Raw genomic sequence first — 61,405 nt, forward strand, 5'->3', positions numbered from 1 at the left:
ATCATTTTGATTAAGTAATGTATTATAACTTTTATTAGTGTATAAAAAAAGAGATTCATTAGAATTTAAAATATTGAAGTAAACAAACATTTAAAATATATTTTAATTTGAATATTTGTTTCCTTTTATATTTTTTTAAAAGTATTTTTAAATTTCATCAATTTGGTTTCATTAATGTTTGCAAATTTAATAAATGTGTTGGTTCTCATGAAATTTTATTTGGTATTATAATCTAAAATGTAAATAATTATAATTTATTTTAAACTTTTATTATGATTATTATTTGTTCTTTGTATCATTTTGATCAAATGATGTATTATAACTTTTATTAGTATATAAAAAAGATATTCATTAGAATTTAAAAGATTGAAGTAAACAAACATTTAAAATATATTTTAATTTCAATATTTGTTTTTCGCTTATACTTTTAAAAAAATATTTTTAAATATTATCAACTAGGTTTAATGTTTGTAAATTTAATAAATGTGTTGGTTCTCATGAAACTTTATTTGGTATTATAATCTAAAATGTAAATAATTATAATTTATTTTAAACTTTTATTGTGATTATTATTTGTTCTTTGTATCATTTTGATCAAATGATGTATTATAACTTTTATTAGTGTATAAAAAAGATATTTATTAGAATTTAAAAGATTGAAGTAAACAAACATTTAAAATATCAATTATGTTCTTTGTATCATTTTGATCAAATGATGTATTATAACTTTTATTAGTGTATAAAAAAAATATTTATTAGAATTTAAAAGATTGAAGTAAACAAATATTTAAAATATATTTTAATTTGAATATTTGTTTTTCTTTTATGTTTTTAAATTTTATCAATTATGTTTCATTAATATTTGCAAATTTAATAATTGTTTTAGTTCTCATGAAATTTTATTTGGTATTATTATATAAAATGTAAACAATTATAATTTATTTTAAAGTATTTGATATGGAAGAAACAATCATCATTCTAATATTGAATATTTGATAATATTATGTTTCCTTTATCATAAAAATTTTATTATTTTATAAAAATTAATTAAAATTAATATTGAAGTGGTAAGAAAATTGGTATGGGTATGGGTATGGGTACGAGATTATACCCGTTACCCGGTGGGGATGGGGATGGGTCAAAAGTTTAATACTCGTTAGGTTTGGGTATGGGGATGGGGATGAATTTTTTTTACGGAGATGGGTATGAGATAGCGAAACCCGTGCCTGCCCCGCCCTGTTGCCATCCCTACCCAAAATATGATTTTGATCATCTAGTTTATAATATATATATTTTTTAAATATTTTTAATTATTTAATTCATAAAACACGATTTTGTATTACTAGGTATAGATGGTGTTGAAAAGTTTTCAATTACTTCAATATAAATGAGATTTTAAATTTAAATAATAGATAAAAATATTTTAGTAAATGCAACATAGCTATAAAGTGGAAAAAACTATTGGTGAAGAAAGAAAAAACCCAATAAAAAGAAAGCCCAAAAGATTGACGTTCCAAAGCCCAATAAATATAAACCCGCAATTTGCAGTGATACTTGCATTGTTTATCCATAAGGCAAATAGTGTTGGATATTTTTCTCTCATTTTACTGAAGTCTTAAACGACACCGTCTGGTCCTCTTGTTTATAAACCCTATTCTTGAGTCATCAGTGTTGCGTCTCTGCATCTTGCCTCTGTCGGAGCCCTATCTCCACACGACGCCGCAGCAGCAGTAGGAGGTAGGTTTTCGCTCATCCACCGCCGTCGCGCGTAAAACTGGTTTCCGGTCACCAACACTCTGTTCAATCGGAAAACATCACAAACAAATTATTTTATTGTATTTTATTGAATCAGTGTTTGTGTGTGCCCTAGCAGAAGAAGAAGTAAGAATTTGGAATCGAATCCGAAGTGTGGAAAAAAATGGCTGATTACGACCTTACCCCGCGGATGGCGCCGAACCTCGACAGGCATTTGGTGTTCCCTCTTTTGGAGTTTCTGCAGGAGCGCCAGCTATACGACGATGACCTCATCTTGAAGGCGAAGATCGACCTCCTCAACAACACCAACATGGTTGATTACGCCATGGACATCCACAAGAGTCTCTACCACACCGAGGATGTTCCTCATGACATGGTTGAGCGCCGAGCCGAGGTTGTCGCCCGCCTCAAGTCCCTCGAGGAGGCCGCCGCCCCCCTTGTCTCCTTCCTCCAGAACGCCGCCGCCGTGCAGGAGCTCCGTGCTGATAAGCAGTATAACCTCCAGATGCTCAATGACCGATATCAGGTTTGAAGCTAAATAATAATCAGTCATCGCATGCCTCAATATTCCTATTAGAGTATTGCATGACATTTGGGTTTTAAACGTGGATTTACTTAGTTGTGTTTGGAAAAGAATTGGGTTTGGGGGATTAGGATTGGAATGTTGAGAACGAATTGATAACTTTGTTTTTGGTAGTTATAGGTACGCTCTGGCTGGTAGTGGTAGGATCGGATATAATTGTTGCTCTAAAGTTTTATAGTGATGTTATTATGCTAGTAAGCTTTAGAATTGTCTCTTGTTAATAGGGATACGAAGCTCTATGTATAAGAGTGTCCCGAAACTTTTGTAACAATTGACATGCCTTTGATGATTTAGGTTTTGGATAAAAAATGTTGATTTGTTTTGAAGGGTTTTATTGCGTGTCGGGTTTGGTACATTAGGACTGGAGTCTTTGTAGCAGAATTATGAGGTTGTTTTTAGCAGCTTTGGATGGTAGGATAGGAGTACTAGAGACCCAAAAGGTTCTTTATACTAAGCTTTAAAAAATGATTTAAGGTAACTGGACTACACTTTTTTTAATAATTTCTCTCTTATAAGCTTTTGATTGAGATTGTATCCTGGTAATGTGATTGCTTTGTTTGTTTCCTAATCTTATTTAAGCATTTTGTTTCCTTAGTTGTTTGCTGTTGTATTTTAGAGGTTCTTAAAAGATTTGTCCCTGTTTTTAACTTTGAATTTTGTTGTGTTTGAGTTCTGACTGACTGCTTAAATCATGTGTTTGCTGGAACAGATTGGTCCTGCACAAATAGAGGCACTTTACCAATATGCCAAGTTTCAGTTTGAGTGTGGAAACTACTCTGGTGCTGCTGACTATCTTTATCAGTACAGAGCTTTGTGCACAAATAGTGAAAGGAGCTTGAGTGCATTGTGGGGGAAGCTGGCAGCTGAAATTTTGATGCAGAACTGGGACATTGCTCTTGAAGAGCTCAATCGCTTGAAGGAAATCATTGACTCAAAGGTTGTTCTCGTTTGTCAGTTGATTTTTTGGAATGGATATATGTATTTGTTTGTTATGCTTATGCTTATTATATTACTATAAATTGGAGAACTTTGTTGCAGAGTTTTGCATCGCCTTTGAACCAGGTGCAGAGCAGAATATGGCTGATGCATTGGAGTCTGTTCATCTTTTTTAATCATGACAATGGAAGAACACAAATAATTGATCTGTTCAATCAGGACAAGTATGTCATACCTCTCCTTTCTTAGGATACTGTAGATTTACTTTTATTATTAATCCTTGTCAAAGTGATCAATTACTTCCTTTCTTTGGGGTTGGTGTATGGCTTTCTCTTCTAGGCTTAGTATTTGCAGTGTTGCTTCATCTAAATATGGTGTAATTTTCAGGTATCTAAATGCTATCCAAACCAGTGCCCCACACCTTTTACGATACCTGGCCACAGCATTCATTGTTAACAAGAGAAGAAGGCCACAATTCAAAGACTTTATTAAAGTTATTCAACAAGAGCAACATTCATATAAAGATCCCATCACTGAGTTTTTGGCTTGTGTTTATGTCAACTATGACTTTGATGGGGCACAAAAGAAGATGCGGGAATGCGAAGAAGTAAGCTTTTTTTTTTTGCTAGATGACATATATCAACTGTAACTAATGTTGCTTGTTCAGTTTCCCTTTTTTCATATATGTCCATGATACCTATACTCGTGTGGCTTGATTATATCATGCTTACCCATTTTAAAAATGCAGGTAATTCTCAATGATCCCTTCCTTGGTAAAAGGGTTGAAGAAAGCAACTTTTCAACTGTACCACTGAGGGATGAGTTCCTTGAAAATGCTAGGCTATTTATCTTTGAGACATACTGTAGAATACATCAACGTATTGACATGGGGTATGCTTTTTTCTAATATAAGAAGTTATAGCTATCTCTCTGGCTTTATAATTTTTCCTATATGCAATTACTGTGCACCTGTGAAAACACAATGTAACTCTGCCATTGATCTTTTGTTCCTTTTATTTTATGACCTTGAAAGGTTTTACTCTATATCTCGACTGTATTTCCCAAATTTAAATCTTTTTGTTATAAGATGTTATATTTTCTGTCTGTATTTGCTTCTCTAGACAATTTCCTGTGGTCTACTTTCCATGTTACACACCCAAATGATATTGGGGATCAGTACTAACCAAAATTCGAAGAAAAGGTTGCTCACTTGTGATATTTTTTCAGAGTGCTTGCTGAGAAGTTAAATTTGAATTATGAGGAGGCTGAGAGATGGATTGTTAATCTCATCCGTAGCTCAAAGCTTGATGCGAAAATTGACTCTCACACCGGAACAGTTATCATGGAGCCTAATCATCCAAACGTGTAAGTTACCATGGATCACTAATTTGACAGACAAGAGCTTCATGTATTATATTTTTCTGCCTCAGTTATGTTGACTCTTTTATCTACATTCATGTTGTGTGTCATATTTTCTAAGGCCATTGATCTTTAATTACTACGTATGCAGTTATGAACAACTGATAGACCATACCAAGGCCCTTAACGGGCGCACCTACAAGTTGGTTAGTCAACTTCTGGAACATGCACAAGGTCAAGCAGCCCGATAACTCTGTAGGTAGATCGATGAGAGAGTATTTGTTTTATCTTCCCGGATGCATCATTTTGTTTTTGGTTTTATTTATTTTGGATTTAGAATTCAAATTTATGGGCTGTATACTTCTTGGAGTAGGTTCTTCTGATGTTACTTGTGGATCCAAACTAGTATTGATAACCATTTTGGTTAAAATGTTCGCTATTTACTTCCTCACTTATCATCGCAGCTGCAGCCATATTTGTTCATCGTCGTCTTTCTCTCAAGAAACTAGTCAAATTTTCCTTTTCTTTTTCATTTCTTTTCTTAATATCTATTGAATAAACCATCTTTTTTATAACCTAATGTAATACCCTCTTTTGCTGCATTGTTCAAATGTTCAAAAAAAAAAATCGACGTAGTGACTAAATTGTTGGATATTCAATGTTTCATGGACTACGTGTGTAATTCTATTACTTTAAAAGCTGTAGAAGCATAGTAATACTTGAGGGATAAAAAATCATTGTTTATTTGACATTAGTTAACTTCTACATTTTATTACGCATTATCTTTATTTTTCAAACTTTAACGTGTCATTTCACTTTATTTTTTTACTAAATTTTATGCTTCTTTTATTTTACTTTCTTTTATTTGACTTTAATTTTATGATTAACTTTCATGTGTTTGTAATTAGATTTTTTCAATGATTATTTGAACACTAAAATGCCAATAACAATAAGAGAGTTTAGTATTTGAACACTAAAATTAGATTATTCACTTCTAATAAAAGTAAGACAGTTTAGTATTTGAACACTAAAATTCCAAGAAAAAACATAAATAAAAGTTCTTTCTTTCTATAAAGAGAAACCCATAGTAAATTACCAACAATTGCACTATTACATGAAACCACACTACAAATAAAACTTATCACGCATCGATGACACACGATTACATACGATAACATAAGCACACCATATATAAAGAAAAACTCAATTCCAATTTCGAATACTAACAACATAAACAAATCATAAAGTATGCATGAACTATGAAGATTTATTGGATGCCAAGGAACGAGTGTAGTTGATTCCAAAGCTGAAATACTGAACAACACTTTCTCTAGATGGAATGCAATCTTTGATAGGTGAAGTCTGAATGAAGTTTTGAGTCCATTGATGAAGAGAAGGGAATCTCTCTGCATTCAAAAGTTGCATCTCTCCAAGCTCTTCCAGAACACTGAGCCAGTAAGACAACCACCCAGCTGCTATATCAAGATAACCAATCTTCTCTCCTCCAAAATACTTCTTCCCTTCAATTTCCTTCTCAAGAAATGCCAATGACTCTAATGCACTCTCCACAGCCTTTCCCTTCTCTTCTCCCTCAGCCACAGTTGCTCCCCACACACCATACAATATCTGTTTTCAACAAAACTATACCTTCATCACACAGCTACAACACCTTCATGTATTCAAATTGTGCAACACTTTTCATCATGTTCTTGTTAGAAATAAGGCAATAAAGGAAAGAATAAGGAGAGAAAAATAAACGACACAAAACGTATAATGTATATGCCTACGTGTAGTCGTGGACGTAGACATACACATTGTACACCAAACCACATTAAATTATCTGTGTCATTTATTTTTCTCTTCTTATTCTTTCCTTTATTGTCTTATTCGTAACCGTTCTCACCAAAACAATCAAACTAAATCCTATGCTTTATTTATCATGGTAAATTTGATCAAACTTCTAAATACAACAAAGCCTGTGAAACTTTGTTTTTAACACCAGATCTTTATGTGATGTCTTGATCAAAACTAGTTTTAGTTCATAAAGTCTTAAAATTAAAAACATTCTTCTTTTCTAGAAAAAGTTAAATATGTTTTTGATACAATTTAATCTTTAAATTTTTAAGATAACAAATATAATCATTTTAAACTAATTGTGTGAAATTTTAATGCGTTTGAACGGTTAAGACTATTTGACAGATTTCATTTCGAATATCAACCCTGAAAACGTCTATTGAATAATAATTTTAAAGTTTAGGATAAACAAAAGTTTAGGATAAGACAAGTTCCAACTTTGCATCATATTTAACCTTTTAAAAATGAAAAAATTCAGTTTTCGATAAAGTCAAAAGCAAAGATCACAGTCCAAGACCAAATTCACCCTATTTCAGACACACCATGACCAAAATGAAACCATCAATTCTGACCAGATCTTGAACACCTTCAAACACTCTTCACTCTCAAAATCAACTCTCTTAAGTTCTATGCTGAAATGAAGTGAAAAAAGGAAAAGGTTGAATGATATTGATTGTACCTTCTCATCGATAAACCTGGCCCAGAAGCGAGCCTGTGCTCTCTGATAAGGATCAATGGGTAGCAGAGGGTTGTTCTTCCATGTCTCATCTATGTATTCGAGGATGACAAGTGATTCAGCGATTGGTTTGGAATTGTGAATAAAGACTGGAACTTTCTTGTGGACAGGGTTAGATTGAAGAAGCAAAGGACTCTTATTTGTCAAATCTTCTTTGAAATACTGATAATCCACACCCTTTATCCTTAATGCCCACTCAATCCTTGCACAAGGGAAGCTTTGAGGGGTAGCAATCACCTTCACTTCTTCTCCCATTTTTTCGCCAAATCTTCAAAACCCTTCGCTTCAATTTCATCATTTTTATTTACCCTTTTATACTCATTCCCTTCCTACCATGTCACATCTCATCGCCATTTTTTTATTTTTTTTCTCTTGGAAAAATCAATATTCACCACATTCACACAACCCTCATCAGCCAAGTCAAAGGAAATTGTCTCATCCATAAACAAATTTTTCAATTTTACCTTTGTTTTTTAAAATTTTATGTTTAGATTTCACATTAAATTAACTTGAGCCCGTGAAGAATTTAAGAGTAAATTTAAATTTCATGTTGATTAAAAATAAAAATGTGATAAAGATTTATAAATTTATTATTTTAAAATTTTTATTAAAAATAGTGTTAATATTTTATATGATTAGACTCGTATTTTGTTGGTGTCGTAATGGAATAAACTTATTTTACGTTTTTCTTGTTTTTTATTCTTTTAAAAATGTTTGTAGAGAAATTTGTTTAATCATAGATGAACTTGAAAAACTGTGACTTGACTTGGTAACAGGGTAGTGTTTTAAGTTTTTGGGGGAAGTCTAGTTCTTTCTAATAATGAGAATCGTTTTTTAAAATAATATCACATATAAAAGAAACATATTTAATAGGCTCATTAAATCAAAACTGATGCAAATTTATTAAATTTTAAAGAATTAATTATGTTTTAGCTCGTCGTCGTAGATTTAGATATTTTTAATTAATTTTTTATTTGTTTAGTATTTAAATTTTTATAGTTTTTAATTGAGTTAATATTATTTAATTATTATATTAAATAGGTTAGTTATCGTAGTAAAAGTTGGTGATATGATATGATATGTTGATTTGTTATAAGTAAATTTTATTGATTTCACTGTAAATATATTGGATAATAACCAAGATTTATGAAAATAATTGAAGATGACCTTCTTATACAACATAAACTTTCATATTTTTAGTCAGAATAATAAAAGCCATTTATTATTTTATATTAACCAAATATTATTCCCATAATTTATATTTCTTAGACAAACAAATAAAATGCCGAGATAAAACAAAAATCATATTAAAAAGTTAATAACAAAGACTTATTCTATATCAAAATGTATTTAACAAAAACTCGGTTAAAAAAATACTAGTTCTACGAAAGATTTGAAACGTAACCACTTTTAAAATGTGAAAATTTTCACTCAAAAATCTTGTATATATTATTCTTGTGTTGTTTTAGAAGAATATTTGAAAAATAAACATTTGTTCAAAATTGACCAGGTGTGAATATGTTTATTTTGAATTTGAATAAATTAAGAAAATAATGTACTTTATACTAAATATATATATAAAAAAAAAAATCCAAGCGTACATGTTTGATTAGGCAATTGAAGATATTAGATAAATACCTAAGCATTAAAGACTTGGTCTATCGTATCTAATCCAAAAATATATTAGATTTGGTAATTAAGGTGCAAACAGATTTATATATAAATTAATACATGTTGGTGTAGCTAGTTCAACCCACTTTGTTTTAAGAAACAAATTTTTTTTATATTATAATTAAAGTTATACTATAACATATACAATATTTAAATAAAACTAAACAATGTAATTCCTACACAACGATCCCAAATAAGTGGTAGGAGCTTTTATCAATTTTTGACCACTCAATACTTTCATTCTTTAATTCAAACTATAAATGAAGTTTGAATGTTTTATTTATAATACTCCATAATTAAATATCGGATATCTCATTTATAATACTCTATAACTAAATATTTACTATTCGAGCGAAGTAGTATTACTTTATTAATTACTACCTCATACAAAAACATATTATCAATACTCATCTCAATTTTCACACCAAATAAACTTATCTATTCTACTTTTGATCGTCAAAACAACTACACAACATAAAGAACAAAAATTAAAAAAATTAATTTCTTTAAACTTATATCATTAAAAAAATATTTATTTTTTATTTAGTCAAATCGAAATCGTCTCAATATGATATGATTTTTTTATTATCAATATAATATGATATGGCACGATATCTGAATAACAAAAAAATTTCTTCAAATTAATACGACTTTAGTTCATTTTAATTAAAATCGGCTTATTACACCTTTTTTTATTGTGTCATCTTAACACTACTTACCCTATCTTCAAATTTTTAAAACTTTTGCACCATCATTAATGGAAAAAACCGGTGAACTTTTTATCAAAGTTTTATTTTAACTGATGAATCAGTAGGAAGACCATTTAATGAATGTCTCAATAATTTTTTTCTCTCTTCTCTCTCTTTCAAAAATTTAAAAATAATAGTTTTTTGAACTAGAAAACCCCTCATCATTTTATTAAAAATTTATAATTTTTTACAAACTTGTATGTGAATATAAACTTAAAAAATATATTTAATTTAATATTTATAAATTAATTGATAATAAAAAAATTTAAGAGTGATTATAATAAATAAGATAAATTAAATATATTGTAATTATGGTAATAGAAGAATGATCATGATAAAATGTTTTAACTATGTTTTTTTTTATAAAATTAATTTTGATGAATGTATACTTTTTTGGTTAAAATAATTTATGTATTAATATATTTTTTTGTAATAAGTTAGAAAAATAAAATGAAATTTTTACTATATAAAAATATTTTTTTCAAATTAAATTGAAATCAATCTCCTTAATTTATCTTATTCTTTAACTTTTATTGGACATCTATTCCTAATTCTTTCCAAAACTAAAAATGTTAGAACTAAATAATTTATTTTTTTTCTTATTATTAACTTTAATCTAAATAACTAATAACTTCAACAAATAATTCTCTAATTTAATTTAAATTTAAATTTGACTTTTCGAATTTTATACCTTTTGGATTTTAAATTTTTCTACAAAATTCTACTTAGAAATTTTATATTTTGCTTTATTTTAAATTTCTATGTTTTTCTAAATATTCTTATTTTTAATTCTATATTTTTTTAATTCTTTATTTATAAATAAAACTAAATATTTTGCATTCATATTATTAATTTTTAATCTTACATTAATTTTATTTTTAAATATTTCCTCCTACAATTATATTTTATTTAATTTTATTTTTGTAATTTATTACACAAAAGAAAAATATTAGATAAATTATTCTAACCAAATAAATATATATTTATAAAATTAATTTACAAAAATCAATTATAATTACAATATTTTATTACGATAATTATTTATAATATATTTAAATTATTTATTTATTTTATTTACTCTTCAAATTAAATATATTTTTCAATTTTATATTCAGATGGGTTTATAAAATAATTATAAATGTTTAATAAATTAATTTATTATGAATAAATATACTAATGTATAAAACTAAAAGAAAAATATTGTTGGTAATTCGTATCTCAAGAAATAGGATTCCAACATCAAACAACCTACAAAACTAAAAACAACACGATAAGAATTTTGTCTTTCAATATATATATATATATATATATATATATATATATATATATATATATATATTATACTTATATAAAAGAATCTAGTTTGGAAATAAATTTTGTCAATAAAATTCAAAAATGTCTATAAAATTTAAAAAGTCCATTTTTCCAGACTTTGTAATATAACATATTATTAACTTCTCAAATTCAATGTTGAATACACAAACTAACTTAAAGAAAAAAACTCAAATATCAACTTTGATTAATAAAATCGCTTAAAATCAATATTTAACTTTAGTTCATCAGTTCACTCATGGGTAAATTCTTAAATCATCATTTAAGTTAAATACGTATCTCAAATTCAATGTTCACTAAATAAAATAAGTTATAAAAAAGCTCAAACATCACACTTAACTAAAATCACTTTAAATCAACATTTAAATTTATTTCATCAATCCAATCATTGGTAAATTTTTCCAAAAGTCAAATAATGTAGAAATATATCACCTCACACTTCTCACAAATTTTTTTGTTAAATTGATTAATTGTGAGTGTCCCACACCCTTGAAACTCCAATGCAGAAATAAAATTTGTCAACAAGATGTAGCTATCTAGAGGGAACGACAAATAAGTTAATATATTTTGAACAAAAAAATCTGATTATAATAATACAGAATTTTGACTTACTTTCTCATCTGAAGTCGTAAGTAGTTCTCTAAGGAATGTGTGATTCATATTTTGGAGTTTATATTTAGGTTAAACATGTGTTTGACCCTTAATTTATAGTAAATTTTAGAATTAATTCATTTCAAAATTTTGGACTAATTTAATCATTCATCTTTCGAAATACGTAAATTTAATCATTTTAATTAAATTTTCTTAAGTTTATTTGATGTTTCGTGCGCATTTCAGGATTGTATTTAAGATTTTTACATTGTTCGACATATTCTTGCTTTAGTTAAATCAAATACTATTATAAAACACGTTTGAAATGTCAAATAAACTTGACAAAATTTGATTAGAAGAATTCATGTATTTCGAAAGAGGAAGGACTAAATTGGTCCACAGTTTTGAAATGGACTAATTTCAAAATTCAGTGAAAATTAAGGGACAAAAACATATTTAACCCTTTATATTTTGAGTAAAAGAAAAATGTACGATTTATATTTATTTATTTATGAAATTTCTTCACTGCAATCCATAACTATTCTGCAAAGTATAAGCTGCAATTTTCTATGACAGCAAACTTAGATACACTAAACAGATGAAGAATACCAGAAAAAATGAAAAGTAAAAGATGTATACCATTTTCAATAGTAAGTAGTGACAATTTCTCATCCTCAAAACCAGAAAAAAAAAATATATGTAACAGTCAGATAAAGCACTCCATACATGTATGAGAAGGACCAAACATCAAATAAGCTTAGTTTTCCCTTCAGCAGATGATGATGCATTGAACCAGATTTTACATCTTACAGTGATGACAAAAGGCCATTTTCACTCTAGCATCTTTGTTGGTAACTTGCATGGTTTTCATTGGTGCTGCTACTTTCACCATAACAAGAAGAGTAAAAGGAAATTCCTTCATTGTGATTGGAGCATATGTCAAGAATTCCTGTTCTCTGCTTTGGTGTGCTAACAGACCTCATCTTTGCTTTGCTGGATTCAGTAACAGCCATGTATGTAGGGAAAACTGGAGAGTTTGACATCGAATTTTCATCCCCATTTGAACTTCTTTTTACAAGAGAAAATGATTTCCTTGGGATTGAAATATGTGGACTCAACCCTTCTTGCCATTCTTGTTTTGCTGTCATCAAGTTTGAAGGAAGAGTTATTGGCTTATACATCATATTCAAATCACATGTTTCTTTATGCAGCCACTCCCCAAGTGTTCGACAACTCTCTCTTCCAAACTTCATGTTCTGCATAGATTCTTCCACCATCTGTGGATTTTTTCTCTCCTGTGATAATGCAAAAAATACTCTGTTGTTAGTTCTGATATCACTGATGAGTATTTTTTCGAGAGGTTCATTATGTATTTGTCAAACTTAAGAAATTAACATCACTTTAACTCAAAACATTGAAACAATGAATTTATAAGTTTTTTTTCTTATATAACATTTAATTTTCTGATTTCTATCTAATCTGAAACTTAGACTCCCGCTTAGATCGTTTCCAACAGATAAATGAAATTAATTGATTATGTATCTAAGTTTTTTCTATGTCAACTTTTTTTCTTAAAATAGAGAAGCTCCTATGTGAAAACTCTATGTTTTGGTCACTAGTAGCAATGTTTGAAAAGGTAGGTTCATTTTTCAAATTGCTTGACCTTTTCTTTTCTCTTAAAATTCTTTCTTTCTTTCTCTCTCCAACTTTTTCTAAACAATGAGATAAATATCAAATCACATTGAGGTTCCGTAACATTAAAATAATGTTTGTGTGGTGAAAGTTACATCAAGCAAGCATAAACTAGTTCTTAGTTATTAGCTTTGGAATTCTGTGTAGACCATACTTTATCAATGGCAAAAAAAAAAAAGAAAAAAAAAATGAATCGAGATGAGTGTTACCCTTTGTGAAGAAGAGTACTGTTTCATACGCTCTCTTTTGACCATGGCCTCTTGTTTTCTGTACAATATAGCTTCAATGTCTTCTCTAGAGAGCAAGCTACAATCCCATGTTCTTTGGCTATCGCATTCAGACTGCACCAAAATTCTTGAGTTGATTAATCAATGGAATTCTTCAAACTTTGTAGAAACTCTGTGACATCAAAAGTAAAAGCTATTCCACCTAACTAACATATGCACCAAGTCAAATGAATTGAACCACTGACACAAAGTAAGCCATAGAAATCGATGTTCACTTAATTTCTTGATACATTTCCTCCATTCTTTTTGGCTATGTTTCTCGTGGTTTCTCTTCTACTATAATAAATGTCGCAAACTTTACCTTCAGCTCCTTGTCTTCTAACTTTTTCTTTTGCTTTGGATTTTGCTTGGTATGTTCAGCCGTATGGCTACTTCTTTCAAGAATTTCCACTTGATTTCTTGCACTGGAGTGAAAATTCTGTATAGTGTTTGACACTTGACGTCTCACAGCTTGTCCACGAATTATGGCTTGCAGTCTTATTACTCCCTTCAATGCTCTTAATGCTTTCCTGGCCTGTTACATTCCCAGCTTCAAGTTTATCAGTTTAAAGAGAATCAAAATGATCAGAAACTGAAACTCAAAACTCAAGTTCTTTGTTAGAGTTTTTATATATATGTGATAATGTGACATTAGTCCAATCCACATAAGAAATTCACACCACTTTTAATCCAAAATCTCAATGCATTGGAATATGGTGTTTAATTTTGTCAATTTTATTCAATATAAGACTTAAACTCACACTTGGATTATTTCCACCAGTAAACCAGACACTATTACCGTTCTTCCCAATAAAATGGACAAGTATGCTACTAAAAGGAGGAGAAAACAAGACTTTGCTGAATTTGGAATCAGTTTACTTATGTCTGCATAAATCTCTTCCAAACAACAAACCTAGTCTTTGAAGCATATTAACAATTCAGTGAAGATTGCAGAAGATGAAGCAGAAAGCATTGAGAAAACTCACAAGATGTGCACGGTATGCGCTTTGGATCTTGATGGCAGCTAAACTTCTGTCTCCCTTGGAAAGATATGAGTGAGAACGAGAAGCACCTGTGAGCTTGACAACCTCAGCAGCAGCATGTGCAGCAGCAACTGCAGCTTCAGCAGCTGCTGCAGTTGCAATAGCCACAGTTAAAGCATGCTTTCTCTGTTCTGCACTTGCCTCAATCAATGTTATATTTGGAGCTGTAATTGTAGGATACTGTCTCTGCTTGATCCTTCCAAAACTCCACCCCCATTTGTTTGCCTTCTGAAGTACACACAGAAAATTTTTAACCAAAATAAGTACTTCACCATTGTTACACAATTTGTAAATGTGAATAGCCTTACTTTGTTGTCCTTTGGCTCAGAAGTGAATAGCCTTTTCACCCATACAAACCAGCTCTTTCTCTTTGCCATGAAGATTTATGGCATCATTCAAACCAAATTCTTCACACAACATTTCTGTTCTTGAACCACATTTCTGCTCTTGATATTGAAGAAAAAGGAGGGAAAGGCAAGAGTCAAATTTAGAGATTTAAAATACAAAAGAGTTAAGATGCTTTAGTCATCTCCATTCTATTTTATTTTCTCACCTAGCTGTTCTATTCATTTGTCAACACAAAAGAAACCTACCCCAACAAGGACCAAAACTGCCACTGATCAACTTTCATTTTCAGTAACAATCATTTATTGGCCCAATAGGACTGAAATATACCATGAACAGTAATGCTTTTCAATCATAAAAAAGGTAAAAGAAAGAAAAAGAACACCACATGTAAAGTGCACACAAGAATATTTCTCAAGCTAGGCCACTTCAAGAAACTAACCTTTTCATAAAGCATGCTACACCTAGTGACTTATGTTGCATGAAGAAACAGAATGGCATATGCAGAGGGAATAGTGATTATTGAAAGGAGATGAAATCCATACATACATACATACATACCCTTTTGGATATTCCAAACTTTTAAGCAAGTTGATGATTCCCCAAGTGAGATTTTTTGTCCTTAGGGTGTGGGGTGCCTAAAAGTTCTTAGCTTGGTATCAATGTGTTTTGACAGTGAGCAGCATATGTTTTGATTCTTTTGTTGTATATATATATAATACATGGTGATGATAGTGTGAGAGAAGTTTTTTGCATTGGGAAAGGCATAAGAATGAGTATTGTTGCAATGATGTGGAAAATGGAGTTAGCCTACTTGGATGACTTGTGGTTGCTGAAAAGGCAAACTCCATTGAAATCCATGGGGTCTCTCTTGTCTCTCTGATGTTGCTGCTGTCAATTTCATGAATCAAATGTTTGGTTTAGTCAAAGTCAGTAAAATGAGCATTTGGTTTTCTACCTTCCATTCCCTCCGGAAGGGGCATGGGGACAGGGAACTGGCCGTGGCAGTTACAATTGAAAATGAAAGGGGACATTTTGAGTTGTTCAATAAATTAAGATATGCTTTATATTATAATAATCTTCTTACTTTTATACCCAAAATTATTTTGCATTAGACATTATCTTTACTCTCTCTTCTAATTTATAAATACAAAAGTTCACTTTCACTTTTTTATAAGATAATAAGTTTACTCATTCTCTTTAGAAATTTTAGTTGTGTTGGAGTAATATTTTTGCATGTATAACAATTGAACTCCTTCAAACATTAATATCTCACTCAAATTCTAGCATTAATTGAACAAAAAGTTATAGATAATTCTTAGGCCAATAATGTGTTGCTAATTGTGAAAAAGGGAATAGTTTTCTTTATTTATTTTACATAAAGAAAATGATGATGGAGGTCACAACCAAATCAAGCATGCAAACATATTGGTAAAATATGGCAACTAATGTTTTTTTCTTTTAAATGTGTGGTTATAGGGCCAACACGAGTTCCCATTAGTTGGCCAACATCCTTAGGTTCTTTTTTGAAACTATTATTTGTTTCATAGTCTAATTGTAACATAATTAAAACATTGAAATTTCTTTGTACAATGTTTATCAATTCATAGTGATTATGAGCTAGCTCTCACAATATGAATTATGTGGCACACTACTATTTGGAGTTTTGTTTGTAAGTTTTCTATTACTTTCAATCATAGGCTTGGATATCATAAGTGATGCTTTAGGTTGAGGGGGCATTTATCTCTTCCTATTAATGTGTGGAAGGGGTTAAATTCTTCATGTGTTATATTTCAGAAATAATAGCAAGTGAAAGTGACCTATCATATACAATAATAACAGATTCACCAAAATACCATGCAATACAAACATAGAATTGGCACATCAATCTATCTATCATAACCACTACTACATTTAACATAGTCAAATTTTTATTCTTGCATTGACTTTTCAAAAAATTCTTTAATACTTAATAGCTAATAGACATTTTTTTTCTCTTTTGGACAATATCAAACTTGCATCTTTCAAAAGAAATTCTCTACAACTTTTTTCTATACAATTGTTTTAAAATCCATAATCTTGTAATCCTAACATCTATATTATTACCTTGTATCATTTGAATGTTTCATAACTTATTAAAATAAGCTATGAATAATTCTATGAAAATACTTTGAACAAACACTTTAGATATGAAAATGCAATTATGTTCCTATCGCGATCAATAGTTTCATATCGTTGAAAAGTCGAAGTCTAAAACTAAGACGGTTTAAATATCCTTTTTTCCGTCCAACCTCTACGATATCTCTTAAGAACAAAATCATGACGAAACACATACTCCAAAGTAGACAATATCTTGGATGCATGTTGATTGACAGTCATTCTATCATCAGACTTGTAGTGTCCACCATGGGATTTTAATAGTATTTCTCTGTTATGTCTTTCAAATATATTTATAAAGATTGATTTTAATGTTTTAAAATATATTAAAAACTTTTTCAATATATTAACATCAATGTGTTTTGAAAACATAAAAAAAAATCCAATAAAGAATCTGGACTCATCTTATATTAACTTAAATAACCTCTAAACAACAATATGAATTTTTTTTTATTAGGGTAAAAAAAAATGGATGTGAGTATATTGTCTAAATAGAGAGGGTATGATATAACTTGGTCTAATTTTTTGTACACAAATTTGGGCCCAGTGTACTTGATGTAAGCACGTTTTTGACTTGATCAGAAAGAATTAAAAAGCCTGATTTATGGTGGTCCATGCATGGAAATAAAAGTCATGAATGCACAAATTAATACTTTTCCACGAGTTATCAAACAAAATGAGAAAAAAAAAAGGTGACTTTGGTGTTGTTTCATTGTCCCAACAAGGTGTTCTATTAAGAAAAGTTGAGCAAACATTGCTTTATGTAGTTACATGAGTTGTGAGTTTCTTTGCACTGGGACATAGAAAACATGTTAATTGAACCAGAAAAGCAATCTCTCATTAATGTTGTGCCTTATTTCTTAGTTAAAGTTCATGAATTATATATACCCTTTTAAAATAACAATAATATCTAGTAACTTGGAAACTTATTTTAGACTATGATTATGAAGTAAAGTTCATTGAACTCTCTGAATTATATTCTGGTTTGGCTAAAGATCATTTGGACATCAAGGTTTATGAGTTTAATACAACACTGCTTTTGCTTTATCAGTTTATAGATCATGGCAATGAACTTTGGTTCATCTCTCATCATGATGAACGTATGCAATAAAAAACATGAAATTATGGGTCAACCAATCATCTTCTTTAGTCAAAAGAAAAATGACAACATAAGTATGTTGGATAATAAAATCAACAGCCATACATTCTAGCAACTTCTCTTGCTCTTACGTTCTTATAAAACAACGTAAGAGAATTTAAAAAGAAAAGTATGTGAGAATATTTTAAAATTTTCATAACATGTTTTTGTTGGATATGATATCTATTAATATAGATTGGGGTTTCTAAGCAATTATAAGCATAGGTTGTTCTCTTTCTATATAAGTTGATTTTTTGAATAATTGTCATTTGAAAATGATCTTATAATATGATCTTGCATATGAGAGAAAAAGAAACATAATAACTAGTAGTAATTAATGTTGGATAATTTTTAATTTTGTTAGATAATATTTATATTATGGAGTTGTTTTTATTTAACAAAGTGATAGAATATTTTATATTTGGTGAATTAAATTTAAGTTAGTTGTTATTTTAGTTGATGTCTAAGATTTAATTTATTATTATAACATAATAGATTAGATTAGATTAAAATTTAATTTGATTTGTAATTGACTAAATAATAGTTCATTCTCCGATGAAATATACAAAATACACTACAGAGAGTATGTTGCATATTCTTTCGGTGTGTGCGAGTCTTTTTCAACAATTAAAATTGGTAAGTAGCATTCAATTTCACTAATTTTGTTTTTGAAAACAAACATTATTTTTCCCTTACTACACAAACTTGTTAGAATATCATGGACTACCTTTCTCCATTTTTACTTTGATTTGGACTTTCACAGTGTTAAACATTTATCATGATAAGAGATAGATTAAACAAGTTTCTCCCCGATCTTTTAAGAGAAAAAAAAGAATAATTTTGTTTTATAGGTTAAAATCGGTTTATACATACTTCTGTTTTCTCCCCCTAAACATACTTTTTTAAATCACCAAATAAATCCAATTTCTCCATTAGTCAAATACGAATAATCTGATATATTAGAATTTAGATAATTGCCATGAGTTCGTTTGCAATTTACAGCTGCACTTTTATGTATGTATTTGTTGGTTTGAACGTATCTTAGAATACTTTATTATCATTTATTAATTAATATTTATTAATAAAATATTTAATTTATAAAGCAATAATATTTTTATAATAATAATAATTTATAATTTTTTATTTTGACATATATTTAATTTTAATTTGAATATATACAATAATAGTTATATATTTATCATATTTTAACAAACAAATATCTTGTATCATGTTTGTATCCATCGATCATAACTTTGAACTCAAGATAACTTCACTGTGCACTTGACCATCCTCCATCCTTATCCAAGAATGAAGAGAAAATGGTGTTTGGTTGATCTGTAAAATTCGTGCTCCTCTAGGCCAATCTCCATAGCCACCGTAACCAGTGTGCCTAGCATAGCATAACCACAGTTTATTGTATGGGCAGCACCAGTCCAATCCATGGTTGTGTCCAACAAAAATTGCCTGAGCTTGTCAAAACAAAAAGTTTGCAAACAAAAATGATGATGATGATGATGATGAAAAATGAACATCTCAACCCATACTATACTTGTGTACAACAAAAAATGAAAATATAAGATGAACATTGATAGTTTTTTCTTCAGATTCAGACAAGAAGCAGTTCACAAAATAGAACCAAAACAAAAGGACCACAACATGTAAAATAAATAATCAAACAAAAGGCACAACAAACTTTACTTTATCTCACAATGGCTAATATATATCCATGGGTAAGAAGAAGAAACCTATTCATTATATTATCACATATTACGGCATTTTTTCTGTGCATTATATGTAATCATTTATTCTAACATTGTAAGGTTTTGATAAATTTTGAGGTAGGATCACTAGGCGAGATATAATGCTAATAAGATACGAGTCAAATCCACATCGGTGTTTCTTAAGTCAATGAGTTTATAGATCGTCTTCCTTATATGGTGGTGTTAAGCTTTGTATCCCTACTTGTACTTAACAACGGGACATGCGTGCTTAATCCTCTGTCAAGAAAACTTTTGACATAAAAATTTGTCTAGACCGGTTACCAAGATAAATCTTTAACTTTGATATCACTGATGAGTCTTTCAAGAAAGATCATAAGGAGATATAATATCAATGAGATAGAGTATAATTCTCATATAAAGAAACGACATCACTTTTGATCAAAACCTTAAGGTTTATGGGTTTTCTTACTTGTATGATGCTTAATTTTTTCATTGTCTACTCAATACAAAACTTAGAATCATACTTGAATTTTCAATAAATTTTAACTCACTCGCAAGACAGACCTCCATAATTTCTTTAGAAAAACTTCTATACTTGAGACAATTCCGCCAACAAACCCCAAAGGACTTATTTGACAACCAAACAATATTTTCGGAATCAAAGAAATCAACAATTTAATTATTGAGCAAACACATCTGCTGGTTCAAACCTAATAACTAGGATCTTGAGGATTTTTTATTTTTGTTCCATACAGATAGTTCTGGAGAATTTGACAAGTATAGCATACTGGATATGACATTACCTTGACAGAAGTTCTGTTGGCAAGAAGATCCATGATACCCGTTTCAACTTCTTGAGCAGCAACACTTTCCTTGTTGATCGACCCTACACAAGGTTTTCGTATGTCAAACTTGGGAGCCACCACCTCATAAGCCGTACTTGGAATATGCCAGAAAACAATCTCCGGAACTCTGTCATGCAATATGTTTCATTTGGATTAAGCAGAAAGAAAAGAAATAAGAAAACACCTTTCTTCAAACATTTCACTTGCTTAATTGAACAGCACGTAAGAAGTTATTTAAAGCAAAAATAACTTATGGTTTCGTGCACTTCGATTTTACCTTGAGTCAGGGTTAATTTCTTCAGCTTTTTTCCGGAACCATTCTACCTGGTCATTGGATATGAGTTCTGGATACGAACCACCACCAGAATCAAGAAAGTAAAGGAAAGCCACCGGTGATGGTGGATCATCGGGTGATGAAACTTGAAGGACATAGTTGGATACACTTGGCCAAAGATTTCTTGGGCCATACCTAGAAAATGATCCATTGTGCTTCATCTCATTTGACATCAGCTCCAATCGTCCTGTTCCTTTGAAGCTACATTCATCATCGCCTGAAATTTATCGAATATGCCCTTCACCGAAAATATCTCAAAAACTTAATCGTATGAGCAGCATGAGAGATACAATGAAACAAAATCAGGTATATTCTATTCTCCATTCCCAACATATATGTAACCATATAATAAATTACATCTTATATGGTCTTTAGGGAGCATTCACATGGTAATCTTCCTATACCATTCTTTTATCACAATAATGAGATTAACTTTAACCAGTGATGGTGATTAGTCTTTTCAGAAAGGATTATCGAAGAAACACAACATCAATAAAATACGAATTCAATCTATTTAAGGAATAAACACTATTTTTAACCAAAAATCTAAAACTAATGGATTTGTGTGTCTTTTTCTTTATATATTGTTCAACTTTTTTTATTTTTATCCGATATGTAAATTAGACTCATGCCAACATTATCTATTACTTAATACTTGGTACCTGAATATGAAGTTGTGGTTTGAGGACAGTGAATCGGAGGAATGCCAGGTGGAGAGAACCACTCCAATGGCCACTCAAATGCAGCATCATCATGGTTTCCAAATACACTGGCCCATGGTATGCCTCTATTTCTTGCTGGGGAGATTGCCTGATCCCAATACAAGCTTGCATTTGCAATCATTATATTGTTTGCCGTGATGACATCACCAAGATATATCACCAAATCTGTCATACATAGTTAACTTCATTAGAACTTGGTGTTAATGAAATTTGAAGCTCACTGGTGCTCAAAATGATGAATATTTAGAAAATGAGACATAATCCCTTCAACTCAAAATAAGGTAATGGATTTTGTTTGTCATTAAGGTTAACTATTGTTGAGTGTTTCGAGGAAGAATCACCGGAGAAATACAACACCAATAAACATGAGTACAACCCACATATAAGGGATTGATACTACTATTAACCCAAAACTTTAAGGTGATGGATTTATGAATCTTGATCTTTATATGTTACTCAACTTTCTCACTTTTACTCAAAGTGAGACTTAAACTCACATTTAATTTCCAACAACTATCTCATACTATTTATGGTTCTTTTAAAGAAGAATTTATTAGATAGATAAAACACTAATTACAAATTAGCCTAACCCACATAAGAGACTTCCTTGCTAGAAATTACATTAAATCTAAATCAGTAAACATAAGAAAGTTAAATATTATATAACATTGAAGACTCATAAATTCATTCTTCTAAGATTTTAAATAGAAAATTGTGTCGATCTCATGTCAGATTGAATAATGTTTCATTGGTGGTATAAGTAATTTTCTGTCAGATTTTATACTATCTTGTTTAAACTATCCTGCTATTCAAATTTTGAATATTTTTAACTTGTTTCTTAAAGTGTAAAATCTTTTAAGGAAATTATTATAGTTTCAAATCATTTTACATAAGTCTTTATTCACAACTACAGACTATCATTAAGATTGTGTTAACAACTTTTCAATTACAATGAATAGTTCGAAATCTTAAATAAACTTCGATAAGAAAAAAACTGAATTTATGCATTATATATTGTCTTTCTGTATATAATTTAATAAAAGTTAATGGGCACTAGAAAATAAGGTCCAATTTAATTTTTTTAGAGAATAAGAATCATATCATAAATCTTTGAAAATAGATATTTTTAGTCTCTTTAAAATAAAAGCAAGTTTTGATTTTCGTTCCTACTGAAAAAAATATTTTTTATTGTATAACAATTCAACTATTCATTTTAGTTCTTATAAAATATGTGATTTTTTTGTTTAGTTTCTGTAAAATATTTTGCTTTTATTTTTATTCTTTTAAATTTAAAATATTGTTTTTAGTTTTTAATATTTATTTTTAAAATAGATAAATAATATATACTTTATGAATCTTAATTATTTTTAAAGATTACAATTGTAGTTTGTCATAGTCGTTCATTTCTTTTGTCATTTACAACTAACAATAATTGTCAATACAATATTAAAAAACATTCTTGCTTATAACATACAATTTTGTATCCCACCTAATTAATAAATTAAAGTCATGTGTACGAAACACGACTTACCCATATCTTATAAAATTTTCAAAATATGAAAATTCTAACAAATTACATTATTTCATAAAAGAAAAAAACACACACCATATTTTGGTATTAAAAGAACCAGTTGCCCTAAAAGAGTGTGTGTATACACCAGCATAAAGCTCGCGATGAGACCTATCAAACCCTACAATAATATCCATGGTTAAACTTACAACTTCATGCCTTAGTTCCTTTGCTGCATATCATGATTTAGTTACCGAACGTTGCATGCAGTATTTGTAAAAAACAACATTTAATAAATTATACGTTTTTTTTTTTTGCAATATTCTTTTATAAGAATAGATCCCCAATTTTAAGATTTTCTCTTCCACTGATCAATATTCCCATAAAGTAAATTATTTCTAAACAATATTTAATTTAGTCAATTATTTAATTTTACACCGCTCATTCGATCTTGGATTCAAGATATTAATCCATCATCCTTTGTTAAATAAACCTCCAAGGTCTAATACAACAAAAGGTTTATAGAATATTATTCTATTTATGGAAATTTAAGAATTTATAAATATTTTTCAAACTTTGTTCTGATATTAAACATTATTACTGATAAATACTAAAATCGTTCAAATATGATAGTAAGAATACATGTACCTAATTTTCATTTTCATATATTATTAGAAACTCTTCATTCATTCAATATTTTATTTCAAAAATCGCTGTTATTGTGACATTTTTAATGTAAAAAGCACGTCATTAAATATTAATTTCTGTATGATATAATATATTTGTTATTTATTTTTATAAAAGAAATTATTTTATAATTATTTATTCACTTTAGTTTTCATTTTTTAAAATTCATTTTAATAAATGTTTAGATATTCATCCATGAGAAAGTGTGTGTGAGGTAAAAGAGTGATTAACCAGGAGAGAGTGTGTGTGAGGTAAAGAGTGAATGCAGTAACCGGTAACGTGACGTCACCTGGATTTTCATGGTGGAGCACCGAGTTCATGACGTTGATGGAGTTCAGGTCTTGGCGTGGGCCCCACTCCGTCCACGCGTCCTCCCCAAAATGCAGGTCCGCGAAGAGCCCAATCTTGAAGCCTGCACCCTCCGGCATTCGAACCTGTCTCTCCGCCGCACCGCACACCGATCGGAATCGTAAGGCGGATGCTGATCGGACGGTGGAGATCAGAGAGAGAAAGAGTACGGGTAACAGTATCTTCCACTTACCTCCTCCTTCAGTTTCCATTGCTGTGAGAGAAAACCACAAAAAGTGAAGCGTCTAAAACAAAACGGCTTCAGAGAATGGAAATACGGTGCGTTGCACTTTTCTGAGTGCATTATAATGCATGTGGACAGATTGGTTAATGCCATTGTACGAAATGACGAAAACACCCATTGCAGTTGTCACCATTGTCTCGCTCTGTTGCACCCACGTGTCTGTTGCTTATAGCTTTTGGAAATTCTGATGGACAACTATTAGAATTGGATTTTCTGCTAAATTATTTTTTGCTGTTTTTCTACTATTTTTTTATAATATATTGATTATTATTAATTTTGATATTTCAAAATATATTAAAAAAAATTAAATATTAATATAATCTATTTTTAATTTTTAATAAAAAAAATCAATAAAAAATATACACTCCGATTCTTATCATAAAAATAAAAAGTTAAACTAAAAAATGTCATATTTAACTATGTTCCATATGTTTTATATGTAATTTATTCTCAATTTTTTATCGAAAAGTCTAAAGTAAGTTTTTTTCTTTTTTCCGTTAAGTTTCAATTTTGAAAAAGTAATTTAATTATGTCATATTTCTGTTAATACTAACGTATAAATATGACACGTGTTAGTATGTAGTTCTTTTATTTTATTTTTTTCAAAAGTTATTTTGTTCACGTATCATCTTCACTGTAAAAGATTTAAAACGAATTACCTAATTCATAGGACAAATATTACCTAATTCAGAAAATAAAAATACGAAGAGACAGTAGAAAGAATATACAAACATTTTTTTTTATTGATGGAAAAGATACCAACTTTTGTTATTTTGTATTGTGTATTCCATGGTCATCGATAAGTTGGTAACAAGAACAAAACCTTACCATATTCCATGTTGTCTTCAAAAAGATGCAATTAGAGTGGAGAATGAGATAAATGTGTAAGTATGACATGACATAACTTGTTGATCCCTATAAACTTTAAAATTTCATGATGAAAGATATCGATTATTAAGAATATAAAAGCATTAGTTTCATAAGTATTTTATATATATATAAAAGTTTATGTTTTTGGTATAAGAATATAACGCTTATCTAAAATACTTAATTTATTTTAGCTCTCTTCTATTTGTAGCTTCTTTTGTTCGGTTTCCTTTCTTTTTTTTTTTGGTTTAGTTGTCTAGACGATTGGAATATCTGTTTAATGATAAGGCTCTAATGTTTAAATCAATTTAAATCTGTTCGGGTGAAAGTAATTAATGTTGTAATAAATATAAAGTAAAATTTTTAATCAACTTACTTTGACTCCCTATTTATAGTTTTAAAGTAATTACTGTTGGGCATCTTACACAGAGACCATGTTCTTGTACCTACATAGTTGGATGAGAATGACAAATCATGGTCGATGTTCGTCAACACTCACATCAAGAGGGGTCCCAATTTGATTTTCAATTACCTATAGTTGACCGGCCGTAGCAAGCAACCTTTGACTGTTTTTCCTCGGACCGTTCGGTTGTGAGTTTCCTAAAATCATTCCGGAAAAATTGTCATATAAAAAACTCACTAGATTGTCCACCTGTAGTGAACGGCTTTCAGTCGCTTATCATTGGGCCGCATGATCAAAGGACTGACCGAGGGTGTTGATAGGTCATTTAGTAAAGTTTATTTGTGTATTACTTATAAAACTTTTATGTTTACGATAAGCACCTACGAAATAAAGATGTAAACACATCTTTGTATTCATGATCATCTACATGTGGTGATTGCAGTCCCAGTCGTATGAGCATAAGTAAGACATATTGATGCCAAATTTTCATATTTATTTCTTATTGGTTATATATTTAATGTATTTAAAACAAAAATAAAGAATTCGAAAATATTGATTACATTGAAGTTGAACAAAATGAAACAACAATGTAAATATTTGAGGTTTGAAGCACTTCAATGTGGAGACTATCACAAAACCCAAGTAAAGGAGAGAACAATAATGTAAATAAGATTGTTTTGTCCCCATTCTACCATGAAGAACATAGAGAAAAAATAATATAAAATATCATAATAACAAAGTTGAAAAAGACTAGATTTGCTTGTGAAAAAGCAAAAAACTCTTCTGCGGAAAGGTTCACTTTAAAACTTTTAATTGCCGGATTGACCCAGCCGTGTTCACTTAGGTGTGTCAAAGGGGCAAGTGCGACTCAACCATAATGGAATGTAATGTGAAAATTTTAATTTGTATGTCCATGAATTTTTATTTATTTATTTATTTATATTTATTTTTAAACATTTCTCTAAAATATGTTTGAAAAAGAATTATCCAATTTTTTACATGTTTAATTATTTAAATACAACACAATGAATTTTAGTTTCCCTAAATACTTTTTTAGTTAATTAAAGAAAAAACTAACTCATAATTTAGTCTTTTTAATACAATAATACTATTTCTTTTATGTCTTTCGATGATATTCAAAATTGATATAAATAATTCAAATTATTAATTTATAATTTAAAACATCATTATCACATAAAAAAATTAATACCATTAAATTAAAATAATATACTCATTATTTTTTTAAATATATAAAGCATCTAATAATATCTCAAACCACCTAAATTTCTGAGCAGCATTCCACCATCAAAAATAAAAAGAATACAATTCAATTCAATTTATCTTCTGTCTTTGACAAGCCTGATTTCCTAAAGGGATGAAATTAAAAACAATATATATCTTTTGCTCCTTTTCTTCATCCAGGAGACTTGGTTGGAAAGATTTTTATGTGGGTCATGCTAATGGATGTCTATTGGTTAAGTTAATCGGTCTTATCGGTTAAGGATAATTAATAGTATCTGTAAAATATAATTTAATAATTATTGATGTAATTTTATTTTATTTAAAAGATAAAAGTTATACAATATTTTTAATATTTTTAATATTTATTAATAAAAATTTAAAAATAATAATATTTTAATGTTGTTAAAAATTAAATATAATTAAATATAAAAAATTTTAAATTAACATAAAAATAAATTATAAATAATGTTAAATATCTAAAATGTTTGTAAAAAAAAACTAAAGTAAAAATATTATTTTTGAGTTTTAATAAAAATCTTAAAAATTTTAAAGTTTTTATTTTATATGAGAAAGTTATTATTTAATAATTTAAAAGTATTATTTTTTATAAAATGTGTTATATATATATATTTATACTATTTTAATTAATTAATTTAGTTATTTTCACTTTTAATATAAAAGTAATAAATGAATACACATTAATTATTTATTAATTAATATCCTAAATACATGCGTTAGCGTTCTCCTTAAAACAGATAAAATATTTGTTAGTTGGAAAGTTTGTGAGAGAAAGAATCAAAGTGTAATTTTGTTTTTGTTAAGTTATACAATCTCCTACAAGACCAAAACCAAGGTTATTTGTAAGGTTAGATTACATTTTTTTTTTTGTAAATTTTATTTATATTAATATTTTATGTAAGTTTCATTTTTTTTAGCGGTGAAAACACAAACTCATGTGCGTATTTGTAATATCATTAACAGTTTATATAGAAATAAGCATAAAGTTTTGTAAATTAATTTTTTATAATATTATAATTATACAATAGAATTGTTTATAAATTTTCATTAAATAAAATAAAAATATATAGAAATAATTATAAAGTATTTGAAGTTTTGATTTAAAAAATTATAATTAAAATTATATAGTAAAAACACTTTCGGTTTATAAAGATAGTTTTCTTAAATATTAGAAACTAGAAATATTAGAAACTAGAAATTTGTTTGTTGAATATAATGATGTAAACAGTAAAAGAGCTAAAAAGAAATTGCATACGATAAAAAAAAAATAGTACAGTATAACTTAAATCACATTTACTATCCTAAAAATAATAACATAATTTATAGTTTATTTTTGTTCAAAGTAAAATGAAGTGGATAGGATACGGGTAGTAGTTATCATATATTAATGGTTAGATAAATATTTGTCTCTACCTGCACATTTTTTTTAATATTTACGGATATCCATAGGTATCTACATATATTTATAAAAGAAATATTTAATATTTAATAAAAAATTAACCATAAATTTAAATAAAAATACAATGCATTGTCTTTATAAATTTCAAATAAAGTGAAAATAATTTATTTAGATATGTTGAATGATAGCTTACAAATAAATGGAAATTTTTTAAAATCAATTGATAATAAATAACCCATTCAAAATCAATGTGTTAATGTTTTAATATATTTTTTTAATTTAAATTAGAGTATAGCGGATATGAATATCCACGGATACAGATACTATGATACTTGTACCGTCCTGTTAACATGTACATATAAAAAAATATTTGTACTCGTTACCTGTCGGTATCCATTTTCAATATCCATTTTCTAACAGTCACGAATTTTCTTTGCAGATATTCATAGGTACAATTTTTTTTTGACATTTCTAGTTCAAACCACTTTTATGTAGGAGTAATTTAAATTTTAAACACTGAACTAATAAAATAATTTTTCAGCATTTTTATTTTAAACAATTTAATTTTTCTAGATAATGCAATTTAGATGTTAAGATGGGTCTTATTATCCATAATCTTCATTGTTAGATGATGTACGTTCATAGAGAGACTTTTCTAACTTGGACTGCGCATAAAAAGGTGTGGAAATAACCATTGATTTGAGTGAAGAAAATAGTTAATTTGGAACAGTTGATAACTAATTTTAAATAATTTTATTTTTAAGAAAAAAAATGCATCTTACAATAAATTATAAGTGTTTTAATTACATAATTCTAATTTTGAAATTTTAAAATTGATTTTGGATCTATATTTTAGAGTTGTTCTTATAATTTTTCCTGTTGTGTGCAGCATTTACTTTAGGACTACTTTCTTAATCCCTCTAAAAACCTTTGTTATAACTATAGAAATAAATGTTTAAGTGAAAATATTAAAATTTTGGAAGCTACAGAAGAGAATTCATGGAGTGCATGAAGCAAAGACTGGTATAATTTGTCCCAGCCTACACTTCAAGGCATTAAGAAATTTCTTTTAACCTATGAATGAAAAATGAAAAATACTTTAAATTGTTTAATTTAAACATTTATTTTAAATTGCATACTTTAAATTTGATGTTTTCTTATGCAAAAATACATTATATTATAATTTCATATTACTTAACTCAAAAGCATATTCTAATTTAAAATACACTTTTACAATTTTCAAACTAGCATGAGTACGCACGGTCGATATAAAAATATTCAAACAATAAATTCATCTAACAATGATATAATTATATATTTACGTATAATTACTTATTTGTATGTATTATGTGTTATATATTATGTGTTTTTGAGTAATTTAGAATAATTTATTTGTGATGATATAAATTATTATTTTGTTTGGATTAAGAAATGTCAGTATCATTTTTTTTAGAAGTTTAATTACAAAACATTGTTTGTGATAATAAGTTTAGAGTTTTGGTCAAGATTAAAGAGTAAAAAACAGGTGTTAATTTTTTTTGTTTTGGATTTTCTTGTCAGATTTAAAAGTTATTTTTTATAAACAAATTACTATTTATATTTACATGATTATAAAGAATATGTAATAATTATATTCCTTAAATAAATATAATTTTGATATAATTTCCTAGAATTAATTACAGTTATATATTAGTGTTGTTATATTTGTAATATTATTCTCTTATTGATTTATTAATTTGACAATTAATTTGAATTTAAGGTCAATTTCGGTTAATTGTTTTATGTTTTGGTATTTTGGTTTCTTGTTTAACCTAACAGTACATTATTAAAGTGGTATGGTAAACATTTTTACTACTAATTTAATATCATTAAAATAAATGTAATATTTTTATCAGAATATGAAAAGATGGCGGCAAAATCAACTTATTACATGTCTTGTCGTGGTGATATTTTTTTTGCACGTTGATTGGTTTCGTCAGGGGGTTTCATTTCGTTCAGTCGTTACGTTTTGTTCCTTTAAATGGTAAGTTGGATCAGTGTACGTGTGTTTGGTCATAACGAAGAAAGAAACCATCATTCCTGTGTTTGGTCAGAAACGAAGAAAGAAACCATTATCCCTATCGCAGTTGCAGCAGCCTCCAAACGTTAAAATGTCTTCATCAAGGGCCATCAGCTTCACAAACTTTTACCAGAACTCAGTGACGGTGATGGAGCCCGCAGAGGTTGGTGCATTATTTTGTTTTGTTTATTTAAAGTTTCATTTTTTGGATAGGAATACCTAGGTTCTGGCGTAAAGTTAATATTTTTTTGTACGATGGTGTTGTGGTTGAAGTGTTTGTACAATTTTGTGTTCAAAGTTTTCATTTTTATGAATGCTTCTGGTTTCGTATATGTTAGGAATGTCTGGAGTTCGAAGTTGCTTTTTATGAGCAATGGGGTAAAATGCTACTGCTGGGGACCAACTTCTTTAGCGATCCGAAAGGAAATACAATAAATATAGAGTTTGAGCACAGTCTTTTGGGTCAGAGACAGTTTCGTGGTGTTCAGAGCATTCGTTCTTTTTATAACCTCAACGATGTTTATTATGTGTGTACTGTTTACTGTGGAGACCGGTATTTTCGTATAAGGTTTTTTGATTTGGACTGGACCGAGTTTGAGTACCTTGGTAAAGCAAAGAATTCTCTTGGATGTAACCCTTTGTCTTCAATAAGGTTTTTCCAAGCGTTTAGGGTGCAGTTTATCCCAGCCACAGTATGCAATATTAATCTATTTTTATTACATTTACAGTTGCATTTGTATGGCATTGATTCTAATATAGTTCATGTCTTGATTGTTGTCTTAGATATTGATTACTGTCCCAGATTACTTCCAAATATTCTGTCGGGATAAACTTGCGTTTAATTACGCGGTCAAGTTGTATGACCCTCTGTCAAAGATGTTTGAAATATATGACGATACAGATGAGTCTTTGAGGATGGTTTTGTTTGGTTTTAGTAGGTACATTCCATATTATGGGTTGACTGGTCCGTGTTACTTACATTTAAACTATGTAGGAAACAATGTATTTCTTCATAAGATATTCTCGGCCGAAGGAGTAGAAATGGATTATAACAGAGATTCGGGCAATGCTGCAAACAGCAAAGTTCCAGTTGCTGCTCCTGATTTTGAGAAAGTATTAAGCAATTATGATGTTAGAGCATCTTCTTTGGTAAGTCTGATATGTATAGTCCTGCTTTTATACTTGAATTCATATCTATGATGCCTTAACATGTTTTTTTCGAATGTAGTATCTGGATTCCAAATTTGCAAAAGAATGTTTGATCAAGGGACGCAAGAGCTACACACTGACGAATGACCAATCTCAATTCTGGGACTGTAAGATACGTTGGACGGGCAGAAGTTCCTATGAGTGTTACTTGACCTGTGGTTGGAAGAAGTTTTGCAAAGAAAACGGATTGGCTGCTGGTGATCGGATAAGATTTGTTGTGGAGGATGAAGAAAAGGGCGTAATCCATATATTGAAGAATTAGCTTATTGTAATGTTTTGAATATTTTGTCTGTCGAAGTATTACGTACGACCTACAAACACTTAGTTTAAGTTTCTTTTTTATGAATTTTGGAATATTTAGTTTAAGTTTATGTTAGATATTTAGTATATCAACATTAATGTATTTTGGAATGTTGATATAAAACTGCTTATTTATATTGACTATTATATTGACTATGTTTACTTAATGATAAATATGTACATGTGTCTTGGGATTACTATACCAAGTTTCAACTTTCGTTATCTACATTTTTTGATTAAGTTAAAAATTTAAATTAATATAAATTGAATTTACCGAAAACTTTGAATAAATATAAAGTATTATTACCAAGTATTAATTTATTTTATAATTAGTAAAACTATATTTAAACCTTAGTATTCTTATTGGTAATACGATTTCATAAATAACATTATTTACCTTTATAACTGTTACTCATAAATAACATAAATAACATTACAACTCTTACTCTAATATTACGTTAATATAAAGAACAAAATAATTTCTATATTCGTTTGTATATAATATTACTTATATTTATGTTTAAAAAGTCAATTTTATAAATAAATGTAATGTTCATAATTTGTTGTATTTAATATAGTATGGATAGTTGTTAATAAATGAACACGGATCTTCATTTGCATCAGCATATTTGATTAATAATATCAGACATATGGGAGATGCGTTTGATAATTATGGTAGTGTGTTTAGTTAAATATTCAATATTACTTGGGCTGCTCATATGACGTTGTAAGGTCTTGTTGGGGTTCAAAACATGATTAAACTGACAATTATGGGAGGTCAACTACATATTTAAGGTGGTGTGTCAAGTAAGAGATTCAATATCAATTGGGCTAATTATATGGTTGCAAAGCAATATTCTATATAAGGAATTGCTCTATGAACCTAGGAGTTATTTCAGAATATTATCTGCGCATATAATTAATTATTGTTTTCTTGTTGGTCAATGGCAGTTTGCATATTTAATGCACTATGCCCAATACGAATTTACCATAATGTAATTGTCAGTTCAGACATGATAAATGCAAGAGATAACATCAAAGTACCACATATTCATTTATTACTGGAAGGCATTATGACAAAAAACTTATACATTACGCCAGAACATCATATTTAAGAACATCAGTTAAGCATTCTTACTCTATAACTATTCCTCATATGCATGGTTAGCCAAAAAAAGATCAGGTATGTAATCGTTCATTACACATTGTTGAAAACTTCTTTGAAAACTACATTTGTGGTAGCAGTCAAAGGGTTATTCTCGGTGTCATGGATTAAAATCTTTAATCCAGACTTGCTTTTAACTCTGGAAGCTGCAACATATAACTGACCATGACTAAAAACTGGTGTAGGCAGATACAATCCAACACAATCTAAAGACTGACCTTGAGATTTGTTTATGGTCATAGCATAGGATAGCATGATTGGGAATTGTCTTCTAATCATCTTGAATGGCCACAGTGACTGAGATGGGGACATAGACATACGCGGGATGTAAACTTCTGTTCCTTTGTTTTTCCCAGTTATAATTTTTGCACTAATTACATGCTTTGCTAGTCTGGTGACTATTAATCTGCTTCCATTACAGAGACCTTCAGATTGATCTAAATTTCTCAAAAGCATTATTGGTGTCCCAACTTTGAGTTTTATACTATGATTTGGTAATCCTGATGTTCTCAATGAATTTAAAAATTCTGGTGTAATACCGTCATATACATCAACGTCCATGGTATCTGAAGTATCAATATAGTCTGCGCTGAGGTATTCTTTTACTTCACCTAAATTTTATCAATAACAGTTGTTAGACTTTTAAAATATGACAAATGTATGAAAAAATGATAAGTATGAGTTAAGCATCACCTGGAATAGAATCCAGAACAGATTTATTGATTTCATCCACTGTTTCAATTCGACTGGCTAGAATAGCTCGTGATATCAAAAACATCTCATCATTGAATTTTTGGTGTAGTTGTGGATAAGTGCTATTGATTATAGCTTGGATAGGGTCTTTGTAGTTTTTGATTAGAAATTCTGGAGGGATTTCTATATCTACTAAGTCGTCATTAGGTTCATTCAGTGAACCATCACCAATTTTTATTATACAGGAAGAAAACTCTTCAATTTCAGCAATAGTAGAGCTGTGCAATCCCTGCTGTAACAGTCGCATGTTTTTGGTCAAGTTCAGAATCTGGCAATGCTCCCAAAGATAGGATGAGTTGATAGTTGCATGAACAATATCATATCTGCTTCCTCGAGGGATAACAGGAAGAATTTGTCTAAAATCCCCTCCAAATACTATTACTTTGCCACCAAAAACGAAATCTGATTTGTTGTGTTCTTTCATGATATCTTTTAAAGTTCGATCTAGTGCCTCAAAACAAAACTTGTGTGCCATTGGTGCTTCATCCCAAATTATGAGGTTGGCCAATTTCATCAAATTTGATAGTTCACTACCTTTTGTAATGTTGCAGACAGAGTGTTCAAGTGTTGGAACTGGAATTTTAAATTTTGAATGAGCTATTCTACCTCCAGGCAATAACAAAGATGTTATACCACTTGATGCAACTGTTAGAACTATTTTTCCTTCAGAACGAAGAGCAGAAGATAATGTGTTCCACATAAATGTTTTTCCAGTTCCTCCATATCCATATAAAAAGAACATGCCCCCTTTTTCATCATGCACCGCATTTATAATCTTTTGGAAAATATGTCTTTGTTCATCTGCATATCAATAATAATTTAGATAAATTGCAATGACTTGTGTTGGAAAAATATTAGGAAGAAATGACTTACCTGTCATACTGGTAAAATTTGATTCAAAGATACGTAGTTCATCATCCTTGTTATAATCAAGTTCAACATACACTAATCGGTTGCCACGGTAATTTACTGCAAAATCATTAGGATAAGGCATGGAGGGAAATTCCTTTAATGATCTCCTATTGTTCTGTGAAAGCTTCTCAATTTCAATCAAAGTCAAATTTTTCAATAGTTCCAAATTCAGGTTGAGGCCTGCAACAAATAACTTGAGTTAACATACTTTCATATTCAAAATTGACATTAATATTGTTAAAAACTATTTCACCTGGATTTCGTGCAATAATTCTTTCATTATATAGAATTCCATCAGAAAGCATTTCCCATGTTTTCTTCCAAACCTCCTCAGGTTTGTTGATACTATTTGACATGAGCATAGTTACGAATAATCTCCTCAAGAAGTTTCCAGATCCCCATTCATTGGCTTCCTTGATAGCTTCGATATATTCTCTATCATCTGCCAAAAATCCAGAATCTTCACATGCTTCTCTAAGTGTAGGATAAGTTATGTTTTCAACAATTCGCAGATCTATGTAGGATATTGGACCTTTAACAATTGTTAGCATCCTCCTTAGGTAGAAAAGTTCACCAGTTGCTGAGGGAACCCAAACAAGTCTTCCAATGGTATTTCCTTTTTTCCTTGGTTTCCAACACCTTTGATTCTTATTATACACATACTTAGTAACAAATTGTGGATATGTTAGTTCCCTTGCATCTGAATATTTCTTATTGCACTCCATCCAACTGGTGAACATGGACTCCCTAACTGTCAGTTTTGCCATGATATCATCAATGTCATCATCATCCTTGAAGTGCATTGATTGCTCACCTGGTAGATGAAAAAACAATCGTTCAACAACTGGATTTCTTCCATGAATTAGAAATGAAAATATTCTCCAACATGCTTCGCATGGAGAAATATATCTGCAATCAATATATTGTTTGATTTCATCCCTTGGAATATCAGTTGAAAAACCTTGCTTCTCATTAGAAACAATGGCAGCAGTAATTCTATCATAGCCCTTATTGATGTACTTAAATAAGTACTTGATTGAATTAGAACGGTTGCACCATTCTACATTGACATGACCCTGATATTTGACTAATATGGTAGGATTGTAAGGAACCACAAATCAGTTGTCTAGTGCAATATCATTCTTCAGAATGCTAAGACCATTGTTTCTTCGACGATAATGAGGAAAACCATCTTCTGAAATTGTTGTAGTATCTTCAAATTTCTTTGGATAAAATTGAGAACATGATCCATTTTTCATGCATGGAGATGATGTCTTAGAGATTCCACATGGGCCGTGAATCATATGTTCTTTTACACAGTTATACAATTCTGCATCTTCTTTGGCACATGGTATTTCAGCTGAGATTACTTTGTCAATATCCATGGCTGTCGGGTACTTGCTTGATGGATGCAAAAATAACAACAAATGAGCATGTGGCAAACCACGTTTCTAGAATTCAATACTATACATGTCTGCAATCACACATCAGTTACATGATTAGAATAATCAATTAAATGAAACAAATAAATAGTTAAGTATATGAAGTATACCGACATGCTATTACCCTTCCCAATATGTTCTTCTTTGTTAAATCTGACAATAGTTGGTCAAATTTGATTCTGAAAACTCTTGCAATGATATCTGGCCTATCTGAAGGAGTTAATTTTAAAGGGTTCAATATTCTGGAAATCTCTGGCCATTTTGGATTGCAAGTAAAAGTTACAAAAAGATCTGCGAATCCTACATGACCACATATTGTCATCCCATCAAAATATAATTGATCCATAAATCTCCTACCACCAACAAAGCTAGATGGAAGCACAAAACATTTTCCTTTCTGTGAAGCTTCTGTGTAGCTCTCATTGCTTGGTTGGCAGAGGTTACTGTATTTGTCAACCCTCAGCTTGGACTGATTGTTTCTGATGAATGATAGTCTTTCAGACTCAATCATTGTATATCCATCTACAACAAATTGTTGGAATAATCTTCTTGATCTAAGAATGGTCATTGCCTCACATTGTCGGGTTTGAATTCTGAAACAAAACCATTCCCTAATTGTTAAGCGGTTATGTTTGAGTGCCAAAGAATCACGATGACTAATATTATGCCTATATCCATCTTCACCATAGGGAAACAGCAGCGGATACTGATATCCCAAGTAGCTTGTGTGCAACTCGTTTATTCTTTGTAATTTTCCTGTTCTGCTTTCCATAATAATATCCCTAGGAGATGTAGTGTCAACATCTCCTACTATTAATGCAGCAACCTCTGAAACGGTGGGGATGTTGTATATACGTCCATCGTTTTGCCTATCAGCAATAAGTTTCAATTTAAGATCATGACATGGATGCTCCACATATTTGTCCCTTGCCATACGAAAAGATTTAGTGTGCACATTGTACTTATCTAGCATGTTTGTTAATGTTCTAACAATTTCAGCATCAATATCATTGTTGTTCCTACATTGAATTTCAGATCAATACAAACATGTTACATAATATAATAACAATTGTTAAGACAAATGAATTGCACCTCAGAGATTGAATTCTGTTGTGTATCTCGTTTTCAGTATCATAAATATATAATTGAGCAAACTTTGGCTGTTGTCCAATTGGTGGAAGAAGACTACCAATTATGTGGCATGATTGTCCTTGGATTCTCAAATTTGGTGGACCACTTCCACTGTTGTATTTATTGTCAATTTTTGCTCCAGGTGATGTAAATGCAAACATCATGTTGTATGTTCTGATATTCTTCTGATAAGTTCTGCTCTGTTTTGAATCTGATTGAAATAAAAGTTGACTTAGCTCATCCGGGGGTTTTTTCAACATTGGCAATTCAACTTTTCCATTTGAGCAACATAGCTGAAAGTTCGGATTAATCATATGATGAGATTTGCCAATGCGTTCTTGATACCACATATATGCATTGCAATGCTGACAAACATAGATCGAATCTCCTATATCTGCATACAATTTGGAAATTAATATAATTATTAGTTGAACTTCCCATATATCATAACAATTATGTTCATCAAAAACTTCTTAGATTACTTATCTTGCATTAGTTTCCGTGCTTTGATGGTTCCTATCATCTACTTCATCAATGACTGCTTAATTAATAATGACCAACATATCAGTAATAATGATGAACTATTAATTTCATTTCCAAAATAAAATTACCTTCTATTGTTTGACCAAGCGATTCAGACTCATCTGAATATGATTCTAGTTCATCAACATCTTCCAATATAAATGATTGACTTGGTATATTCCATTGACTTATGTTAGTCACATTATTCACAATGCCTTCAAACTTGTCAAGCAAACTTTGAGGCTTCTTTCGTGAGCCTGTAACATTTCTTTGAACATTCCTGAATCTAATATCAGAAGATTGAAGTTGTGATTCCATATGCAATGTATCTTGATTAACAAAATAAGTTGTTACATCAGCTAATTGGGGTACGATCTGGCATTGTGTTTTCAACGCGCTTCTAATTTTTGTATGTAGCTTTCATCCTCTTCTCCTGCATTATGAGTTTTCTTTTTATTCTTGCACTTGAACTGCAGATTCTATTTTCATCGACCATCATTCTACATTAAACACCACACACAATGATAATTATTTCGGAAATAACAACATTTACATAATATATAAAGGTTATATTTGAAGATCATAGAAAAACTTCTACACGAAATTTTCAAAACATTACAAATATAGTTCATAATACTGCTTTGTGAACAGATAAATGAAACAAATCCAATTAATGAATAACAATAGTATGTTGTGCTTCAACCATTTACAACAGATTTGATTTACCAAATTCTCATCTACTTAACCATTAAAGGTTGTCTTAACATAAACTAATCTAAAGATTTTGGCAGTTGCATGATACTGGATAGATGAATCGTGAAATTTTTACCGTCAAAATGAACACCACTATAAAGTCATGTCAATGCGAAGCATGATTTCGGGTTCTTAAATGCAAGTCTTTTCATTCTAATGTGTCTAATCTGCCAGCTTTATACAATTACATTTCATTATATTATATATAATATTGTACATGCACATTGCTCTTACACATTGCTTGTAGCGCAGGAAACAATTATCAAATTAATTGGTTTAATGGAATACAATATCGTACCATCAACTTTAACTATTGCACGTTTTTAGCTTTAATAAATGCCGGTCTAATGATTGTTTTAATGAATTATGATATCCTACTGCTCTATAAACTTTAACGTATCTTTATTAAATGCATGTCTAATCAATCCAGATAAGATGTTATAAAAAATATATGAAAATGTTAAACTGAATGCATAGGTTCGAATGTAACAAAAGGATCATGTATCAATGCGTATCATGGTAATATACTTAAAAGAATATTAATAACACGGTGTGATGCTAGTCTTCTTTAATTCTGATTATGGTAGTATACTTAAAACAATGGATAACATGTTGAATTCTGACTATAAATACATAAACCTATGGACGATTACAATTTTTTTTTTTATAATAGACCTTAGTGTTTAGTATTAATATACATGTTATGATTTATGAATTGCTAAATACGGTCCCTAAATATATGAATGAATTAAACATTTAAAGGTCACAACATACAAAAAGTGTACAAACTTTCTTCAACGTAATCACAACCAAAACTCTTTAAAATACTAAAGAAGGTTCCCCAGTACAATTTATCAAAACAGGATCAACGAATGCATCCTCTGAAGGAGCCAAAACATTTCTAAGGAAACTAACATAAATTCTTAAGCAACATTTACTACAATAATTTCCATAGCTTTCATAAATTAAATATCATTTCTCCTTCTTGATAGTCTTCATTGTCTTTGTAGCTGACATTTGGGCTAATGGCAAGTCCTCCAAAAGATCAAAATCCATGAAATTTTCTGGAATATACTGTATGTCTTCATTGTTACTGGTAGTGCAAAGATCTTTTATGGGCGACACATAAAACAACATCCGGATCAAGATCAACAGTCCTAGAAAGGCACATCTGCAATGAATCATATGTTTAGTCAAATTACATCTTTAAACTGTCCAGTAAAATTAAGACACTAAATGTATCTACTTATATACTTACTAATGAACTATCAGTATCAGCAAATAAGTCGCATGCTGCATTATCACCACATTCAGCAAGTTCCATTGCCTGAAAATTTAACATTTAAAATTATAAATTTTGATCACACCACAAATCAGACTGACTTTAAAATACTTACTAAAGAACTCCCAGTATGAGTATGGACATCAGACTCACTGGCACTCGTACGTTTCCCAACCTCAATTGCCCGCATTACTCAATATACATTAAAACATACAATACATGAAAATGGGAATTAATAAAACCAACCAATTTAATAAGTACTTACTATGGACTTGTCCTTACGAACCTCTAATTCATCAGAACAATTTTCCTTAGCTTCAACAATTTCCATTACCTGCAAAATTTGATTTCTTTAGTTCCATCTCAAAATACATGACATAATTAGTACAAAACAATTAAAATTACGACCTCAGTTTGTCCAAGAAGACTACTAATGTGACCTATGATTTCACGATCAGTTGAAACTCTCATTACTGAAGCAGGTCAGTTATTTCCTTGTGGCTTGACCTTGAAAGCCAAAGTACAACCCAAAAGAACGTCTAGATCCTCTGGAAAACACTTAGGATCCTCCTCACCATCCTAATATATTTTGAAAAACAAAGATGAAATGAAATGAGCATTATTATGCCACTATTATATTACTAATGGAAAAGTAAAAATGTACAACCTTGATCATTTTCTTTCGCAAGTCACCAGCAGAAAGACCAATTAAATTGATGCAGTCTTGGTCCCAAAGCATGAAGTTAGCAACCTTTTTTCCATCAGTCACTTGAATTTCAAGCTTGTACCTGAAAACATATATTGAATCATAAATAAGATGCTTGTATCTGAAAACATATATTGAATCATAAATAAGATGCTTAGTACTTAATCTACTAAGCATTCATTACTAATTAGTAAGATAATTTGACTACACAGCTATTACTAACCTCATTTTCAGATACTCATTATAACCATCACAATTCAAACACTTAAAAGAACCAACTTCATATGTTCTTTTTGCGCATAAGTTACAAACCAAGTAACTCCATCCATCATTTCCTAAGTTAAATTTAAGTGTGTGTGCAACAGTAACACATGAAATCTCCTACAACAATAAAAGAAGGGTTAATAATAACAAAAATGGATTATAAAAGTATACAAAATCAAAACTACCTCTATCACAGTCAGGATCTGTGAAACACTCTTAACAACAGTTTTATACATAAATCTATCAACATGACTAATCTGGGAAGATCCACTATATTGGCTTCCCTCCTCGAAAATTTCATGAGCAGTAGTTCTACACAATAAACATTAGTTAGTACTTATCAAATACAAAGAGTTATAGAATAACATACTCGTAATATAAAATTATTACTTTGAAAATTCCTTCCTAAATTGAATCAGTTCAGATATATCATCTCCCATAAACAACTTCGATCCATTCCAACAATTAGACAATGACACCGGTCATGGACCTATATACAAAATAATTGAAATAAATTTCCATTTAACGTAGACTAATAAATATAACAAACATATTGAAATACAATGAAACCTGAGGCAACCTTTATCTTTGCCTGAGTAAGAATAATAGCCGGATAAGGTGTTTCACGACTTTCCCTCCAATAACTAACCATTCGCAAACAATATGAATCCCAAAGAGTACAACAGATTGACGCACCACTGCAATATAGAAAAAAAAATTCAAAACACCATTAAAATGAAATAATAAACTTAATCTGTGACAAATAATAACATTACAATCAATTGTACCTCAAGTCCTTTAGGTCAAACACAACATTTTTGGAACTTGGTTTCTCCTCCACATTATCCACCACACCAATGACATCTAAAATGGAAAAACAAAATAGTAAGTAAAGACAAAAAAAAAATAGAAAACAGATATAAATCAAGGAGAAAAACTTACCAACCAACAAATCTGCAGAATAGTTTCCATCAATGATATCCTTTATACTCTTGAACTTCCAAACTTTTGCAGGAATACTGGCAATTGGTTGTCGTCGTACAGACGTTGCTCCAATAAACAATAGCTTAAAGGGGTGGTCGCAAACTCTATATTGAGCTCTGTTATTAAGAATTTTGAAGTTATGCATTATATAACTTTCTCCTTCCTTTAGCTTGTCTTCCCACGTAGCAATGTCTTCCTTCTTAATCATAGCAAGGATAACATCACCCTGACCACCATAACCATCCATAAACATCAAATATATACACATAGAAAATACATTGATACAATGACAATACAATCATACATTACCTTTTGATCTGTCAGAATCATCTCCATATTTCATTTGGAATCCCATGACTCAACAAACCACAGATCCACAATTCGGACAACAAGTTTCAAAGTCTCCCTTTTTCCATCAATATCCTTGATCATATCAAATTTCCTTGCCATCTAATACATAAAAATAAAATAGGTCAACTGCTTTACAGGAAAAAAAAAACAATACAACTTAAAAATAACAAAAACACATGAACAAAAAAGAAGAAGGACATCAAATAAAAGTTGTGCACCGAGTAAGAAGAAGAACAAAAAAAAAAGAAGAACAACAACAAAAAAACGATAAAAAAATAACTACAACGAAAGATGAAGAAGAAGAAGAAGAAAGATGAAGAAGAACAAAGAACATGCAATGAACTCGAAGAAGAAGAAAAAAGAAAGCAAAAATCTGTTCGAACAAAGCTAACGTAAGAACAAAAAAAATAAAAAAAAGGAAGAAGGAGGCTTACGTTGGTATGAAGAAGTAAACGGCTTCTGCAAACCTTCAACAACAAAAAAAAAATATCAAATAAACAGCAGAAGAAGAAGAAAGCAGAAGAAAGCATAAGAAGAAGAAGAAGAAGCAACCATCAACCAACAAAAAAAAACAGCCAAAAAAAAAATAAAACTTACGTTGGTATGAACAACAAAACAGGTTCTACAAATCTTGAACAACAATAATCACAAAGCAATAAAAAATAAACTGCAGAAGAAGAAGAAAGCAGAAGAAAGCAAAAGAAGAAGAAGAAGAAGAAACAAAAATCAACCAACGAAAATAAACAACAAAAAAAAAATGAAACTTACATTGCTATGAAGAAGAAGAAAGAAGATGCAATGAAGTGTCGAAGAAGAAGAAAAAAGAAACACAATATGTTTCTGAAGAAACCTAACGGAAGAAGAAAAATTCAAATACCTCCACCAAATGCAATGTCTTGAAGAAGAAGTTTCCGTCTGTCAGCAACCATCAATCAACAATTAATGTTTCAGCTGAAAAAAAAATTACCCAAAAGACAAAAATACCCTCTATTTCAGACACGTGTCAGAAAGTTAAGATGTCCAATTCAGTAATTTACCTATACTAAGAATTTCTTAGATATATAGTAGATTACAAACATGTAATCTAAATCATTGACACGAATTGAAACTTGTGCGCTACACAATGTTTTTTTTTTTATAATAACAAAACATAATAAAATTATTATTATTATCGTAATTATAAAAATAAATTAAAAAAATTTCTATAATTTTATTCAATTGTAATTAATGTTTATTTTTCTTAAATAGTAATTTATATTAAGAATTATTTTAATTTTAAAAAAAATTATAGAAAAAATAATTGAATTTGAAAAAGTATTATCTAAAAGATAAAATTAATAAAATAACTATTTTAATTTAAAGAATAAAATTGGAACTAATATAATATAATATAGATAATATAGATTTTCAACTTGAAAAAAAAAAAGAAAAAAAAGGAAACCAGGTTTGCAAAATGCAATGTCATGTAATTGTAGTTTCATCCTTGTAGTAAGTATGAAAGCTGATTCATCCCCGCTCACACTGTTTCACTTGGTGTTTATTTTTTCTGCAATTCTGTTCACCTAATTCAGGCTGCTTGGTTGTTTCTTCTAGAAGCTTCTAACTCAAACCCTTCTTAGACCATTGAATTTCATTTCATTTCATCTAATACTTCATCTTCGCGGATCAAACTCGATATTCATTGCTGCATTTCTGTATGTATGTCCCCTTAGTCTTGTTTTTCAATCAATTACTTTCTGTGGTGACGGTTTTTTTCTCTAACAGTCTTTTAATTATGAGTTTGTTATGTGTTGGGTTGGGATGCTTGTTGACTTTCGTAATCTGTGTCGTTAAATAGTTGGATTGGGGATTTTGGTAACTATGGAGATACTATGATAGTGTTAGGGTTGCGTATGGTGTGTCTTTGTTGTGATCTAAGCCCCAATTAGTGCTGTGTGATTGACTGTTTCATCTTGCTTGTCTTGAAATTTAGTCTTCTTTCCCTTCTCTTAAGTTTGACATGTGGGATGATTGTGTGAATAAGGATGAAAAGTGTAAGACGCAGATAGTTACATGTGAGATGATTGTGTGAATATGGATGAAAAGTGTAAGATGCAGATAGTTATAGCGAAATATGGAAAAGTCGATGAATTTTGCTTGCAATTGAGGTTTTAGTGTTACCTGAATTTTGAATCTGTTTTAGTATTAATTGAAGCTGGTACCGTGTCTGCATAATTATTCTTGTATGTTATGTCACTTTTGATTCCAATGTGAGAAATAAGAAATTTCTCTATGACAGTTATGTATGTTAACTTTGGGTACGGGAATGTAATATGATAACTTGTCAGGACTCAGTACCCTGCGACTCAAATTTAATGTTATCTATTTGGATTTGTGATGTCTGAACAGTGGGTACTGAAAGGAAGCCTGGGTGATTTTTGTTTCATTGATTTATTAGTAACACTTAATGTTCATTATTTTTTAGTCACTGAACCAACAAGATAAGATCAGGCGGCTTGTACTAGTGTCTAACTAAGAGGAGAAGGTGATCAGTGACTATGACTGCAAATGAAGATGCTGCACAGGAATTTGAACCAAAGAAGAAGCCACCCACAGAGGATGAAAAGAGGTAATTATCTTCTTTTTTTGTTTTTCTATTTTTGTGCTTTCCCTCTGATGGTTTGTTTTAGGTTGTCATGGTTGTTTTTATAAGTGTTGTTTCTTTGTGAAAATGAAGGAAGAAGAAAATTACGGCGGGGAGTTTGATGAAAGCTTTGATTAGGCCTGGTGGGGGTGATGCTGGACCTTCAGATGGTGATCAGGTTATTTCTATTTTTCTAGTAGGTTCTGGATGTGAATTCTTATGTTATATGTAGGCAATATAGAAATACATTGATAAGGGAGTCAATGGTTGTAGTGTTGCTTCAGTGGCTTGATTTTTATAACGTGTCTCAGATTATCTATCACTGCACCATTCGAACTTTGGATGGAGTACTCGTGGAATCTACCAGATCTGATTATGGAGGTGAGGTGAATTATGCTTCTTGGGACCTTTTCGGTGTGTTTGGTTTAAAAGGATGATAGTCTCTTAGGTTGATTTTATTTAGAATTTGTTTTTTATCAGAATGGGTTATTTTTTATCCTCTATTTTTGGTACTACTTGTGTTATTTTTGTTTGAGAATTGACACTGGTTGAAAACTTCTTGTTAGTTCTTTTTTGTCAATTCCTACTCCCTACAGATACTGGACTTGAGAACAAAATTCCATAGTTAAACTCCCACTTATAGGAAAAAATTGAAATTGGAATTTTAGAATCGTGATTAGTCTTTGGGTGTGTGTCAGATTATTGTCTTGTGTAGTTGACCTAGTTGTTGGGTTTGATAACCTTTTATGACATTGCAACAGGCAAAGGCACCCCAATAAGGCATGTTTTGGGCAAAAGCAAGATATTATTGGGCTTACTTGAAGGAATTCCTACAATGTTGAAGGGCGAAGTGGCAATGGTAACATACTAATTATTGCCTTTGATATGTACCGTTTTTCTGGTTACTATAAGCTCAAGTCATCTTTGTCTCATGCTTAATCAATTTTATACTCGAGCTTCTCACTGGTCTTCATTTATTATGATTTTGACTTAAAACCTTAATGTAAAGCATGCTACAACACAAGGAGAATTTTGTTTCATTGGTGTATTTAGAGTAATATTACTTCTACTACGTTGATCTAACAATGAAAGTTCTAAGCATCATCGTCATTATCTACCACTTCTACTATTATAATGATGCTGGAGGAAAATTGACTATTACCTGGTATTTCTATTTTAATGAATTCAAGTGTTGATTTTCTTGAACATTTTTTTCTTTATTTGGTTTTGTCAGCTCTTATATGTGTTTTTTCTTATGGATTTGAAAAATCATTTGTGAAATGATTATTGTTTTCTTGAACATATTAATGGTTTTAGTAATCGATAATCCTACGGCAATAATGAAAGTCAAATTTTAATGTTTTATGGGGCCTTTCAATGGTTTCTCTTGGGGTATTACTTTGCTTGATCCTTATCAGATTGTATTATTTATTCTTGCAGTTCAAGATGCAGCATCAGTTGCATTATGGTGAGGATGATTGTCCTATTACCGCCCCCGATGGTTTTCCTAAGGAGGATGAACTTCATTTTGAAATCGAGTTGATAGATTTTTTCAAAGCTAAGGTAAGGATGTCAACTTTGATTTTTTGTTTTTATTCTAATGCCTATGTTCTGTATCTTTGTTATCCTTCTAATGTATCAAAATTAAAATAATTCTTCTCATTTGTTTATCTTTCTCAACAGTTAAGGGTTTTGTTTTTCCAGTTTCTTTTCATTATTATTTTGATACTCATCAGTATTATTGTTGTGTTTCCCATTACTACAGTCCCGGTTTTCTCAATTTATGTGTTTTTTATTCTTTTCTAAATCACTATTCTTTGTTGGATCTGTGTTGTAATCCTCATTTGCCTTTTTGTGTACATTTCCAGGTTGTTACTGATGATTTGGGAGTCGTAAAAAAGGTATAAATGGATAGCAAATATTGCTTCATAGTTTTACAAGTTTATTTTGCACGTTTCTATCATCATGGATGGATCTCGTGGGAAGTATGAATATCAAACCCAAAATGGAAAGGAAAAAGGAGCCATGACTTGTTGGACTGACACAAATATTCAATACATCTCCAATTAGGGAAATTGGAATTGTTTTCCTTTCTTTGAAGTTTTAGGCTTCATAACATCCTTTTAAAGTGTAGTTGTGTTGCCAAAATTTCAGGTGAATGCAGCAATGATTGTGGTTGCATTGCATTTGCAAACATTTAATTTAAAACATTGCTTAATGTATTAGAAACAATAACTTAGAATTACTCATCTAAATTCAAGGTAAAGGAAGAAGAACAAAACCCGTGAAAAAAGTCAAGTGTGATGGAACATAAGTCAAAGCAGAGGTAACTTTGGGGAAAATTTCACCCAAGAAAAACCCCACAATGATATTGCATGCATACAATTGGAACTTTCATATAATTTTGACATCATGTGTTGTCATGTGTATATCTTGTGAATGGCAAACTGAAAGTGAATAGAGGCATTTGATCTGGAAAGATCTTGCGTGTAGGATGAAGGTTTGGTCAATGTTATCCAATAGTCTTAATCATATCCATTGTTTGTTTTCTAAGGTTTGCTCTCTGAATGTAGGTAGTGCGAGAAGGGCAGGGTTGGGAATCTCCGAGGGAACCTTATGAAGTGAAGGCTTGGTAAGACAAATTTTTGTTCCCTTTTTCCTATTGTTCATCTCATCTATGTCAGCTCATATAACGGGTTGATGGGAGTTTGTGATGATATTTTGTTTGGCTGCTACCAGGATATCAGCAAAGACAGTTACTGGGGAATTGATCATGTCGCATACAGAAGGAGAACCATACTTGTTTACATTTGGAAAATCAGAGGTATTTAAATCACTTTGTGCATTTGTTAATTGTAATGATGATAATTATATCATGATGATATAAATCTTATAATGAGTTGGTCTCTCTTAGGATTCCAAATATTTTGGTCAGGCCATTGTTAGAATAGGTATTCAATATAGGTAGAAAGTAGTTATGTTGGAAACTGTTTCATGCTGTACCTATAAGCTGTACCTATCTCTGGACCTAGGTTTCTAGTTCAGGCTTTTGATCTTTGATCTTCCCTTTACTCTATTAGAATTCTATCATTATAAATGAGATCATAAGAGAGTTGTGATTAAGCCCTCTAAAATATATTTTCTCTTTTATTAATCTTAAGTGCCTTGTTTTTTTTTTTTATTTGCTAACCGCAGCCAGCTATGCAGCTTCCCTTAAAATAAATAAAAATGACAAGGAAACAATTAATTTCTTAGTCATTGTTGTGCTTGCAATATCTTTAAAATGCTTTAATATTGATATTGATTTGTTTGTCCTCCTCTTAACACAAATCAGCTACCTAAGGGCCTTGAAATGGCAATAGGAACAATGGTTCGGGAAGAGAAGGCTGTTATATATGTTACCACTCAGTATTTAACTGAGTCTCCTCTGATGCCTGTAATAGAAGAGTATGATGAAGTCCATTTTGAAGTGGAGCTGGTTCACTTTATTCAGGTGAGCAACACCGTCCACAATAGAAATCATGGTTTATTATTGAACTTGTTTGTTGTGGCATGTATGTGTAGTAATAAATATTATAATGTGATGGAGAATAAACTTTTCTCAGCATTCTTCTTTGTTATCTACTATATGAGTTATGAGGCATTCACTGATATGACTTTCTTCTATCCTGAGTGCCCATAACCAATTTTTAACCCATATATTTGGTGGCTTTATATGGAGGCACTAACTGATTTGGTATTAGGGCTTGTAATTATGTTTTTATGTTTGCTAGTCATGTAGTACCTCATCATATTTTTCAGTGTCTAGAGGTCATGTTTTGACGATTAACTATACTTGCTTGTCTTTTTTTATTTTAGTATCCTTTATTTGTCACTCACTTCTCTTGCTATGAAACTTCAAAAGAATGATAAATAATCAGCAACGTTACCACACTAATGCTGTGCCCAACATTTTTCACTATGAAAGAAACTAAACAAGAGAGAATTTTGAAACAAACTGAGCTGTATTCATTTCGTCCTTGACATTTGAAACAGGAAGTTTATAAGTTGATACTCTAATACCTCCCTCAAACTCAAGTAGAAGATTTTTCATAAGAAAAACTCTTCACATTTTATGAAAATTCTTCTACTTGAGTTTGCCTCTAAGAAAAGAAAAACAAGCTGAAGAAAGAGGCTTGATCATCGCATCTACCCACCCACTGATCTGGTGCTGGAATGTGATATATGAAAAGCTGCTTTTGGCTAGATCTTTTTCTGCATGAAGAAAACATCAATCTCCATATGTTGGTGTGGCTATGAAACACTGGATTATGAGCAATAGACATGGTACTTTAATAGTCACAAAGAAGAACTGGAGTAGTGAATGGAACTTGCAACTGTGAGCAGAACAGAATTCCATGTTAGTTCAGTAGAAGTTTGAGCCATCTTCTATGCTTAGCCTCGGTACTTGAGCGAGCAGTAACTCTATGCTTGCAGGACCTCTGTCATATTAAATTGGGAATGAGATAGATGGCTGCTCCTGAAGTAGAGCATGCATCATCAACATCAGAAGCCCAATCAGCATTATAAAAAGTCTTTTAATGACAAAGACTGTGCAAGAGATGCAGAGTGGAGATCTAGTCCATGAAATAAAGTACCTTTAAGGTATCATAGTATTCATACAACCTAATGAGATTCTAGTGGTGTGGCCATAAATTAACTGACTTTGTTGACAACAACACTGATTGGTCTACTGAGAGTGGCATATTGTAGAGCACCGACCATTGAATGAAATGAAGTATGATCTGAAAAGATTTCAGCCCCAAACTTAGATAATTGCAATAAAAATCCATAGGGAAATAAATGTAATGAGCTTTTGCCTTTTTGTGTTTTTGTGAAGCAAGTCCTGAATATATTTTACTTTAGTTATAACTAAAGATTGATCAGGTAAATATTTGATTTCAAGGCCAAGAAAATAATGCAGATGACCAAATTGAGAAAAGGCTGCATGGAATTTAACTGTAAGCTGCTGAATTAGAGCAATAGAGCTCCCAATGATTATTATATCATCAACATACACCCAAAAAAGGCAACTTGAGATTGATGTCTATACACAAAGAGTGATGAATCCCATTGACTAAAAAAAGGTATAATTATTAATTTGGTCCCCGAATTTTTAGAAGGTTCAATTTGGTTCTGGAGTTTTTGGAAGATTCAATTTGGTACCCTTATTTTTTTAAAGTTTAGTACCTTTCGTTATATTTCATTTAACGTTGTTTGTATAATGGTGAGTTGTCATTGGGCAATAGAAATGTGGGTGAAGTTGTTAATTGGGTTAGTTTGTTTGTTGGGTGTAGTTAACCTCATTTTAGTCTCTTTGTTGATGCTTCCTTGATCAAGTGTATTAAGTATGATATTAAGATTAGTTATTTAATTTGTTGCATAGTGACAACTCACCACTATACAAATGATGTTATCTGGAATATAACAGGAGGTACTAAACTGATCCACTTTAAAGAATAAGGGTACTAAATTGAACCTTCCAAAAACTCAGGGACCAAATTGAACCAATTCAAAAAATTGGGGGACCAAGTCAATAATTATACCTAAAAAGAACAAGCTGAAGAAATGTGGACTGTAACCTATCAGACCATTGTCATGGTGTTTGTTTTAACTTATGGAGTGCCTTGTTCAATTTACATGTGAGATCTGTCCCAACATCAAATCTAAGATGTTTCATATAAATTGTTTCTTCAAGAAGACCAAAAGGTCACCAGAAGCATCTAGCTGAAACAATTTCCACCCATTTGAAAGAGCAAGAGTAAAAATAACTGTGACTGTAATGAGCTTTACCACTGGAGAAAATGTTTCATGAAAATCAAAACCTTTCACTTGATGAAACCCTTTAGCCACCATCCTTGCTTTGTATTTAGTTTTTGAGGCATCAACGTTTTCCTTGACCCTAAAAATGCATTTACAGCTAATAGCTTGTCTGTGAGAAGGTAGAGCAACTAAGCCCCATGTATTTTTCTCCAAAGGTGCATCATATTCTTGCTGCATTGCAGCTAACCGACTCAAGTTCTGGCTTAAAAGTTTTAGGTTCTGAATGAGTAAGGAATAATGGAGTATGAATTATGGACTGACTAGTAACAGATTTACACCGAGTCTGCACAGGATGGGTGTTGGTAATTTGAGATGGAACAGGGACAGAAAGATGGTGGTAGCTGGTGGATTAGAAGGTTCAGGTGTGACAAAAGGAATTGGTGGAGGAGCAGGACAATTTTTAGGTGGTGTAATGTTGGGATTTAAATAAAAATAAGAGTGAACATCACTGGCAAAGTTAGGTGCAGTAGGAAAAAGATCAACATAAGGAAACCTATATTCATTAAACAGAGCATCTTTTGAGATATATATTTTCCCACTAGATGAGAAACATTTATAGCCCTTGTGTGAGAAAGAATACCCTAAGTACAAACTTTCCTCAGATTTAACATCAAGCTTCTGAGAATGGTAAGGTTTGCAAGTACAACCAAAAGCTTTGAGAAAGTAAAAATTAGGATCCTTATTGAAAAGATAGTATAAGGAAGGGCAAACGTAAGAGAAGTTGTTGTAGTCAACGTGTTTGTAAGATGTAAAACAATGGTAAAAGCGTTATCCCAAAATTGTAAATCAAGGGAAGCATGATGCAGCAAAGTGAAGCCCAAATCAATAATGTGTTTGTTTTCTTTCAAGTGCACCATTTTGATGGCATGTATGAGGACAAACAAGTTTATGATTAATACCTTGACTGGCTAAAATAGTAGTAAATGGTTGATATTCTCCACCCTAATCAGACTACACATTTTTTATTTTTTAATTAAATTGTAATTTAACCATTGACTTAAATGTTTGAAAGACAAAATGTTTCATTTAGACTTATTAGTGTTATTGTATTTTATTTATTTATCAGAGTTTCGTACATTAGTTTGTCCTGTAATTTTGTGTTTTATTTTTTCAACATGATTTTTTTTATGTAATTCCAATTCACTGATTCAATCACACAACTCTCTCTATTTCCACACTGTCACATGACAGTCCATGTTTATTTTCTTTTCTATCAAGACTTTATATGAAGATTCCAAATGAACCTTGAATAGGCAATTATCAAGGCACATAATATTTATATCCTGCACAAGAGGTAATGTGAGAAGGTTTCCTAAGATGAGTGAAAATCAGTTCTATGAAGAATAGATAAAATCATAAACATGAGAGGGCAATCTATGTGACTTGCCAATACAACATGCTGTCTCTCATGGAGATAGTTTGAATCATCAAGCTTCTCAACAATGGAGTTTGGAAAGGACAGCAGTGCAGAAGTCAAGGAGAAAAAAGAAGTTGCGAAGAGAACCCTATAATTTGGGAAGAGACGTCAAAAACTTGGCTCTAGATATCATGTAAAAGAAATTGTAGTAAAGAGAATTTTGTAACAAACTGAACTGTATTCATTTCACTAAATTTGAAAAGATTTTGTTGTGATTCATGATGTACATAAATTTATATGCACTATAATTGCTTATCTTCGGAAGCCTATTCCAAGACCTGAATTTTATCCTTCATATTATTGCTAAAGTGTCCGAAACATGTTTTGCTTTTATAATTTTTTTTCTTACCAACTTGTCATACATATGAAATTTCATCTTAGTAATATATCAACAGGTGAGGGACATGCTTGGAGATGGGCGCCTAATAAAACGCCGGATTCGTGATGGCAAAGGTGAGCCTCTAGATTTATTTTACTGCTACCAATCTTACGAGGATATTTTGTAAAAGTCTTCATAACTTCATTTTAGTCTTTAGGTAAGGAATAAATGAAATAATAAAGAAAGATATGTGGAGAATGCCTGGTCAATGCTTGAGTTTATATTAAAGATGTAATGATTATAGTATGAGTTCGTAGTTACCATGTTTTGTTTTTCACAATTTTTTTGTTGTTCTTTTTTTAAGGTGGTATGTTAGGAGAAGGAACTGAGTTTTGTAAATTTTATGCTTGCATCGCATTGTTCAAGTTTCTGTTGGTTATTGTTATTCAAATTCTTGTATGATGTTGATTTTTTTATATAACAGGTGACTTTCCTATGGATTGTCCCCTTCATGACAGTCTACTTCGTGTTCATTACAAGGGCACTCTTCTTAACGGAGAAAAGAAGGTTTTTTATGATACACGGGTAGACAATGATGGTCAACCATTGGAGTTCTGTTCTGGAGAAGGGCTTGTGAGTTTCCAGCTTGAGCATAAATAAAGTCATTGAATTATTATTTTTCTTCTGTTTATAGATTTTGGTGTTTGGAAATACTTGATTTGTTGTATTTATCTAGAATGTCTGCCTTTCCATACCAATGCTATGAATGCTAATACATCACATTGTGTTGATTATTGCTTTTGAATTTCGTTATCTTTGTGTTTTAGGTACCTGAGGGATTTGAAATGAGTGTTCGTCTGATGCTTCCCGGAGAAATAGCTCTCGTTACATGCCCTCCTGACTATGCCTATGATAAGTTTCCAAGGTCATTGATGAAGAGCACCTTTTTTACTCTATTTTGTTTAACCAATAATTTAGGTTTCTCGAAGCATTTCAGTGCAACCAATTACAAATGGAATATGGTTTCTATCTTAATATTTCTTGACAAAATAAAGAAAAAGAGAAAGTATATTTTTGAGAGCTTATAAAGGTCTACCATAGGTAGTTATATTTGTATTCAATAGATTTGTTTGATACAATAATGAGAAATGAAAGAGTAAAAAACAAGAGGTGGTGATGATGTGTGGAATTTTGGGTTTCAAAAACAAAAGGAACAAAAGACTCGGCTAAGGGCACATATAAGATATTTGAGATAGAATGAATATACAGAAGGTGGGAAGAAAGGAGTTGGTTCAGAAAAGGTGTCATTAGTAGACATATAACATTGATATCCTTTATGAATGCAAGAATATCTCCAGAAGACACATTTGATAGCTCTAGCTAAGAGTTGTCTAAACCTAGAGACATTTCATGAACAATGCATACAAAACCAAAAACATGGGGAGAAATATGAAAGAGGGATTCCTTTCGGAAATAGAATGGAGTAACAATGATGGACATGTATATTTGCACCAAGCAATAAAATACAAGCAATTTCAACTAAGTGTCTATATTTTCTTTGTGCTATACCATTTTGCTGAGGTGTGTGACGGCAAGTAGACTATTGTAAAATGTCGTGCGAGTTTAAGAGAGTAGAAAAATCAAAGGAAAAGTATTCTTTGGCATTATCACTTTGTAACACTTTGATACCTTACCAAATTGATGTTTGACTTCTTTAAGGAAAGACATAAAGATAGAAAAAAGTTCATAACGGTCTTTCATTAGACAAATCCTAGTATATCTAGAATACTTATCAATAAAAGTAACAAAATATGTAAAACCAAAAGATGAGACACGTCTTGACTCCCAAATATTTAAAAGGATGATATAACAAGCAAAGTTACATCTAGATTCAAAATGTCTAGGAAGAGTAGACCTAACGTGTTTTCCTAGTTGACATGATTTTCATTCTAGAGCTTGAAGTCTACTAAGTTGAAGGACCATTTCTAATTTTGACAAGTAAGGATAATCTAAGTGATCATGTAAAAGTTTAGGAGATGGGGATGCAAAACAAAACACAATGAGCTAGTGCCAAAGCATTATGAGCCTCTGTATTCATGTCCTTTGCCAATCAGCTGACCTGCACCACGATCCTGTATAACAAGAATTGGCATCAGCGTAAAATAACAATTAATCCTAGGTACTACCCAAAACAGCTTTTGAATAAAGCTTACTTAGATTACTCTGAACCTATTCTAAAAATATCCATTGTCATTCTGTTCTATCTCTATGCTGCATGATATTGTTGACATACTTCCTTCTTTTATGATCAGGCCTTCAAATGTCCCTGAGGGTGCTCATATTCAATGGGAAATTGAGCTTCTAAGTTTTGAAACGCCAAGGGTATTTTTTCCAATTGTTCAGTTAAATTCATGTTATTTACTAAAGCAGTTACATATATGCATTTACCTACTATAAGACCTGTGGTACTGCATGATGGTGAATGTTTGGTGAAGTATTGCAACAGAAACAATGTGTGTTAGAAATCACAATGCTGAAGTTATGCTTATGTAATCACTATTGATATGATCAAATTATATATTATATAAGTAGGTGCAGATCTCACAAGCAAGTTTTGTAAGATTGAATTTTGTCAAAATCCACTTTCTAAGATTTATATTCTCTATTTTATTTTCCAGTTTGGTTAGCACTATGTAAGTATTCTTGAATGAGATAGATTTCAGGTTTATTATTTTATGATTTTGGTCCCTGGCTGAACTATGATAATCATGTTAAACAACATGGAATAAATCATACATACTGGGTTAATACTTTTTCAAAGACATAATTATTTTACATCATTTTTTAATCTTTATATCTGCTATAGTTTCTATTTACATTTTTTTTAACATGTCCTTATAATGATGAGATGAATAATGCATTATGGACTTTATTCCTTATTACAGGACTGGACAGGATTGGACTTTAAAACTATAATGGACGAAGCTGAAAGCATCAGAAACACGGTATGCAGTTGAACCTGCACAATTTTCCTATGCTGTTTCTGCTTTATTTGCGAGATACTTAGTTAAAACCAGAAAAATAGTCAACTAAGTTGACCACAGTTACACTTGATTTATTCAAAGTTATTTGCGAACTAGGTGGCAATTCTACCTTTTTCCTTATGTATAAGGTTTTATTTGTGTTTTTGTTGTCATTCTTGAGATTCACTGTATACTTTTACGATATATTTTCCTACATTGGGAACTTCCATAACATCCATGTGAACTGTGTTGCGCAGAAATTTGAGAATAAGAAAGGTGAAACATTTAAGCTGTGAAGGCTGTCTTCAATGGTTATAGACCTTCTGTTAGTTATCCATGATTACTGCTCTCTTTTCTACGCTGAGATAATCATAAAAGAATTGAACAATACAGGGGAAGTTCATTGAAAATCTCGATATTTCCTTTTTCTAAAGATTATTTTTTCTGTAAAATATACAGATGATTATTTTCTGTCAAATCTTGCCCTGCATGTATAGATTTAAATAGTTTGGCTTCATTGTGGCTTATTTGGTTAATGCTCATTATTTGTTTTCATACTTGTACTACAATCACTTATTAAGGTATTGAAAAATGTTGAATCAAAATGAAAGAAAGTTGAATGTTTCATTCTATTATTGTCTTTCAGGGTAACAAGCTGTTCAAACAGGGGAAATTTGAACTTGCCAAGGCAAAGTATGAAAAGGTATTGATCTTTCTCTTTTGTTCTAATTTGAATCTTATACTCTTATGTACTTCAGCTAGCAATTTTAAAATATAAAATTTAGTCATTGGGGTAAAATTTTTTGGATGGACTAGCTGTATGAGCTACCATAATATATCCTGCTAGAATCTGGGTATCTAAACATTATCATCATTGAATTGGTCTTCACCCCGGTCTTATAAGGCTGGGAGCGTTGATGATCAGGATTTGAATCCTAGGTTCTTTCTTCCAAGGTAGTCAAAATCGAGATCTTACTTATGATTGGAAAGTGAAATATGGATTGTATGTCAGGAGATTGTAACATCCTACAAAATTTATGAAGTCCATATATCCACACTCAAAATCATTATTTCTCACTTGAAACTCTTAATTGAACTTCAATTCAACATGACAAGCAAAAAACAATATAATAAACATATAAAGTAGTAAGTGAATAGGTCTAAGCACCCTATTACATAACAATAACTCCTTCCTTGTTACCAAACAATAAACCAATAGTTCCATTCTATTTCAAAATAGGAATTCTATCCTAGTTACAAAGCAATAATCAATCAAAGCAAATAATCTCGTGGTCATACTCCTATTCAGTGCAGGAATAAGAGTAAGAGTAGGGATGGCAACAGGTTGGGTCGGGCACGGATAGTGCCTACCTGGAACCCGATCCGTCAAAAAAAAATCTGTCCGTTACCCGCCCGTTTACCCGCCGAGTATTCGCTTAAAAAATACTCGCGGATATTTTTAAAACCTGCAGGTACCCGTGGATACCTGATACCCGCAAATATTTAAAAAAATATATATTTTATAAATTTTTTAATTTAAAATTATAAAAATAAAATATAAGTTAAATTAAATTTTAATTATAATTAAATTTAACTTAATAAAATATAAATTAAATTTTAATTTTAATTTTTTGCGGGTAACAGGTACCTGCGGGTACGGATAGTATGATACCCTTACCCGACCCGTTTATAAGCGGGTATTAAAATACCCGCTACCCTAAATAAGAGGGAGAGGGGAATTTTGTGGTTTTGGTAAAGGTAGAGTGGCAGTTTTTGGCCAAGGATGAGCAACAACCATTTGTGACACTAGGAAGAGAGGCTGTTGCGACAAATTAAAGAATTTTGTGTCTTTGTATGACCAGGTTAACCTTTTCGTAACAATGGTATTAGAGCTTTGCAACAAATCCAATGTCTCGAGTTCGAACATTGGGGAGGAACCTACTTCTACAAAGGGGAGTTCCGAATTCACTAGGCTGCTAGGTGCCGGTCTCTGAAGGAGGGGTGTTTGTTAAGGAATTTTGTGTCTTTGTACAACTGGGTTAACCTATTCGTAACATATGCAAGGTTACTTGGTGTTTTTATGCGATGTGGTGTGTGGGGTTAAATGATTGGGTTTTGAAGGTATACTAACTTGACTGGGTTAACCTTTTCGTAACATATGCAAGATTACTTGGTGTTTTTTTGCGATGTGGTGTGTGGGGTTAAATAATTGGGTCTTGAAGGTATACGAACTTGGGCTTAAGTTTTAGGTTATAAAATGGGGTAATGCAACCCAACCCACAAAAATAACCTAGAAACAAAAGGCCATGAGAAGCATCGGAAGAAAGTCTTCGAGAAGCACTGTGAGGTGTGCCATGGGAGGTGTTATGAGGATCCAATGCGAAAATCTGACCTTGAGGGAATGTGAGCCCAAAAAGAGAGGAGGAGATCATAGAAGCATACAATCTTACGCTCTAGAAAACAATTTTGACGCCTTGCTCCATGCCCCAGTTGCATTGGACTTATAGTTGTGTTGAGAAAAATTATCAGCAAGCAGAAAATTAGTTCTCTTTTATTGTGTTATTTTTCTTTTACCAACTTTATTCATACTTGCCAATGAATTTGCTATCCTTTGATTTGAATACTATGATATTTTATTGTGTTTCTGTTGGAACATCTGACTTTGTTGTTTGAATTGATTTGTATATTTCATGTATTGGATTTCGATTGTTTATTCCATGATAATTGGATTTGTATTTTCGCTTGGACTTTTTTTTGTGGTTCTAAATGTTTAACTATGCCATCAAACTTATTAACATTATTTGGTAGTTTGTAACAGTTGCTTCGAGAATTTAATCATATCAATCCTCAAGATGATGAAGAAGGAAAGATTTTTACAGACACACGAGTAAGTGATCTTTTATCTGTTTCCCAGTATATTAAAGATATGAAGCATATATTATCTAACATAATTAAGCTTGGTAGGTTGAAATTTAGACTAAATCTGTTTGTCTCTTTTGCTCCCATTATTGAAGAATTTGCTACATTTGAATGTCGCTGCATGCTATCTAAAATTGGGAGAATGCAAAAAGTGCATTGAGACTTGCAACAAGGTATGTTTGATGACCTCAGCTATCATTTATCTATAATTCTATTTCATTGGATGAAACACAACTCCTTTGTTGATTTTGGTACGTTTGGATAGTTAAACAACGTCATGGATTTTATTTATAATTAAGAATGTTGTGTAGCAATGCTCTAACCTAGTGATGTTTCTTAGATGGGGTTGGATTTGATGCATAAATTTATTGCAAGTCTATCAGTGGGATTTTAAGCTGCCACTTTTCATGTGAGCTCTTGTATGTAACTAACTGAGTCAACACCATGACTTTCTACTTTCCTCGAATTAATTGCTATTCCATAATCAAATAATACAGTGGGTTTAAAAGGAGAACAAAGAGAGAAATGGCATCAATAATACAGTTGTGCTATAAACAGTGTTTATTTTCCTCAACTCTAAAGCTAGATGGAAACTTGCGCTAAGTATTTCTCACGGCCTGTTTTCTTAAATAAATCATGCAGGTTTTGGATGCAAATCCTGCACATGTCAAGGGCCTTTATCGTCGTGGAATGGCCTACATGACTGCCGGAGATTTTGAAGAAGCCAGGGCTGATTTCAAAATGGTACAAATCTTCATGTGTAACTAGTGTAGCATTTAAAGCTGTACTGTTATTCGTTTCTAAAATCACTTTAATGGTATTTTTAGATGATGAAAGTTGACAAGTCAACTGAATCAGATGCAACTGCAGCTCTTCAAAAACTGAAGCAGAAGGAACAGGTGGGTTTGAAATCAATTATTTGTATTATGTGCTTGATTTGAAACATCACTGAAGGAAACTCTTCACACTTTGTTCTAATGTCAATTCATCTGCAGGAAGTGGAGAACAAGGCTAGAAAACAGTTTAAAGGCCTATTTGACAAAAAGCCTGGGGAAATTGCTGAAGCTAAAGCTGATGATGATGATGATGGAGATCAAATAACAAGCGAAAGCCAGCAGAAGGATGAAGTACACGAAGACTCTGATGAAACAAATTTCGAGGATTCACATGAAGGTCCACCTGACACACCTCGAACTAGGTGGTTCTCTCTGTTTTGGCCTTCTGGTAGAAGACTTTTTGAATCTCTTGGGCTTAATAGATGTGCCATACTTTAATTTAACTTCAAAAACATGTGGTAGTTTGTCATACAATATAGTTTATAAAGAAGGCATTCCAGGTATATTTAAAGAGTGAGAGTTTAGGTATTTATAACTTTGATGTTACTCCGGGAAATTTCATGCTATCTGCCGAAAGATTTTTGTGTTCAACTTTTACATTGTAATTTGTAAAACCATTTATATGTATTGAATTAAAGAAACTGTAAGCAAGTTGGAAATACCAAAGGGTGAACAAACTGAAGCATTTGTTTGAAGTGTCTTATGTGTCAGGAACCAACACTTTTATTGAAAAATATGAAAAGAACAAGCACTCCTTCCTAGACGTTTTTTCCTCTACAAAAAATTTCTTCATTCACAAATAACTAATGCTATCAACCTAGAAAATGGATATTCATTTTTACTTAGATCCTATTTATTACTCGTTAACCCCTTAACTAATGATATATGTTAACTTAACCTCTTCAACAGTCCCAACAATAAATTTGTTATCATAGATAATATTTAAATAGATTTTAATATTTCTGGAAAACTATTGTATGGCTAACTATGGGTAATATTTAATTTTTTAAATTAAGTATAATAATAGGATGAACATGTATATATTATCTTGTTTCATATTTGTTTCTATTTTAAATTATTAAAGCATTTATAATTTATTAAGTAATATAATAAATTTATATTTTGGTTTAGTATTATAACTATTTCTAAGATATATATATATATTTGATTATTATTTTTTATTTTTTACTTTTTTTATAATTTTTTTTCTTTATTTAATATTTTTTTTGTATTGTTATTTCGATATTTCCTTAATTATAATTTCTTTATATTTCCTTAATTATAATTTCTTTTTCAATATTTGATCTTGAAAAAAAATGTGTATATTTTTGGTATTAAATATTTGATAAGATTACAATTTTTTATTGTAATTTTTATTTTTATAAAAAGAATATTTAATTAATAAAAATTCGAGAATAAGAAAGAGACAGTGAACTCATTGGGATTGGGATCCCTCTCCTAAACAATGTGATTGTCTTGAAGGTTGAAAACCCAATTGAAATTTGACAAATTTCATGTAATTTATTGTCCAAAATCTACAATACTCATCAGGTTCTTTTGACAACTTTGAAATTTGAGTCATTGCAATGAATCATTTTTTTCTAGCCAAATGTTATTGAGTTGGGTGAGTGTTGTATAAGATCATTGCATGTAGTGGATTCAGTTTGAGTCTCTGGAAGGTTTCCAACTTGAGACATTATGTGGTCTTCGAGGGAGCACTCCTCAAGAACCAACTCTGCATGTCCAATGCCGAAGACAATAATGTTTACCTCTATTCTTTTTGTTTTTGTTTTCTTTAGGTGCTTCCAACAATGATAATTAGTTTTTTATTCAAGAAAACTTGTATCAAAATCAATCCAAATAAAATTATTATTTTTTAAATGTTAGGGTCTGTAACATCTCAAATTTTCTCTTTTTTATTTCGAAATCATTCAAATTTTGTATTTCAAATTTAAAAGGAATTCTAGAACTCTAACAAACTTATTATATTCAAATTATCAAATATTATCCACAGATAACTTAAATG

At 30.7% G+C, this 61,405-nt stretch overlaps 5 protein-coding genes and 1 pseudogene across 6 annotated transcripts; 2 read left to right on the plus strand and 4 right to left on the minus strand.

The window, feature by feature from the left end:
- The first annotated feature begins 1,591 nt into the window (after positions 1-1,591).
- EIF3E (eukaryotic translation initiation factor 3E) lies at positions 1,592-5,084 on the plus strand. The gene is made up of 8 exons (XM_028082078.2): positions 1,592-1,737; positions 1,874-2,281; positions 3,048-3,275; positions 3,377-3,498; positions 3,662-3,881; positions 4,023-4,165; positions 4,502-4,639; positions 4,785-5,084. Exons 2-8 carry the CDS (start codon positions 1,919-1,921, stop codon positions 4,882-4,884), a joined length of 1,314 nt encoding a protein of 437 aa, XP_027937879.1. The 5' UTR covers positions 1,592-1,737; positions 1,874-1,918; the 3' UTR covers positions 4,885-5,084.
- Positions 5,085-5,681: 597 nt separating this feature from the next.
- On the minus strand, positions 5,682-7,520 carry LOC114190124 (putative glutathione S-transferase). Its single transcript, XM_028078895.2, has 2 exons — positions 7,167-7,520; positions 5,682-6,259 (listed from the first exon to the last, which is right to left on the minus strand). Exons 1-2 carry the CDS (start codon positions 7,476-7,478, stop codon positions 5,891-5,893), a joined length of 681 nt encoding a protein of 226 aa, XP_027934696.1. The 5' UTR covers positions 7,479-7,520; the 3' UTR covers positions 5,682-5,890.
- A 4,664-nt stretch (positions 7,521-12,184) lies between these two features.
- LOC114192446 (protein IQ-DOMAIN 12) lies at positions 12,185-15,647 on the minus strand. 2 transcript variants are annotated; one of them, XM_085675857.1, is made up of 6 exons: positions 15,474-15,647; positions 14,876-15,008; positions 14,511-14,795; positions 13,847-14,059; positions 13,468-13,599; positions 12,185-12,861 (listed from the first exon to the last, which is right to left on the minus strand). In XM_085675857.1, exons 2-6 carry the CDS (start codon positions 14,942-14,944, stop codon positions 12,403-12,405), a joined length of 1,158 nt encoding a protein of 385 aa, XP_085531983.1. In that variant the 5' UTR covers positions 14,945-15,008; positions 15,474-15,647; the 3' UTR covers positions 12,185-12,402. The 2 variants fall into 2 exon arrangements, with proteins under 2 accessions (XP_085531983.1, XP_027937971.1); XM_028082170.2 differs by having other exon boundaries at positions 14,876-15,013.
- Positions 15,648-19,318: 3,671 nt separating this feature from the next.
- PAP16 (purple acid phosphatase 16) lies at positions 19,319-24,656 on the minus strand. The gene is made up of 5 exons (XM_028079663.2): positions 24,316-24,656; positions 21,770-21,994; positions 21,051-21,324; positions 20,732-20,900; positions 19,319-19,671 (listed from the first exon to the last, which is right to left on the minus strand). The coding sequence occupies exons 1-5, from the start codon at positions 24,584-24,586 to the stop codon at positions 19,453-19,455; spliced, it is 1,158 nt and encodes a 385-aa protein (XP_027935464.1). The 5' UTR covers positions 24,587-24,656; the 3' UTR covers positions 19,319-19,452.
- Positions 24,657-33,313: 8,657 nt separating this feature from the next.
- LOC114190137 (uncharacterized) lies at positions 33,314-38,358 on the minus strand (annotated as a pseudogene).
- A 5,504-nt stretch (positions 38,359-43,862) lies between these two features.
- On the plus strand, positions 43,863-60,074 carry PAS1 (FKBP-type peptidyl-prolyl cis-trans isomerase family protein). Its single transcript, XM_028080297.1, has 21 exons — positions 43,863-44,078; positions 44,845-44,988; positions 45,097-45,181; positions 45,315-45,384; positions 45,765-45,862; positions 46,444-46,566; positions 46,872-46,904; positions 47,577-47,635; positions 47,743-47,827; positions 48,338-48,496; positions 52,678-52,735; positions 53,086-53,234; positions 53,429-53,526; positions 54,914-54,983; positions 55,547-55,606; positions 56,271-56,327; positions 58,443-58,511; positions 58,639-58,716; positions 59,186-59,287; positions 59,371-59,442; positions 59,539-60,074. The coding sequence occupies exons 2-21, from the start codon at positions 44,918-44,920 to the stop codon at positions 59,815-59,817; spliced, it is 1,875 nt and encodes a 624-aa protein (XP_027936098.1). The 5' UTR covers positions 43,863-44,078; positions 44,845-44,917; the 3' UTR covers positions 59,818-60,074.
- The last annotated feature ends 1,331 nt before the right edge of the window (positions 60,075-61,405 follow it).

Source organism: Vigna unguiculata, chromosome 7 (genome assembly GCF_037176805.1).
Source record: "Vigna unguiculata cultivar grain cowpea cultivar isolate G323 ecotype 2 chromosome 7, ASM3717680v1, whole genome shotgun sequence".
Classification (NCBI taxonomy): Eukaryota; Viridiplantae; Streptophyta; class Magnoliopsida; order Fabales; family Fabaceae; genus Vigna; species Vigna unguiculata.

Coding starts and splice junctions, on each gene's coding strand:
- LOC114192446 (XM_085675857.1), bottom strand. CDS start 14,944: ATGGCAAAGAGAAAGAGCTGGTTTGTATGGGTGAAAAGGCTATTCACT. Junction 14,060..14,510: donor GCGCATACCGTGCACATCTT/GTGAGTTTTCTC, acceptor GGAATGTAACAG/GCCAGGAAAGCATTAAGAGC. Junction 13,600..13,846: donor TAGAAGACAAGGAGCTGAAG/GTAAAGTTTGCG, acceptor ATTTTGGTGCAG/TCTGAATGCGATAGCCAAAG.
- PAP16 (XM_028079663.2), bottom strand. CDS start 24,586: ATGGAAACTGAAGGAGGAGGTAAGTGGAAGATACTGTTACCCGTACTC. Junction 21,325..21,769: donor AACCACAACTTCATATTCAG/GTACCAAGTATT, acceptor GATAAATTTCAG/GCGATGATGAATGTAGCTTC. Junction 19,672..20,731: donor CCAACAGAACTTCTGTCAAG/GTAATGTCATAT, acceptor TGACAAGCTCAG/GCAATTTTTGTTGGACACAA.
- EIF3E (XM_028082078.2), top strand. CDS start 1,919: ATGGCTGATTACGACCTTACCCCGCGGATGGCGCCGAACCTCGACAGG. Junction 3,882..4,022: donor AGATGCGGGAATGCGAAGAA/GTAAGCTTTTTT, acceptor TTAAAAATGCAG/GTAATTCTCAATGATCCCTT. Junction 4,166..4,501: donor CATCAACGTATTGACATGGG/GTATGCTTTTTT, acceptor ATATTTTTTCAG/AGTGCTTGCTGAGAAGTTAA.
- LOC114190124 (XM_028078895.2), bottom strand. CDS start 7,478: ATGGGAGAAGAAGTGAAGGTGATTGCTACCCCTCAAAGCTTCCCTTGT. Junction 6,260..7,166: donor CCAGGTTTATCGATGAGAAG/GTACAATCAATA, acceptor TGTTGAAAACAG/ATATTGTATGGTGTGTGGGG.
- PAS1 (XM_028080297.1), top strand. CDS start 44,918: ATGACTGCAAATGAAGATGCTGCACAGGAATTTGAACCAAAGAAGAAG. Junction 46,567..46,871: donor TAGATTTTTTCAAAGCTAAG/GTAAGGATGTCA, acceptor GTACATTTCCAG/GTTGTTACTGATGATTTGGG. Junction 47,636..47,742: donor CCTTATGAAGTGAAGGCTTG/GTAAGACAAATT, acceptor GGCTGCTACCAG/GATATCAGCAAAGACAGTTA.